General features: G+C 46.9%; 1 protein-coding gene across 3 annotated transcripts; it reads left to right on the plus strand.

Annotated features, from left to right (window-relative positions):
- Positions 1 to 7192: 7192 nt before the first annotated feature.
- On the plus strand, positions 7193 to 60651 carry LOC106837932 (multidrug and toxin extrusion protein 1-like). Of its 3 annotated transcripts, none has more exons than XM_070482290.1 (17): positions 7193 to 7545; positions 30847 to 30948; positions 32600 to 32668; positions 33879 to 34027; positions 34901 to 34943; positions 36166 to 36210; positions 39298 to 39395; positions 39674 to 39771; positions 39878 to 39991; positions 40077 to 40144; positions 43196 to 43304; positions 43415 to 43490; positions 46473 to 46542; positions 46788 to 46920; positions 57049 to 57143; positions 57846 to 57921; positions 60064 to 60651. In XM_070482290.1, exons 2-17 carry the CDS (start codon positions 30862 to 30864, stop codon positions 60288 to 60290), a joined length of 1557 nt encoding a protein of 518 aa, XP_070338391.1. In that variant the 5' UTR covers positions 7193 to 7545; positions 30847 to 30861; the 3' UTR covers positions 60291 to 60651. The 3 variants fall into 3 exon arrangements, with proteins under 3 accessions (XP_070338391.1, XP_044600887.1, XP_070338390.1); XM_044744952.2 differs by lacking the exon at positions 7193 to 7545 and adding an exon at positions 24330 to 24808; XM_070482289.1 differs by lacking the exons at positions 7193 to 7545; positions 34901 to 34943 and adding an exon at positions 25525 to 25780.
- Positions 60652 to 60948: the final 297 nt, after the last annotated feature.

Here is a 60948-nt window from a genome sequence, read left to right on the forward strand (position 1 = left end):
CCAGGCTTCCTCACCAAAAAAGAGGAGGACTGGCAGTAGCTAGCTCAGGGCTAATCTCCATCAAAAAAAAAAAAAAAAAAAAAGACTTTTATGTTCTAAAACTTCAGGACAATGTATCACACCTTTAAAAAGTTTACACAAGGCGTTTAATAAAGGCCCTCTTTCCAAGTGCACAATTCAACTCTAGACCAATTTACCCTGTGTGGGGTAGAGCTTTCATTAGCATCCATAAAACCATGAGGGGAAGCTGAGACCTCAATTTTGATTAAGATTGTAAGACTAGTCATTACTAGAGTTCTCCAAAAATTTTTACAATTTAGAAGTTTTTCCAGTTTAGGATCCATTGTCTGGTCAGTGATGAGTAGGGACATAGTAGTGACTCAAACCAATAAGCCTTTTATGTCTTAACCATGGACACAAGAATTGTCCCCAAAAGAGAGAGCAAAAGAAGCAACCCTCACAAGATCCAGAAAGTTCACTCTCAAAAATAGTCCAAGAAAGCAAAGGCCTTTTTGCACAGGGGATAGTGCAGTAACAAGCAATGAAGGTTGAGACAACAAAGGCCCCGATGGACTCAGACCCCTTCTGACAAACTCCCCTGAGAGCTGATACAGCCGGACAAAGAGAGTACATCTCGGAACCTCAGTCTATTTGGCCACCAAGATGCATGCTAGCACGTGCATCCTCTGGATGGTGGAGACTAAAGAGGTCACAAAGCCACGTTCTCAAGACATAGAACAAGACAAAAGAAGAAACCTTATCTTATATGCACATTGACACCTTTAGCTAAGCCTTGAGTCTCTTGGAGCCAAACTAATACTTAGGGGGGTGGTGCTGCGGGGTTGGGGATTGTGTGTGTTTTACAGAGCACTTTGTTGCATCGAAATTTTCTTGAAGCTGACAGGGGACCTGTGTCATTTTACTGTGTTCTGTGACCAACTTGCCCCATCACAGGAGTCTTCTTCAGGTGGCAAGTGCCCTAACGGCTCTTAACTGCTCTACTCGTGCCCACCAATATTATGCCTTTTTGGCTTCCAAGATGCCCCTTAGCAACAACTTTCACCCCAGTTGTATATTAACCCACAGCAATGTTTACTGTGGGACTGGCACAGACAAGAGGTTTATAGAGATGCCTGCATCTTGCCCTATGGTTTTTCCTTTTTATGACAAATGACACAAAAGAAAGAGACAAGGGAAAATAGTGACCATCTCTGGGGAGAAAGGGATCAATAAACCAATGAGTACTCAAACCAAATTTCAGAGTCACTGAATGATTCATTGTCTGGCCATTTTCTCCAGAGTCTAAATAATATTGTGGCCATGTGGTGTAAAAGAATATCACCTTTTCCCGTTTCATGGGATCACAGCTAAAAGTTGCCCAATTTGGGAGAATGCAGCTTAGGGGTTCAAATTAGCATTTCCGATTGTTTCAGAATTTAGACATGGCAGACCAAAAGTATATTTATGCTGCAGCTAGAACCAGACCTCAAAAATATCGGGCATCCAGGAAACCAAGACCCTCACAATGAAGGCCAAAGCAAGGCTTCCTTCGAATGGCCAATGTAATTCCACCGAGGTTGATGGTGGTTTGGTAGGACCCTTAGCCACAAAAGGGAGTGCAACCCACAGTCCTGTGCAACTATCTCTGACTGCAAAATGGGGTGCAAGGACACATTTGCCCAACCGTATTTTGGTACCTCTAACCTGGAGATTATTAAGCCAAGCCCTCAGGACATTAAACAAGCTCGGTAAGATTCTGCAGTTCTTTGTAAACATTTACAGTTTCTGGAAGCTTTAGGTTTTGAACAATCATGCTAAAGGTGGAGCCCTTGATTCTTTAAAGATTTCTTTGTTTCTCAGTTCAAAAGCTCAAAAGGAGCCCAAAGTGGACCCTGTAATTTTAAATTATCCCAGCTTATCTCACCAGCTGTTTACAGTTATCCCCATATTAAGGGGCTTTTCACAAGGTGGCCACAATAAACAAGGTAATTTCTAAAGAGAGTTTGTTATGGTCGCTGAGAAACCCCAAACAGCCAATTTTAACAAATAAAACAGTCAAACGTAGACAAACATGAACAGACACAGAAATCTAATACTCTGGGAGTCTACTCCAGAACCCAGGACTCTAACCCGACACTCTGAGAGCCCCAGTGGCTGTGACCCTTTAATATTGTCTCCCTTGAACCCACAGTTCTAGCCTTGGGACTTTAACCTGGCAAAAATCTCCCCAGTGGACGCTCTAACCCACAATTCTGACAACACTATTAGACAATTTAGGCACAGGTGCATTTTATTGAGGTCACTCACCCAAAAGACATCTGATCCTGGAGCTGTTTCTTCTCCCAAAAGATAAAAGAGTGCTGAGGGGGCCTGGGGCACCAGGGTGGGAAACGGGAATCTAATCAGTCAAGTCTCCAGACAAAACTGTCTGGGCGGCCACTTAGGCTCAGCAAAAAGACCCTGCACCCCGCTGGGGGTTCCAGAGCCTCGGATGGGCAGTCACAGGACCTGGTCCCTTCATGGTCCCCAAAAGTGTTACCACACAAAAATGAGGTTCTCCTGTCCGATGCGCATAAACAAGCCATTGATTATGGCATCAGCTTTGGGGAAAAGAGATCAGCTTTATTCTATGGGACTGATCTGCAGGGAGACAGGGAGCGTGTGCCCTCACATCTGTCTCCTGACTCAGGATTTAGGATGAAATATAAGAGGTTTGGGAGAACGGGTTGGCAAATGGAAATGCTGGTGGGACAGGTTTTGACTGGTGGGCTTCAAGCATTTATGATGAGGTTCTAAACTTTTATGATGAGGTTCTAAACTTTTATGATGAGGTTCTAAACATTTATGATGAGGTTCTAAACATTCATGATGAGGTTCTAAACTTTTATGATGAGGTTCTAGACATTTATGATGAGGTTCTAAACATTTATGATGAGGTTCTAAATATTCATGATGAGGTTCTAAACTTTTATGGTAAGACGGGGAAGGAAGTTTAACACTGAATTTTCCTGAATGACAGACCCTTCACTTCTGATAAGAGCCCAACTTTTAAGTTCTGGTCATGTCTCAGTCCTTTGGTTCTGAGGTCATTTCCGGTCAAGATTTCTTCTTCTGTACATGCTCTGGCTATGTGACTTTGCAAATTTCCTGAAAGACAATTTCTTGATCACTCTATTGATAAGAGATGAGGTCTGTAGAACTGGTTCCAGAGGGCCTGTGGTTACAAAATGACCAAGTATGTTTTAAATAACTAAAAAAAAATTACTGGAAATGAAAGAGTCAATGTTTGAAATCAGAAACAAAGAGGATATTAAACAGCACAGAGTTAGAAAATTACTGAAATGAAATATTTTCATTTCAAATATGAGTAGGTTCAATAGGTTCAAAATATGTCCACAAATGCTTGACACTCCTTCCTCTTGAGTGTTGGCTATACTTAATGCCTTGCGTCTAACAAATAGAAAAAAACAGAAGTTGTGGTTGTGACTTTGGAGACCAGGTTGTAAAAGGAACTGTGGTTTCTTGTTTCTCTCTCTGTGAATCAGTGTAACCACAAGACCAAGATCAGAATTTGCCTGCCCAAAATATGCCTCTTTAACATAGGGCTATTTTGAGCTGATGATTATTAGAAAACAGCAGACACAGGAAAAGCTCTGAAAACCTGATAGAAGCTACTCTTTTATAGGGGAAATTTACATTTATAAGAGAAATCTCCATTTGTCAGGGTGTCCCTCTCTGTGCCAGGAAGAGGAGGATGACTAAATCTCTAGAGTCTTATAAATGGAGAAAGCAAGGGAGAAGGTAAATCTGCATAACAACTTTACCCTTGTTTACTGTGCTTTTCCCGGTAACCTCCCATAACTGACCCCATTTTAACAACAGAATGTTAAGGCCGTTTTTCAAGAGCAGTGAGCCAGGCAAAAGCATGCACAGAAGAGAAAATTTTGACCTGCCAATCAAGATTCTTCCTGCCAGTGCTTCCACACCCCAGCTGGCCCTCCCTGATCCCTTAAACCTTATCACACATACAGATATGGATTTCATTTTCCTTATCTTTCTTAGGATACGTTGTGCTTCTGGAGTGTGAGGACTCATGTCTTTCATCAGTTCTGAAAAATTATTAGCCATTCTCTCTCCAAATACTGCCTCCCCCCTATTGTCTCTATTATCTCCCTAAGGGAACTCCATTTAGGCTGAGATTAGACCTTTTCATTCTCTCCTCAATATTGCTTCACTTTTTTTTCATATTTTCTATCTCTTTGCCTCTTTATTTGCCTTCTATGTAATTTCTTAAATTCTATCTTTGTACTAGTTATCTATTGCTGCATAATGAATTACTGCAAAACCCTAAGATCTTAACATTCATTACCTGACACAGTTCTGAGGGTCAGAAATTTGGGTGTAGCTTAGCTGGTCGGCTCTGGTTCAGGGTCTCCTATGAGGTTGGAGTCTACATGTCAGCTGGGATGGCAGTCGTGGGAAAGCTTGACTGGGGCGACTCACATGGCTATTGGCTGGAGGCTTCAGTGCCTCATCAAGTGAACCTCCTATTGGACTTCATAAGTGGTCTCACAACATGGCAGCTGGTTTCCCCAGAGCAAGTGACGTTCCCAGGCAAGGGCTCGCCACCTGACATGCACAGAAGCCAACACCGTGGCACCCTGGATTTTGAGGGAAGAAAGGCTTTATTGTGAGATCAACTGGCAAGGAGACAGGAGGCCAGGCCCTCAAATGTGTCTCAGCCGGAGGCGGCTGACTAGAAGTGGGGCGTCCTGTGGGATTGGCCGGGGGTGCATGTTTGGCATTCTCTGGGTGATCCTAAATTGGAAGCAGGGACAAAAATTATGGAAGCTGTCAGTTACTGACCCAGTCCTGCCCATCTGGGGCCAGCCGTCACAGGGTACTTGCTGGGTTCCGTGGACTGTTAGTGGTGACGGGAAAGAACTCTAGAAACTGAGTGTCAGAAAGAAACAGAGTGATGTTTGCCTACTTCAGGCTCCAGGGGATACACAAAACTAACCATGGCTGAGAATGGGGACAAAAGTGACCAAGAAAGGGGCTGGCCCCGTGGCCGAGTGGTTAAGTTTGCGTGCTCCGCTGCAGGCGGCCCAGTGTTTCGTTGGTTCGAATCCTGGGCGCGGACATGGCACTGCTCGTCGGACCACGCTGAGGCAGCATCCCACATGCCACAGCTGGAAGGACCCACAACAGAGAATATACAACTATGTACCGGGGGGCATTGGGGAGAAAAAGGAAAAAAATAAAATCTTTAAAAAAAAAAAAAGTGACCAAGAAAGACCCAGAGATATTTTTAAGTCTCCTGAGCAGATTACAGAATTAGATCTCATTTGTGTAAGACAGAATGAGGGGGCTGTCCGGTGGCACAGTGGTTAAGTTTGCAGGGTCTGCTTCAGTTCGGATCCCAGGTGTGGACCTACACACTGCTTATCAAGCCATGCTGTGGCAGGTGTCTCACGTATAAAATGGAGGGAGATGGACAAGGATGTTAGCTCAGGGCCAATCTTCCTCAAGGAAAAAAAAAAAAGCCAGAATGACAGAGAGACACCCCCCCCCACACACACACACACAGGACTGAAAGGAACATGCCAAAACATTAACAGTGATGATCTCTGGGTGGAGAGAAGGCAGAATTTTTTTAAAAAAATTTTTGCTTGCGTTGTCTCATTTTTCTGCAGTGAATAGTCAAGAATGGTGGTGAGTGCCCCAGCCTGGAGTGGGAGGGTCTGGATCTAAATTCTGACTCCCTCTCTGATCAGGTGTGTGGCCTTGGACAATTTGTCTCACCCCTCAATGCCTGACGTCCTCATCTGTAAAGTGGGAGCCACGTGGCTGCTGCCCCACAGAGCCCACGCGTGAGTTCTAAGAGTGAGTTCACGGCGAGTGCGTCACACAGCGCCTGGCACAGAGTCAACACTGCAGACAGTGGGGTTGTGATGATTACTACCTTTCTAACATTATCACTATTTCCAAGGCTAGGAACTCCTCGTTAGACCAATCAGAGAGGGGCTGGTAAGGTCAGCACTTGGACTAAAGAGTGTCCTGCTGCCTGCCTGACCCGTGATTCCGTGCTTTGTGTGTTGTGAATGGATCATTCAAATCCGGAGCACCTTCTGCCACTGAAGCAACCTCAGGCAGCCTGGCTTTCCTCAGCGCCCCCCAGCTGGGGGCTGAGACCACAGCCGGGAACGCAGAGAACAAGGAGAAAGACAGTTGCCTCCTGAAAAGCAGAAACACAGCTCACCAGCAGAGGACGCACGTGGCAAACCCAGGAGAAAAGGGACCCTTAACTTGGAACTTCCTCTAACAGAGTGAGTGCTGAGCTTTTTCGTTTGAGTCCCCCTAAAAGAAAACAGGGTAACCTTTGGCCATGTTCAAGTGGGCATCTAGCACTTTCACTATAATTTAAAACCATTGCAAGGGCTGGCAGATTGTAAATACTGACAGGTTAAAATGAAATGGTTAGGTCATTCGTTTAAATATATCCCACGAAGTATTAAATATATCCCACGAAGTATAAACACCACCATGATTTGATACTATGATGCATTTTAAAAATACAGAACAAGCTCTTCTTTCACAGTCAGAAATTTTGCACCTTTCCTTTTTCTCTTTGTATTTCCATTGCTTCCCCGGTAAGTTTATGATAACGTGATATACTTTTATGCTGAAAGTCTTTTATTTACCACACTATCACACTTCTCTCCACAAAAATACAAACATAAATTATAAATATAAATGTAACAAAATTCAAATGCCTTATTTCCTGAGACCTTAGAGGTCTCAAGTGTTGACAATTTTTCTCTGGGATCAAATTATCGCTATAATTAGTATTAGTATAGCTTTGATACAAACAACACAAATGTATTATGAGTTTTGATAATAAAGTGTGAAACTGTCAAATTGCCTCTTTATTTGGGGCTTGAGAAGTTTTACACCCCAGGCAATGCACTCTAGCGAGAAGCAGGGTTGGGGGTGGCTTTTTTGATGACAAAGACTCTGCGAAGAGAAAAGAGGAAGGAGGAGAAACAGAAGGAAGACTCAGCCCACAGACACCTTCTCAGGCAGGCAGTTTAACAAGGAAGTTGAGCGGCTGGGAAATCAGTTCCTTACAACCATCCTTGTCACGGATTCCCTTGGTCGGTCTTCCCACGCTCTGGGGTACAGCTTCTCCAGTTTGAGGACGCTGTCAAAACCATAATGTCACGGAGAGAATGGAAAAGCTGAACAAGTCCATTGGCCACTGGGCTGGGGGCCCTTGTGGTGACTCAGCAAAACGAACGGAGCAGTTTATCCTGAACGGAGAGGGCAGAGCACGCGCTCAAGGTCCTGTCGTTAATGTGCGCGGCCCGGGACAGCTGGGCCGGGAAGCCCTGATCAAAGTCAGCCCCAAGCGGGCCTCAAGATGGAGTCACAGATGGCATCTCTGCAAAGATGGAAAGAAATTTTTTAAAAAGATAGGAAAATGCAATTTTCCCCAATGACTTCATTGTTTTACAACTAGGAAAAACAGAGCACAGTGAGCAGGTAATGTTTCTAAGTGTTTTATATTATTTTTATGTGGTTATATTACATATTATAAGTAGTCCGTATGTCTATATTCTATTTAATTGCCTTCCTTTGCTCCCTGAAATAATTTACAGCTTTTTAAACTCCATTTTTTGCAAGCTATGTAAATATAATTTGTGAGAAAATACCACTTAATTGTCTTTTTAATTTTGAAAAATAGGGATAGTTTGTAATTGAATGCAGCTTGAGTCTCCTGCTTTTTGAAGATCATACATGCTGCCTGGTCTCAGACGTTTTGAAATAGGATGAAATGTGTGTATCCTGAAGTTAGATATATTCACATTCAAAGCCTGCTTTGGTCAGTTGCTTTTCTATAAGCCTCAATTTTCTTATTTGTGAATAATGATAATAAGGATAATAATGCCTATATTGCTTTTTTTTGGTAAGAATACAATAGGATAACGGCACTTGGAGATGTTAAAAACAGTGGTTATTCTTTTCGTGATGTTGCACACTGTTGTTTTTGTACCACGATCGGCCTGAGGGTCCATCCAGCTCTTCCCCTGAATTCCCGAGTGACCTTGAACAAGTCCCTTTGCCCTCTCAGGCCTAGTGACCCAATGTGCCAAATGCAAGGATTACACTGGATACTCTTTACGGCCCATCTGGCATTCAAACTCTTGAATCCTAGCTCTCTCCAACCCTGCTGCTCAGAACGTGGTGCTTGGCCCTCAGCAGAGGCAGGGAGCAGAAGTGCAGACCCAGCCCCCACCCCAGCCCTAACTCCCAGCCGACAGTTCAAAAAGATCTCCAGGTGCTCTGCAGGCACATCTGCTCTACTGTTCTAGGTTAAATAAATTGGAGGCACCTTAGAGAAAGAACCAAACAACCAGAATGACTATAAATATAGAAATTTCATAGACTCCAGGGGCTAGGCTGCTCCTGACAATTTAGAGATGATCGTCTTCATTTCTGAACCCTCACATCTGAGAACAGGGAATGTATTCGTTTTTAATGTTTTGTGCCTGGGGCCAGCAGGCACTCCCGATGCATTTGCTGGGTGACTGGTGAGCAAATGGGCAGAACTGGATATTCCTGTCTCTTAAGTATCTGATATTAAATTATGACCTTTATTCCCCCTGCTATCTCTGGAGTCAGGCACAAGTAATTCCCAGCCCCCTCTCTGCCACTTATTAGCCACTTAGCCTTGGGCAATTTATTTAGCCATTTGAACATAAACCCCCCCCCCCAGCTGAAGAAAGAGACTAAGAACTCCCTCTAGGGTTGTTGCGAGGACTATGCCATAATGAATGGGAGCACTTCACACAGCCCTGGAATATGGTAGCAGTTAATGATGTTACAAAAAGGAAATGTTATTATACAAAATCACAGGTAAAGATATGACATTTTTCCAGTTGTTGTGTTAGCTCAGGCTGCCATAACAAAAAGCCATAGACTGGGGGTCTTCAACAACAGAAATTTATCTTCTTACAGTTCTGGAGGCTGGCAGTCGGATCAAGCTGCCAGCCAACTCAATTCCTAGTGAGTGCCCACTTCATGGCTTCTACATGGCCGCCATCTTGCTGTATCTTCACACGCCCTTTCCTCTGATGCATGTGGAGGGAGATCTCTCGCTTCCTCTTCTTATTGGGCCACCAGTCCTATCCGATTAGGACCCCACCCTTATGACCTCATTTAACTTTAATCACCTCCCCAAATCCCTACCTCCAAATATAGTCACATTGAGGTTACAGCTTCAACATATAAATTTAAGGGGATGGGGCGGTTGATACTGTGATTTATAATAAGAAATATAAATTTGGTCTTCACCCATTTCTAGCACAGAGCTCCTAAAACCCTTGGAATTTCCTAAGTGAGGAGGTATCTTTTGTTATATTAATGAGGTGACTTTTGGACCCCACTGAAGGATGGGGAGTGGTTGTCAAGGTAACTAGCTATGTGATTAGGGGGTTGCAACTTTCAGTCCCACCCTCGGGGAGGGGAGAGGGACCAGAGGTTGGATCAATCACCCATGGTCCATGATTTAATCAACCATGCTTATGAAATGGAGCCTCCCTAAAAACCCAAGAGGATGGAGTTCGAAGAGCTTCCAGCCTGGTGATCACGTGGAGATGTGGGGAGAGTGGTGCACCCAGAGAGCGTGGAGCTCTGTGCCCTTCCCGACACCTTGCCCTCTGCATCTTCCATCTGGCCGTTCCTACATCGTATTGTTTTATAACTAACTGGTAATCTATTCAGTAAATGTTTTCCAGAGTTCTGTGAGCCACTCTAGCAAATTAATTGAATCCAAAGAGGAGGTTTTTGGAACCTTCAATCTATAGCCAGTTGGTCAGAAGCACAGGTGACAACTTGTAGGGCTGAGCCCTTAACCTGTGGGATCCGACTGTATCTCTGGGTAGGTAGTGTCAGAATGAGTTTTATTTGTAGGCCATCCAGCTGTGTCGGAGAACTGTTCACTGGTGAAGAAAACCTGCTCCCACCCCTACATTGAAACTGGGATCAGAATCTTAGGGGGGATACAATTCAGTCCGCTAGCAGTTGTCATTGTTATTAATATTCCTGGGGACAGATTCAAATGGAGCTACTGTACTTAAAGTGCTTCCAGGTACTCTCCCTCAGTGATGAAATAATACCCAGGTCCTGAAAAGGTCCATACCCCCGGGTCTCTGAGCACCTCACAGGTGCAGCCAAGCAAACACTCTTCTCCAAAGATGCCTTAGAACTTGGAAGTCTTTGCGATTCTTACAAACACAGTCCCTCAGGTGACTCCAAGCTCCTGTTCTTAGCTGCACAGAACTTTCTGGACTGGAGGGATGAAGGACAGGATGTTCGCCTCTCTTTGACGTTGATGCCATATTTTAATTCTCTTTTAAAGCTCTCCTGAGCCGGTGCAAAAGCCTGCTGCCCTCAGCTCTCTTTATCCAAGCGTTAAAAATCTAAAGGGTGTGAAATTGTATGTTATATGGGAAAGTACCATCTTCCTTCTTTTGTAGAATTTTAGTTCCCTTAAGCTATGAATTCTTGGCGTTTAAAGTCATAAGTTCACTGAAAGAAATTAAGAGAGTAAGAAGCAACTCAGGGAATAGTCGTATACACTTTTTTTAAGATTGGCACCTGAGCTAACAACTGTTGCCAATTTTTTTTTCTGCTTTTTTCTCCCCACATCCCCCAGCACATAGTTGTATATATTTTACACACTCTTAATATGTATATTCCACAAAAGATTCCTATCCAAAATATGTAAGGACCTCCTAAGATCCATAAGAAAAATGAGCAATATTTAGCAGATCTAATAGAAAAATGCGCAAAAGATCTGAATATATACTTCAAAAAGAAGATATTCAAATAGCAAAAATCTATATGAAAAAAAGACTAGCCTCATTAGTCCTCAGGGAAATGCAAATTAAAAGCATATTACAATGCTGCCACACACACCGCAGATTGGCTAAAATGAGAAATTCCACATGCTGGTGAGGGAGCGCAGCAAATGGAGATCACCCACCCTGCCCATGACACGTTCACGCAGTGTGTCACCGAACAGTCACGAGAAGTAACAGCCACTGTTGAGATGTCCACGTGGTGACTCTTGGCTGAGGTGACACTGGGTGTGAGAGGCCAGACACAGAATATGTGTACTGTGAAATTCCACTTCCTTAAGTAGAAAACACAGGAAATCGATCTATGCTGATGTTAGTTTCCTAGTTCTACCAAAACAAACTACCACAAACTTGATGACTTTAAACAAAAGAAATTTAGGGGCCGGCCCCATAGCCGAGTGGTTGGGTTCTTGCACTCTGCTTTGGTGGCCCAGGGTTTTGCCGGTTCGGATCCTGGGTGCGGACATGGCACCGCTCATCAGGCCATGCTGAGGCGGCGTCCCACATGCTACAACTAGAAGGACCTACAGCTAGAGTGTACACCTATGTACTGGGGGGCTTTGGGGAGAAGAAGAAGAAGAAGAAGAAAAAATTGGCAACAGACGTTGGCTCAGGTGCCAATCTTTAAAAAAAAAAAAAGGAAAATTCGTTCTCTCACAGTTTATTCTCTCGTACTCTGGAAGCCAGAAATCCAAAATCAAGGTGCTGGTTGGCTGTGCTCCTTCCTAAGGCTCCAGGGAAGAACCTGTCATTGCCTCTTCTGGCTTCTGGGGGCTCCAGGAGTTCCTTGGCTTGTGGCCACATCACTCCAGTCTCTGCCTCCGTCTTCACATGGTCTCCTCTGTGTCTGTGTCTTCTCTTCTGTCTCCTATAAGAACCCTTGTCATTGGATTTAGGACCCACCTAGGTAACCCAGGAGGATTTCATCTCAAGATCCTTAACTTAATTACATCGGCAAAGATCTTGTTTCCAAATAAGGCCACATTCACAGGTTCTGGAGATTAGCACATGGACATATCTTTGGGGGGATGGGGAACAGGGTGTGATTCGACCCACTACAATGCAGCTAAAAGCCAGGATAGTGGTTTCTTTTTGGGAAATTAGTGACTAGAAGCCCACAAGGAGGCTTTTAGGGGATGGTAATGTTCTGGGTTTTTGTTTGTTTTTTGCTGAGGGAGATTTGCCCTGAGCTAACTCCTGTTGCCAATCCTCCTCTTTTTGTATGTGGTTTGCTGTCACAGCATGGACACTGACAGATGAGTGGTGTAGGTCCACACCCGGGAACTGAACCTGGGCTGCTGAAGCGGAGCATGCTGAACTTAACCACTAGGCCACTGGGGCCGGCCCAGTAACACTCTGTTTTTTAATCTGGGTACTGGTTACACAAGTGTGTTCACTCTGTGAAAATTCATCAAACTGTACACCTATGATCTGTACACTTTTATTTATATATATCAAGGCACAATATTTTTTTTAAATAATTCGTTAACAGGATTGGTAAAAATTGCCCACATTTTGCCATCTTCCCACCCTCCTAGTGAAGGGAGTTTTGGGTTCTTTGAACAGACCGCACCCAGGGAAGCACTGTCGGTTTTGGACACTTCAGCTTTTGCAGGATGTGGGAGCTTCAGTGTAAAGGGGTCCTTGATGGATTGGACACCCCAGAAGAAACTACAGAAATTTCCTTTTGGACAAAAAAGGTATGAGAGAAACGGCACATCTGCCTCACATCCTTCCAGAGCCGTCATGTGGGAAACAGAGAAGACTTATTATGTGTGGCTTCTGAAAGCAGAATTAGCACCAGCAGGTGGGGATTTCACATTAAGTTTCAGCATGATGAAGAGCATCCTGGCCTTCACAGCTGCCTAGAATTGCTGTGAAGCAGTGTGCTAAGCCCCCAAAGATGTCCGTGTCTTAACCCCCGGAAACCGTGAATATGCTATATTACGTGGAAAGGGGAATGAAGGCTGCAGGTGGAATTAAGTTGCTAATCAGTAGACAGGGAAATTATATTAGATCATCCGAGTGGGCCTGATGTAAACACAAGGCTGCTTAAAAGTGGAAAAGGGAGGCAGAAGAGGAAAGAGATGGAGAGATGCGAGATGAGAAGGATTCAACTTGTGTTGCTGGCTTTGAAGATGGAGGAAGGGACCATAAGCCAGGGAGTGTGGGCAGCCTCTAGAAGCTGGAAAAGGTGAGGAAATGGATTCTCCCTCAGAACTCCCAGAAGGAATGCAGCCTTGCTGACACCTTGATTTTAGACCCACTTTGGACCTCTGACCTCCAGAACTGCAAGATAATACATTTGTATTGTTAAATCGCCAAGTTTACAGCAATTTGGCTGCTGTAACAAATTGCTGTACACATAGTGAGGTCCCCGTCACTGAAGATGTTCGAGGGGAGAGAGGACAACTTGGCATGAGAGCCGTAAAGGATGCACAGAGCAACCTAGATCACCTCTAAGATCCCTTATAATTGGAGAGGATGATGATGCTAATGATGACGGCTTCTATTTGCCTGCTTCAATAGAGTTCACAGTGCACTTTCACCCAATTTTATCCTTTAATCCTCCTAATAAGTTTAGGGAAGTAAACCAGGTTGGAATTATTATCATCATTTTGAGGCAAGAATGTTAAAATTCAGGGTGAGGTGCCAAGTCTATGGTTACACAGCCAGGAAATGGCAGAGGCAGGGCTGGAACCCAGGTGTCCTGACTTCGGCGTGAGTGGCTCTTTCCAGCCCGTGACACTGCCTCCTTCAGGGTCCAAGGGTCTCCTTTGGTGGGGAACTGAATTAGCTCAGCTTAGGCTGTCCCTTTAAAGACCTGGAGAACCTCCTTTTAGCCTCCAAATCCAGCTCCGGTCCAGCTCTGCCCTGTACCCCGTGGCAGCCTCGCGACAGTTAGGCTCCTGGCCAGTTCAGGGCTTGAGCCCCTTCCTGAGTGAGAGAGGACAAGCCCTAGGAGTGATCCACACCTGCAGCTCCTGGCTGCTCTACCCGTCCTGAGCTCAGATGGTGGCAGCAATTGGCCCAGGTATTAACCTCTGGCCTTGCCTGGAGGCTGCTGGTCTCAGACATAAGGGATTGTGGCCCCACATTTGTGCAATGCCCAGCTGGGCCTAAAATCTCAGGGTCCTGCATTGGGTCACGGCTAGGCATGGTCTGGGTGGGGCGGGGAGGCATTTCCAGTCTAGGTGTAGGTGGGTGCACCTGAGAGAGCAGTGCCCCAAGCCCCCGGGGACGGGAGAACGGATCTCCGATACCTTGGGCAGGGACATGGACTTCTGCTGAGCACATACATGACACTCACTGCTGGTTGCCTCCCCTGCACCTTTCCTCTCGCATTCTGTGCTAACGGAACCACAGTGCTTTTTATGGATTCATCCCCCACCCCTTCTCCTGCCACAGCCTGTCCTCGTCCTGTTCAAGGGGTGGATCCTGGTTAGCCTAAATCAATCGCCAAACCCCATTCTCCACCTGCCTCTCAGGCCTTTTTGGAAATATTATAGGGAAGGATGTTGGCTTTCCCACTCTAGGTGAGATGGGGTTCAACCATCTTAATTTTAATTTTAAGATGATAGGGTGACCTCAGCAGGTCGGACAATTTGAGAATGTCCAGGTTGCTAGAGTTTCCTGTACACGAGAACTGTAAAATGATATCCTTGTGTTATTATACATTGTGTTATACATAGACTGGAATTATCTTGATTCTGCCACTTTGCAGAGTTCATGCTTCCCTCGGGAGGCAACCACGTGTTCAGTGATGCAGGCTTGGTGAGCTAAGGAGTCGAAAGAAAGATTTCTTGGACTCTCAAGGTCTGGCAGTAGTGCTCTTTTATTCAGAGAATATCATGGAGTAGCATGGGGACAGGACCCATGGGCAGTGAACAGCTGCAGCATGGGGACAGGACCCATGGGCAGTGAAGGGCTGCAGCATGGGGACAGGACCCATGGGCAGTGAAGGGCTGCAGGCATGGGGACAGGACCCATGGGCAGTGAAGAGCTGCAATGGGTTGAGGGTGGGGCTAAACTTACAAGGCACAGGTATGTGAGTTATTTCTTTACAAGACAAAGGAAAGAATATGTAAAAAAGTCATGCAAATGGTATCAGTGCAGGTGGGGTCCGGTTATCAGGTGGTCCTATAACTCTGGATACTAATCAGATGGAATCAGGTCAGGACGTCCTGTGAGGCACCAGAGTTTGTGAGAACTTTGGGCAAGTATTGGTGATTGTGTCTGAGTCAGGAATGATGCGGGGTCGGTGAGCCGAAGAGTCGAAAAAAAGATTTCTTGGACTCTCAAGATCTGGCAGTAGTGCTCTTTTATTTAGAGAATAGTGTGGAATAGCATGGGGACAGGACCCATGGGCAGTCAGAGCTGCTGCTGCTGCGTGCATGGGGACAGGACCCATGGGCAGGCAGAGCTGGTGGGTGGGGACAGGACCCACGGGCAGTCAGAGCTGCTGCTGCTGCCCTGAGTTGAGGGTTAGGGTTAATTTTATAAGGCATGGGTATGTGAGTCATGTCTTTACAAGACAAAGGAAAGAACATGAAAAAAAGTTAAAATGGTATCAGTGCAGGTGGGGTCTGGTCATTGGGTGATCCCATGACTTTTAGACAAGAATCAAATCGGATTAAGTAAAGGTCAGAAGCCACCACCCTTAATCAGTTACATGAGATTGCCAGACAGTAACCAACTTAAGTTCTTGCCTTCCCCATTAAGAGTTTCTAGGGACAAGGTCATCTCTCTTCTTCCTGGTACAGAGAGGGAGGCAGCTTTACAGATAGAGATTTACCTGACAAATGTAAATGTGTCCCAACAAGGGCAAGTTCCATTCCCCAGAGCCTCCCCCACCCCCCGTCCCAGTTTATCAAAAGCAATCAGCCCCAAACAGTCCCAATGCCAAAGAGACATATCCTGGGGTGGCCAGTTTCAGGTCCCTACAAGGTCATCCCCTCTTCCTTCACAAATGCAAATATCTCTCAAAGAGCAAGCAAATTCCAGTCCTCGGAGCCTGCTTCTTATGTGCAGTTTTAAAAGTAACCAGCCTAAAATCCTCATCGAGGAAGACAGTTTTGCTGAGCTGAGGAAGCCTGTGAGCCTCCAGATAAAGGGCCCAGCAGAGGCCGCAGAGATTGAAGGCGGGCCTGCTCTCAGACAAAATCTAGAGGAATACTAAATTCCAAGGACAAAGAGAAGATCATTCATATATCCATGAAGAAGAAGAATATTTTGCATCACGAACAGTTAGGATGCTGTCGATGCAAATAATCCATAACGAACCTATAAATCAAAATTGGGGTGAGTTTATTATGAGCCAAAGTGAAGATTACAACCCGGGAAGGTCTTAGAAGGCGTTTCCAGAGAAGCATGACTTTCAGTACAGTCTTATATCTTTTTAGAAGAAGGAAGATACATTAAACACATCCAGGATACATTTTCAAAGAGGTATTCAGTTGCAAATTAGCAGATCAACATGACCGTGATGCCAGGAAAGGGACTAATCCGGGCGTTACCAATAGGGTGTTGTTACCAATAGGGCGTAGGAGGGGAAGTCCGCATTCTTTATCTCAAGAGATTCCTTACTTTGACAAGCAGATGTACAATGTATATCTGATGGGCCATAAGTCAGGCTTTCTAGTTCAAGCCAAATCTGTTTTGAACTTGAATAGTCACCCCATATACCTCAATATGTGAAAATCTCTTGTCAACGCTTTCCTCAGCAAGCAATAGGGTTCTGTAATTCAAACTGGACCAGAGAGAGTAAGGAAGCCCAGAGGGAGGGGGTGCTCCATGCATGATGCCTCTGGGCTGCGGCTTCACGTTCTTTTGGAGAAGCAAAATAGACACTTTGGAATGCTACCATGCTGAGTGAGTGTGTACATCGCATCCTACGGGTAGGACAAAATTACAAACCAAACACCTTGGACCCTGAGATAACCAAACCAAACCGGGGCCACTCTGTGGAGTTCTGGTACCACAAAGCAATGAACCTTGAGTCTTTTCTGTAAGTTCTTGACTCCCTGACCTAAAGTTCTCCTCCCCAACGTGTAATGCTGACATTTGAAGATGTGTCACGACCTCTATGGGTATGATTTTCATGCGAAAATTTTGTGGGTTTTTTGCATCATGAGCAGACAGACTTGGGAACCTTGATAGTCTTGATTTTTTTTTTTTCCTTCGAATACCTGTGTGTTTCCTTATTTGGCAATTCATCCTCTGAAGTCTGACCTTGGGACTGTTTTGTAAGTAATGTTTTTATTTCGTCTAAGAAGCACTTGCCTCTGGGTCTTCCTTCCACACTGAAGGGTCCACTGGACAGCCCAGAAGCACATACCCGCGACGGCCAGGAAGCACGTACCCGCCAGAGGCAAGAACCTGCACTTCAAGAGTGGTTTGTTCCGGAAGCAATAAATCTCGATTCCACTGGCCCTGTGTTTTCCAACTGTGTGTTTTCCGGCTCTGCTTCTGCTCTGGATTGTATCTGGTTCTGCTTTTCACTTATGTCCCCCTGGGAGTGGTTTATGGTCTGACCATTTGATGAGCGCTATTGGACGGCAGACAACAGGAATTCTGGTCAGTAGCTTAATTCTTCGTTTCTCTTGGGACTTCTGAGATCTTCTGAGGTGCCCAGTTTTGTTTTTGTTGTTTGTATACCAGTATGAGCTCAAAGCACTTACTAGGAGAAGTGGTTTTTCTCTCCCTGGAACGGAGAGCAAACTTTGACAGCTGCAGCTCAACCAACTCATTAGTTGCTTTTTTTTTTTTTGAGGAAGATTAGCCCTGAGATAACTACTGCCAGTCCTCCTCTTTTTTGCTGAGGAAGACTGGCCCTGAGCTAACATCCGTGCCCATCTTCCTCTACTTTATATGTGGGATGCCTGCCACAGCATGGTGTGCCAAGCGGTGCCATGTCTGCACCCGGGATCCGAACCGGCAAACCCCGGGCCGCCGAGAAGCGGAACGTGTGAACTTAACCGCTGCGCCACCGGGCTGGCCCCCTAATCCGTTAGTTTTGAGTTCTGTGTTTTACTTGTTGACCTGTGGGTGAACTGAATAAAACTGAGGCACTTAGTTCTCGCTCTGTGTGTGTCTAAATTTATAAGAAGGATTCTTCACCCATTCTAGTGTGTGTGTTTATGTTTTGGGGGTTCCTAACACTACCAAACCATTCCTGGACACCAGCAGGGTGTCTCACAATTCAACTCAATTCTGACACTATCTACCTGGAGACAGCCTTGCATCCCATAAGTTAAAGGTTTAGTCTTACAAGACTGTTCCCCCTCCCCTCCCCTCAGATGCCTGTCGCAAGTCCAGGTTGTCGCCTGTGCTTCTGACTGATAGGCTATAGATTGGAGACTTCCCGTGACCCTTTCCTTGGGTTCAATTAATTTGCTAGAGTGGCTTACAGAACTCAGAGAAACATTGTGCTTGCTAGATTACCAGTTTATCATAGAAGAATATGACTCAGGAGCAGCCAGATGGAAGAGGTACACAGGGCAAAGGACAGAGACAGTGTGCAGAGCTCCCATGCTCTAAGCGCGCCACTCTCCCCAAATCTCCATGTGTCCGCAACCTTGAAGCTCCCTGAACCCCAACCTTTTGAGTTTTTATGGAGGCTTCATCACAAAGGCACGATTGATTAGATCATAGGCCATTGGTTATCTATTCAACCTCCAGCCCCTCTCCCCTCCCCAGAGGTCAGGGAGTGGGACTGAAAGTTCCAATCCTCCAAACATCCTTAGGTTACTTAGGAGCTTTCCAAAAGTCACCCCGTTAACACAACAAAAGACATCTTCATCACTCACCACTTAGGAAATTCCAGGGGTTTTAGGAGCTCTGTGCCTGAAACAGGACGAAGACCAAATACATATTTCTTTTTATGTCACCATATCTCAGTCTTCAAAAAGCTTTTCCCCTTCTTGTAAACAATAGTCATCTGCCCTTTACAATGGTCTATATGCACTCTCCCTGAGCCTTCCTTTCAAATGTGTGATTCTCTCGGCTTTGCCCTTTTCTGACATTGGCTTCATCCTTAGGCTGGTAGCACGAGAGCTAGACTTCTAGGCCTCACATGCAGGTACAGTGACATCCGAAGGGGAAAATAAAGGTCTTTTGCTTCAACGACTCTTTCTTAGAAACGAGGATATCTTTCCCAGAAACTCCATCAGATTTCCTCTCATGTTTCATGGCTAGAATTGGGGCATGTGTGTCCTCTCCTACACAGAGCCCCGACAAGGAAAATGAGATGATTGTGACTGGCTAAGATGGAGCATGCAGGCTGAAAAGAACATTGGAAAGTTAACCACAATGACCACCACAGTTCCCTACAGGAGAAAGAATCAGAGCAGCCCTGGACTTTTCATGGGTAACTCTTAATGCCAGAAGCAATGGAGTAGTGCTAATATGATGACATGCAAGGATTCATAAAGTATACACTGCATATCCTTTCTGAAAAATGGCTACTTGGGAAAATACTCACTATACAATGAAAAGTTAATCGAAATAAATAATACAGGGAAGCCAGAGACATGTTGAGAAAATGGTGAGTGTGGGATGCAGAATAATGGCCCCCTCAAAGATAGAAAGGTCACAAGAGGTCTTATAAGAGGAGAGCAAGGAGGTCAACGTCAGAAAAAGGAGCTGCCATGACAGAGCAGAGGTGGAACAATGAACTTGGAAGATGGAGGGAGAGGCCAGGAGCCAAGGAATGCAGGCGACCTCCAGAGGCTCGAAAAGGCCTAGGAAACGGATGCTCCTCTACAGCCTCCAGGAGGAGTGCAGCCCTGCTGACACCTTGATTTTAGCCCCGTATAACTCACTTCAGACTCCTGACCTCTGTGAGGTAATTTTGAATGGTGTTAAGTCACTAAGTCTGTGGTCATTTGTTCCAGCTGCCGTCTATAAACATTAATCACAATCGGCCAAAATCAATTCAAGAAGGGGTACAGAATCTGAATAGGCCACCAACCTCAGAAGAAATTGAAACTTTTTTCTCTTCCTATTTTTTTTTTTAAGATTTTATTTTTCTCCTTTTTCTCCCCAAAGCCCCCCGGTACATAGTTGTGTATTCTTCATTGTGGGTTCTTCTAGTTGTGGCATGTGGGACGCTGCCTCAGCGTGGTTTGATGAGCAGTGCCATGTCCGCGCCCAGGATTCAAACCAACGAAACACTGGGCCGCCTGCAGCGGAGCGCGCGAACTTAACCACTCGGCCACGGGGCCAGCCCCTCTTCCTATTTTTAAATAAAGTATATTTTGCAAAAAAGGCATCAGAGGGTCCTCTATGTGAGTGCCTTCAATTATCTGTTCAAAGAACAGATAGTTCTTATGCTATTTGAATACTTATAGAGCACAAAACAGACAGAAAGCTTCACAACTGATTCTGTAAGGTTGTAAATGATCTTGATAACCTAAAATTGGACAGAGACAGCTGTATCTATGCTCACAGGTAAGACTTTTTTATATGTCTCCAGTTAGTACTGAAAAAAATCTGATAAAATTCAACTTCAATACATGACTAAAAAAAATCTCTTAGCAAATTAAGAGCCACATAGGATGGGGCCGGCCTGGTGGTGCAGCAGTTAAGTTCGCGATTAAGTTCACACGTTCCACTTTGGCGGCCCGGGGTTCGCTGGTTTGGATCCCAGGTGTGGACCTACATACCGCTTGTCAAGCCATGCTGTGGTAGGCATCCCACATATAAAGTAGAGGAAGATGGGCACGGATGTGAGCTCAGGGCCAGTCTTCCTCAGCAAAAAGAGGAGGATTGGTGGCATACGTTAGCTCAAGGCTAATCTTCCTCCAAAAAAAAAAAAAAAAGGGCCACATAGGAACATAATAATGACTATTTATCAAGGGCCTGGCCCCGTGGCCGAGTGGTTAAAGTTCTACACACTCTCCTTCAGTGGCCCGGGTTTGCTGATTTGGGTGCCAGGTGCAGATCTACTCCACTCACCAGCCATGCTGTGGAGGTATCCCACATACAAAAAATAGAGGGAGATTGGCACAGATACTAGCTGAGGGCTAATCTTCCCCAAAGCAAAAAAAAAGAAAAAGAAAAAGACTATTTATCAAACATCATCAGCAAAGTCAATCAATTACTCATCTAGGGGAACTGGAAACTGATTGGACTAGGGGTAAGATTGAACTAGAAGACTCAGGATTTTAATGAGGCGCATCCTTTCTGAATAAACCTGCAGGTATAATACAATGTCAATCAAAATCCCAAAACTGTCCAAGTCAAGCAGGTTTTTTCATGACCACGTATAATGTAATCCTTTCCTTCTTCATTAATTCCAATGACCCTTCACATATGTAACATTCTAATGTCAGACAAGGCCTATGGACAAGGTCTCCTGCTCCCTCGATCTAGTGGTCTAGTCTTGTGCTAACTGCGTATTGTTTTAAAAACTATTTATCAGCTGATAGAGCTACGTCTCTCCCCATTACTTTCCTTTTTTTAAAAAAAAATTTTTTCTTTATATTGCCTGTTCATACTCTCAAATACTTCTAGACTCACTATTAAATTTTTTAAAAAGTATGAAATATATTGGAGTGGACTGGAATCTATATATTAATTGAAAAGGACTGGTCCTCTTCAGGAGCATCAGGTGCTTCTAACTAATTCAAAGCTTTTCTAAAATTAATAAATAGATGACACATATACATCATACTAAAATTATCCTTTGGCATTATTTTGAGGCTCTGCCACAGCACTGAAGGTTAGCTTCGATTCTTTTAATCCCAATGGGATAAAAATTGGAGAGCACCAAAACACAGAGACAGGTCAAACAGTTTCATACGCATGTTATTCCTCATTAGATGTAATCCCCAGACGACATCTGAAAGCTACAGGTGTTGCTTTCAGTTCTCTCTGCAAGTGGAAAACTTCAAAGAGTTCCCCAGATCCCCAATTCCATGTTGGTTTCACCTGCTGTCAAGAGCTGAATCTCTGCAGGGAATTTTCTAGCTATTTGCTCCAGAAATTGGAGGAGATGCTGTTGTTCTCTTTAAACAAAACTTTGAGGAGCTCACTTGATATTGACACATTATTACTAACTAAAGTCTATGCTTTCTTTAGAGTTCCTTAGTTCTTACCTAACTTCCTTTTCCTGTTCCAAGGTTTCATCCAGGATACCACCTTACATTTCATTGTCATGGCTCCTTAGGCTCCCCTTGGCTGTGACAGTTTTTCAGAATGTCCTTGTTTCTGTTGACCTTGACAGTTTTGAGGAGTGCTGGTCAGGTATTTTGTAGAATGTCCCTCAATTGGGATTTGTCTGATGTTTTTCTAATGATTAGACAGGCAGGGGGTGGGGGGGGCGGTTTCTGGAGGAGGTAAAGTGTCATTTTCATGACATCATATCAAGGGTACTATATTTGGTTGAATGGTGTCCCCCCAATTCATCTCTACCTGGAACCTCAGAACGTGACTTTATTTGGAAATAAAGTCTTTGTAGATGTGATGAAATTAAGATGAGATCATATAGATTAGGGCTGGCCCTGCTTCCATCAATGGCTGGTGTTCTTATAAGCAGACTAAACAGAGACCCAGAGGCAGCCATACAGGGAGAATGCCACATGACGGCAAAGATTGGAATTTTACCACCAACCAAGGAATGCCAAAGTTTGCAGGCAACTACCAGAAGCTAGGAGAGAAGCACGGAGCAGGTGCTTCCTCTGAGCCCCCAAGAGGGAACCAACCCTGCCAACTCTGGGTCTCCAACTTCTGGCCTCCAGAACTGTGAGAGAATAAACTTGTGTTGTTTTAAATCGTTCGTGGTAATTTGTCATGGCAGCCCTAGGAAGCTAAGACAGATACATACTACCGGCGTCAGTTACCACCGTTTGATATTGACCATGATCATCTGGTGGAGGCAGATTTTGCCAGCTTTCTCCACTGTAAAGTTACTATTTTTTTTCCCCTTTCCATACTGCACTCTTAGGAAGTCACTGTACACAGCCCACCTTTGAGGGGTGGGGAGCTGTGCTCTGCATCAAAGGAGTGTTTATTTGTCGCTATTGTGAAAGAAATTTCTTCTTCCAATATTTTCATATATGTTATTACCAATATAAAGGACTGATATTATCTCTTGAAGAACTTTTGTACTGACTTTATTAAACCCCTTTATTAATTCTATTAGCTTTTTCCCCCCATTTGATTTCTTTGTATTGTCTGGAATTATAGCTGCAAGTAGTGTTTTTGTCTCTTCTTTCCCAATGTTTACATATTACTTTTCTGTTTCAAGTCTTATTACATTGGCTAGGATTCCAGAAGACTATTAAAGAACAGCAGTGACCGACGATCTAGTGTACATCCTAGGATTTTTGTCCGTTGGGACCCTCATTTCTTTTGGGAAACTCCTCCTCCTCCACTCTGTAGTGTAATTCTGGTGGGACTATCGCCAGTCACAGATACTACCCAACTATTTTGGTACAGAGCTGAGCACATGGTCCAGGTCGAGCCAAACATAAGACTCTATTTTCCCGGCCAGGGTGATTGCTCTAATGGTGGGCCAGAAACCGATGCAGGCCAACCACTTTTCTCCCTGTTTTTCGTTTGTTTGTAGCTAGAAGAGGAGGGGAAGGTCTGATTTTCTGGCTTAGAGAGGGGGAAATGGAGGAATGACATTCGCTGGAGGCCACACTCCCTTGCCCAGGAAAAGACAGGTCCTTTGCAGAGAAAGAATGAAGCCAAGGAGAGAATCAAAAACGGTGGGAGAGGAGGGAGGGGAAGAGAGATGGGGAGAGGAATAATAATGATCACATCTTTAAATTCCTCACTCCAAACTCCCTGGGTATGTGAGCCCCAAAATTGACGTTTTCTGTTTTCTTTGCTTAAGCTGGGTCACTTACAACAGAAGGAACTTTGACTACGACAGAAATCATCCTCGTCTTGGTAAAAACATTTGTTAGGCAAATAGTGTGTACTAGGCTGAGAACACATGGCCCATCTATACAATCTCATTTAATCCTCACAATAACCAGCGATTTAGATACTATTTCGAGTTTACAAATGAGGAAACAGGCTCTAGGAGGCAGCAAGTTGCCCACGTCTCCCACGTGGAACTCATCAGGTGCCTCGTGAATCCACATTTGCTAACGCTCACAGCTTCTTGTTCCCCGTCCCAGGCCGATGGATAAATATCCAAGACCAGGGAACATGAGCTGTCTTACTTGGAAAGTGCGGGCTTGTTGTCCTCTCCTGGTAGATTCTAAGTTCTTTAATTGAACTTAGTGGTGGGAGGAAAGCAGGCTGCAAAATCCTAACCCAGTCTCAAAGCACGTGGTGAGTGCAACCTGTGGAGCGGGTACCATAAGGCCGGGAGGGAGGTGTCCGCGCTGCGCCCCTGGCTGGCCGCTAGCCGGGTCACGGGGTGAGAACGCTAGGTTCTTCCACGCCACACGTTTCAGACCGCGGGACTCCCAGGGGAGGCGCACAGCCCGGGCATGCCCTGGCGTTCCAGGCTCGGAGGACCCAGCCCCCGCAATGCTTTCCGTTTGTTTCTAGGGCTTTTCCAAACTTTGCCTTCCAAGTCCGGGAGATCGTGGGCCTTTGCAAGAACCGCGGCCGTCCACAACGGTGCGGAGGCGCGAGGGGCGCGCGAGATCGCAGACCGGCCGGCGGCGCGCTCAGCGGGGCCCCAGGCTGCGGGCGCGCGGCGGGCGGCCCGGGGCGGGGACTGGCGGGGGCCGGCCCTGCGCCCTCCCGGCGGCCGTGCCCGCGCTCCCCGGCCGCACGACGCCAGGCACATGGAGGCCCCCGAGGAGCCGGGGCCTCGCGGCCGGAGGGCCACCCCTGAGCGTCGCGCGCCGCGCCGCCTGCCGCTGTCCGACTTCCGAGAGGACCTGCGGGCGCTCCTGGTCCTGGCGGGTCCCGCGGTGAGTGAGGCGGCCGCGGTCGGAGGCTGGTCCCGGCGGGGGCGGGGCCCGGGGACCGAGTGGCCCGGGAGACCTGGGGAGGGTGAGGCAGAGCGAGCCGGGGGGACGGTGCCCAGAGCCGGCGGGCGCGTCCTCGCGCCTCCGCGTGCGTCCTGGCCGCCGCCGGGGAGCGGGGACCTGCTCTCCAACGGGGCTCGACCCGGGGGCCTTCTCTGGGTGCGGATGGCGGCGGAGCGAGCAAAAGTTACCAGAACCGCAAAACACTCGGGAGCGGGGTTTGTTTGAAAACCAGGAGTAGCGTCTGGAAGCTCAGGCATCTAAACAAGGATCTTGAAGCGGAGGAGGAAGGCGAATTGTCCGTGGTGGATTTAGACGTCCAACACTGTTTCTTCGGAATCATCTAGTCAACCTCTGCACGAGGAAACCAGAGGCGTCCTGTCCCACACGCTCCTCCCCCGGGTGACTGTGTTCAAAAGACGTTTTTAATGTGGTTCTCTTTGGGGCTGAGGTTTTTTCTTATCTTCATGTGTAGGACTCTTTTTGCATGGTCTGTTTAAAAGTAAGGTGGGTTTTTAAAACCACAAGAACCACAAAAAATAAAATCCCATCCTTGTTCTTCTACCAGTTTGGGTGGGTTTTGAGCCAACGGGTAGGAGGACCTTTCATTGGACAAGAAGAACCTGGTGTGTTTTTAAGGCCGAAATAAGCCTTTGGCCATGGGGGTAGACATTCTGCACCTGCAGTGATAAGGCGGGCAGGTGTGAGCTCCTGGCATGGGGACACAGTTGTTTGTGGAATCTTGAGATGCCTGCCCTGGTGTGCACGGTGGCAAGAATAATGCCAGGGACAAAGCCATGAAACGACAAACCACACAGTGGGAAGGGGTTTGTAAAGTTCTCTCGCAGAGCGAAAGCAGTGCATGGTATGGAATCTCAGTACTTGGGGCTCAGTTCTCTGCTTTGATCTCAGAAGGTGAGTTGGGAAACAGCCACGTGAACTTAAACAGTCTTGTTACCTCTTCTAGCCTCTGCTTATTCACCCATGAAATGAAGATAATCCATGCTTTGGCCCGCTCGCAGAGTTGCTGTGAGAAAGGTCTCCGTAAGGCTGTTATTGCTGTAATAGTACCAAAAAATAGATAAGGCAGCTTTCTGAGCCTAGCCCCTCCCAGCAACAGGTCCTCGGTCCCTGTTGGCCTCCACAGGAATCTCGTCCCCTTGATGCAGGGACCTCCCTCCATCTCCAGGGACAAGCACTAAGCCCCTCGCCCTTGCTGTTTGTGTGTACACTGTGGATACACATATATGACCACGTTATTACAAATATAATGTAGGTTCTTTGTAGAAAAAATAGAAAACCAAAACAAAAGGAAAAAAAACCCTCTGAGATCTCATCACCAAGAGATACTCTGGGCATTTCCCTTCCAGCCCTCTGTGTGTGTTTCTGTGTGACTACTTTATGCAGGGAGGCCTAGAGTTCCGACCCCCCTTTAGTTGCTCAGGAACCGCCTGTGGAGCCCCTCCTGGTCTCTCTCCGCCTCTGTTCCTGTCTGCTCTGAGTTTCCCATTTTCTGAGGGGCTTGGGGGAGGAGGAGCTCACCCCTTCTTTTCCCTGCTCAGTGTCCAGTGCTCTGCTCTCCAGGCCACCCGTCAAACAGGTGGGATGCCCGAGCTGGCTCTGCTCTCCGTGGTGTTCTCTCTCCCATTCTGGGCCTCTCCTAGCAACCCTGACCTGTGAGGATCCAAGACAGGGTTCAGGCGAAGGTGCTAGAACTTACCGCTCGCCCACTGAGCTTTACGTGAGTCGTGTAAGAGAGAATAATGCAGAACACAAAAGAAAGTGTGAGATGGACACTGCTCATCTGAAAAGATGCTCTCCAAACTTTTTCCACTTATCCTGCAGAAGCTTTAGGAAAACATGTATTTGTGAGGCAGGGAAGACGGTAGTTGAAATAACTTAGTCTGGGCATTTGAACCATGCTTTCTCTTTGTCATTAGCATCTCATTGCCAGGCTGAATTGTCAGAGTCCTGAAAGGTAATCCCAAAGAGCCCCACAGGCGTGGGCTGTGCCCGCATGTAAGGAGGTGGAATAGCCTGGGCCCAAACTGAGGGAGCTTGTTTCCCTCTCTGTCGAGAGAGGAGTACCTGGGAGAGAGCTAGACGGCCTTCCAGAGCCGCAGGGCAGAGAGACCGGGCCGGCCCCGCAAGGGTGAGGGCATCTGGAGAGACTGGTTGACTGCAGTCAGAGGACTGCAACAGTTGTCTTTGACCCCGTAGGCTGTGGGGAAACAATTAGCAGGGAGTGTTTAGTGACAGGTCAGGTTCGGCAGAAGCAAGTAGGTAGAGGGAGAAGATAATCCAGGCCTCAGGTGTTGCAGGCCTAAGAGGAGAAGACTGTCAATCTGGAAGACGTTCCAAAGGGAGATACGGGTGGGTGCGCAGAGGAAACCTGGGAGTGGCCCAGGACCTTCCCTCTCTCCTCCCCAACCTCACCAAGGCCTGACTGTCTCCCTGCTGGATCTGTGCCTTCAGCTCTCCACTGGCGTGCTCCGAGCCCCGGCCGCTGCAGCCTCCACCTGGTCCCTCCCTCTTTAGCTCCTGCTCCCAAATGCCCCACATGGAGCCACCTACTCCTCTGCTTCAAACTAAATTTACCTAGGAGCTTGTCACCTGCTTTCCTTGGTCTTGTTAGGTCCTCTAGGGTTTGGTCCCCTGCCAAGCTGCCAGCCTTTATCTTGTTTTGCCATCTCCCACTTGCCCTCCACTCAGCTTTTTTCAGTACCCCAGCCATGCCTCAGACCCCACACCCGCCTGGTACTCTCTGTTCCCTCTGCCTGGAATGTTCTCCCAGGACACAGAGGCCACCTTCACCTGCCTATTCACCATTCGGGTTTCAGCTGAATTTCTTTTCCTCCAGAACCTTCCCCTGGCTCCATGCTGTGCTGTCATGGCTCCTGTCTCTCCATAGTGCCCATCATACATGGAATTGGCTGTGTTATTCTGTGTTGAATATCTTTCCCTGCTACACTGTGGGTTCCGTGGGGTAGGAATGGAGCCATGGTGTTCACCTTGCTCGTTTCCACACCCCCAGTGCTTGGCATGTACTTTGTGCTCCAAAGCTATTGACCTGAACTGACCATCTGTGAGTCAGATGACTTGGTTCCATTTGCACCTCTGCTGCTAACTAGCTGTGACTTGGGGGTGGTTGCTCAGCCTGCCTGCCTGTGCTTCCTCATGTGTCAAAGAAGGGGCTGCACCTGACGGTCTCGCAGGCTCCTTCCAGTGCTGCCCTTCTGCCGCCAGGAGGGAACGCCCCTCTCGCAGGCGTCCATGGGAGAGGGGTCAGAAAGGGGCCCTCTGGAAGTGTGCTCATATAGCACACTGGGTGGGTTTACAGCTGTTGCCCCTCTGGCATCTGGCCGTGGAGAACACCCTTCCAAAGCTGCCAGGTGGTAAGAGTTTTGTTTATTGCTGCTTGGCCAAAAAATGAGCAGGGTCTCTGTGTGACAAGGAGACACAGAGGCACAATCAGTCTGGCCTTTTCTGTTGTCTGTTTGATTACATCTGAGCCACTGCTGGTTCAGGCTGTTGTTGAGACAGCTGTCCTTGAGACCTCCGGGGGAGCAAGGCTGTGTCTAGGTTGGCTGACTCTCGGGGCGCAGTAACATGCCCTGTGATGGCACAGTTCTGAAGGATCCTGTCCTTGACCACCACGTCTTGATTGGGTGTATATGTGGCGGGTGATGTATTGAAAGGCAGATTCCCTCAGCCCCACAGTCGTCTGGAATCGGTCTCTTGAGATAGGGCTGTGTATGGGCATTCTGAACAACATCCCTGGGTGTTCCTTGTGTGCATGCACCCCACACTGCGGCCAAGAGCTCACCCAAAGGGCTTGAAACCAGGATCTGAGAACAAGCACGAGGTTCACAAATGTGAACTCTAGAGCCCGGTCCTCTAGGGGCTGAAGCCTAGGAGGGGCTGCTGCATGGGGCAGTTTGAGCGCCTTGTTACTGCTGTGACCCTGGCAAGACCGTGGCGGCCCCAACCAAGAAACAGCTCACATGAACGAGCTTAACTCAGCTAGACTTCCTGGCCTGTCTACGAGACTTCCCTGTTCCCACCCTTGGCCTGGGCACACACCCTGAGAAAGCGCCCTTCCCAATCCAGGTAAAAAAGAGGTTCCGTGCAGTGGCGTTTGTAGTGGCAAAGTCTAGGAAGTGGCCCAAGGCCTGACTGTAGAGGAGATTGAACACATTCTCCCGTGAAGCCATGAGAAACAGCTATGAGTGTAAGCTGCGGGGAGGCAGGGCACTGTGGGGTGGAAATGGAATGTTCCGTGCAAAAGAGGAAAACCGGTTTTGTGATACAGCTGTTTACAATAGTTTATGTGCATAAAGGCTTATAGGACAATGACTTGAAAAGATTTGAAAGTGATGGTGAGTTTATCAAAAAAAGGACCCCATGACATTTAAAGATATAAACCTAAATTCTCAAAGAGACACCAAGCTCCACTGAGTGAAACCACAGAGACTATCTGTGAGAGTGGTGATAAGGCCTAAACTGTGGCCAGTCCCCTGGTACAGGCCTACAGGGGTCCACTGGCTCTAGCTTTAGGTTCTACAGAATTGGGTTTTTCATACCAACCTTTTTTATTTCCACTCCCGCCCCAGCTTTGTGTTGTGCCCTGTCTTCTGTGTCATGTGGTTTACTTTTGCGGTATGTTCTGAAGGCACCCCTGCTGTGGCAGAAGGCCCTGCTGGAGGCTAAAGGCCCCTTCGTTTCTGTGGTAGTGAGAGGGGTACCTGGTCATGGCTGGAATTTGATGCAGGAAAAGTATGGTTAGAAACATGGCCATGGTTAGAAACAGGCCTGTCATGTGTTGAAGATGAGGGCCCGTAAGCGGAGTTGGAAACTGTCTGCTCCCCAGATGGGGATTTGGGGAAGAAAAGAGGGCAGTCATCTGAACTGTCACAGGCGGGGCCTGATCAGGTCCCCATGTGGCTGCAGTGCTGGCAGACAGGCTGTGTGTGGGGGCTGATGGAGGTGGGGACAGAAGGCTGTGTCCTTGGGAGCCTGAAAAGATGAGACTTGTCTGAGCTCAGAAGACAAGAGTCTGTTTCCCTTGAAGGACTGTGAGAGGCAGCTCTGCCGACTGGACCAGCACAAGCACCTCCGTTTCCCGGGGCATCAGCTTTGAAAGGGGCACCTGGGGCAGACACGGGCAGTGGCAGCAGCAGTGAGTTCTTAGGCACCTGTTCTCTCTCCTAGGAAGTGGGAGTCAGATGAATCCCCCCTTTGGACCACATAACCCTCCCAGGAGAGGGGCTTTCCCAGGAGGCACTGGACCGCCTGGGTCTGGCAGATGGGGGACGGGAGGTGGTTTTAAATTAACCTAAGCAAATAAGGTAAGTGTCCAGTCCTGCAGCTGAAGCGTTGTGGCGTGATCACAGTATTCCTAGAATTGAGAGGAAGAATGACTCAAGGTTCCAGAAGCTGAATTTGTTCTCACATCTGAGGCTCCACAGAATGCAGGAATTCAAGGTGCTCGTCAGACTGGTAGCGTTTCACCCCAAGATTCCAGGTACACTGGCCTTTTGGTGGGATGATGGCATTTCTGCCTCAGGTGCTCCTGTCTGTGGAATGTCTTCTTGGCCGTTGAAGGCTGTATTCTCTCGGGTCCTCACTAGGAGTCTGGGATAAGAATCGGTCATCCCAGAAGGCAGCCTCCGACAACTTCAGAGAAAATATACGCGTGATCTAGGCAGGAGCATCTTAAGTGAAAAGTGAATTTAAAAGCTAGGAAGTTCTCAAAAACGTGATTCTGATGGCAGTTGCAAATGAACTTTAAGATTTTGCAGGAAGCCCACCAGAAATCGCACATTTGCCTGTGAAAGCTGGTGGAGCTCACTACAAGCTGTTTCTTTACTCCTGGCTGGAGTTGACGGGGTGGGGGGGAGCGCCCCAGGAAGAGCACCCCTCTCCTTCGACTGTGATGGTTGGCACTCATCTGCAACTCCTTGTTTTCTGTCTCTGCCCAGTTCTTGGCCCAGCTGATGGTGTTTCTGATCAGCTTCATAAGCTCCGTGTTCTGCGGCCACCTGGGGAAGCTGGAGCTGGACGCTGTCACACTCGCCATCGCAGTACGTATGGGACGTTCCACACAGATTGATGACAGCCATCTGGATTAGGTTCCTCTCGCAGCTCTTACAAATTTCCACAAGTCAGTGGCTTCAAACAACACAAATGCATTGTTCGACAGTGCTGGAGGTCAGCAGTCGGCTAGGGGTCTCACTGGGCCAAAATCAAGGTGTTGGCAGGGCTGCAGCCTTATTTCCATCTGCAGCCTTAATTCTCCTTTGCTTTGTAACATCACAGGTCCCCTCCTGTTCCTCACATGTAACCTCACATATTCTGGGGGTTAGGACGGGCCATCTTTGGAGGATCATTATTCTGTCTCCCACATCAGTTAGTTTGTACTCCATAGAGCTCTGGCTCCTGCTCGTGGTCCCACATCTGGGAGAAGGAGTCATAAAAGATTGGTTGAAGTTGGCCTTCATCAGGAGAAACTGTCACCCCCGACTCCTACCCCCATGATTTGTCTGCCCTTCTGAGAGTCCTAATCTGGAAATGGAACTGGAAGATGAAATCCTGGATCCTAGTGTCCAAACCTAAAATTGAGAGGAACGCCAAATCCTCTCTGTATCCTAGATGTGAACCCCCAAAATCAAAGAGAGATATCGTTGACCCCCGCCGGGGGTTAACTGTCTGTGCATGGCCGAAGGGCCCTGCCAACTTGTTTAGTTCGGCCAGCTGGGTGTTTCTAGGAAAATGGACTCGATGGCCTTAGCGGGTGTGTCCCATTCTCCTGCTCAGCCTCCTTGATTCCCCCTTTTCTCTGGCCCTGCCGAGGCGCACGGTCTCCTTACCTGCCTGCCCCTGAGGCATTTGAGTTTGCCACCTCTGAACTCTGCAAGACTACCCTGAACGAGTCCCCAGGCTTACCCAGATAGTTTCCCTTTCAGGGGCAATGTGCACAATCCCGAGTTTAATATCCTTTTTTGTATTTTCATGTTTGGAAATTTGGGGGAAGACAGAAAGGCACTCAGCAAGCCTCCGGCAGGTTCTCTTGATCAAGTAAGCGCAAGAAAGCTGATGCTTCTAGGCTCAGCCCGGTTTGGGCTGTTGTCTCTGGGTGCCTCCCTGCCGGCTCAGGTGGAGGCAGCAGGTTCCAGACACGGAGGCATCAGACATCCCGTAATGCCACTCCTTGGGTTTGAGAGTGCTGCCCTGGGCTCCCCAAAGCTCTGGGGACTCCAGGGTTTTGTTGATGACCCTGGTCAAGACAAGTGTACCTAGAAGGCCCCTAGCACTAGCCTTGACTTCAGAGACTTGCTTCTGTGCTCCCAGAGTCCTTCAGAATATTGCAACAGGCTGTGCTTGGTCTTGAGCAAGTGGACTTATCCAAAACTGCCACTGTACCATGTAGTGTTCCCCTTCAGGAGGATTCACGTTCCTTTGAGACTGGAGAGCAAATGCCCAAGATTTAAAAAGAAACAGGCTAGGTAATAACCACTGGCTTAGGTTTTTCTTCCCTCTCTAAACTTGTGCATGTCCTTTAATTTAGCTGGCCCAATGGATTTGTGCAGGGGCTCCAGGCAAACAACAGAGTTGATTCGGTTGACTTGCTAGGGTCGACGGTGGTGCTCCGCAGGCTCTCATCAGTGTAGACGGAGAACGTGCCTTCCGGTCTCCCTTTACCTCTGCATGGCCTTCTCCTTCCTTTGTTTCCAGGTTATCAATGTCACTGGTGTCTCGGTGGGATTTGGCTTATCTTCTGCTTGCGACACCCTTATCTCCCAGGTAAGTGGAAGCCCCAGGTCACTCTCACAGTGACCCTGGACATCTTCCCGTGAGTGTAGCTAGAGGAACCCCACCAGCAGGAAGGGAGAGTCGTGTGCACAGGGCGAGGAAATCCTCAGCAGCAGACTCGGCAGCAGGTGTCAGACGGCAGCCAGTTCTCCTTACCTGCTTTCTTGGAAATGTGGCTGGATGTCACTCAGACTTTTGAAGTAGTATTCGTCTGCACGACTGCCTCACACTACATTTTGACCAAACGGGACATTTTGTAAAAGTCCCTTTTATCACTTTTCACGTTGTTGAGTTTGGTATAGTCTGTGGTTCTCAAACTTCTGTGTGCGTCAGGGGTGCCTGAGGGCTTGATAAAACACAGGTTGCTGGGCCCACCGAGCTGCGTACTGGCCAATGTTGAAGAAACAGGTCTTGGGTGGGGGAGGGAAATGTCCTGATGGTACTGTTTGCAGCTCTAGTGGTGTAAGTAACCATCACAGAGATGCCACTGATGCGGAGCTGGGAGGGGCATGCATGATCTGGCTTTTGCGAGCCCACAGGAACTGCCCTTGCACATCACTGGCCTCTTCCCAGAGTTTCTGTTTTAGTAGGTCTGGGGTGGCACCCAAAATATTGCATTTCTAAGAAGTTTTCAGGTGATGCGATCCTGACTGTCCGTTAGAATCCACGGGGAGCTTTTAAAAATTATTGCTGTCTGGGTCCCGCCCTGGACCAGTTAAATCCGACTATCTTTAGTGGGACCCTGGCATCAGTGTTTTAAAAATGTTCCCCAGGGGCCGGCCCGGTGGTGCAGCGGTTAAGTGCTCACGTTCTATTTCGGCAGCCTGGGGTTCGCCGGTTCGGATCCCAGGTGCGGACATGGCACCGCTTGACAGGCCGTGCTGTGGTAGGCATCCCAAATACAAAGTAGAGGAAGATGGGCACGGATGTTAGCTCAGCGCCAGTCTTCCTCAGCGAAAAGAGGAGGATTGGCAGCAGATGTTAGTTCAGGGCTGATCTTCCTCAAAAAACAAAAAAAAAAGGAAATGTTCCCCATATGATTCTAAGGGGCAGCCAAGGTTGAGAAACACTAATAGCTGAAGAATGTGGCAAAGTCTTTAGGGCCATCTGTCTCTTTATGAGGCGTGATTGAAGGCCTTTGAGGGGCCAGGGGAGGTGCCATTTCTGTGCTAACGGGTTCACTTTGGCTGTGTGCACCCAGACATATGGGAGCCGGAACTTGAAGCACGTGGGGGTCATCCTGCAGAGGGGCGTGCTGGTGCTCCTCCTCTGCTGCTTCCCCTGCTGGGCGCTCTTCCTCAACACCCAGCAGATCCTGCTGCTCTTCAGGCAGGACCCGGATGTGTCCAGGTAAGAGGGGCCGCACCAGGTAAGAGGGGCCTCGCCATGGCAGGATTGGGGTTGATCCCAGAAGAGAGACCGTCCCATCCCAAGTCAGCCTTTGGAATTATGAAGGCCAGGATCAATGCCACACACCAGCTGACTTCCACCAGGCCTTAGTGCTTTCCACACCTGGCACGTAAGATCTAGGCCCCTCCTCGTCTGGGTGACTTCTAGGGTCAATAGTTTCGAGTGAAATAAGATTTGTAGACATCCTTCACATAGGATGGTAGTTTGTGGCATCTTTTTGTGGTTTTGTGATTCTTGACCCTGGTTGATACCTGGGTGCTTTGAAAACCCAACCATGCCTGGTCCCCTTCCCCTCCCAGCATTCTGTTTTAATTAATCCAGGGTGCAGCCCGGGCATGCATGTCTTTCAAAGCTCTAATGTGCTGCCAAGTTTGACACCCCTGGTTTAGTTGATAAAGACCTTTAAAAGTCCTTGTTCAGCCCAGTGGCTCTCAACCCAGAGGATGTTTGACAATGTCGGGAGGTGTTTCTGGTTGTCACATCTGTTATTGGGTGTTGCTACTGGTAGAAGCCAGGGATGCTTTGAAACATGCTACAATGCACAGGACAGTTCCTTGTAGCCGAGAATTATCCGGCCGTGGTGCCAAGGTGGAAAAACCCTGTCCTAGACCTAAAGGCTTGGAGGAACCAAGACAGGTAATTTGGGTTTGAGATGACAAGTTCTATGTGTAAATTTTCACATTTGCTCCAGCACTTAGGCCCACTCGTTTAGAAAGAGCCAGAATATGTCAGGCGCTTCAGCTGGTTTGTCGTGCCTGCCTTTCCCTTGGCATGGAGACCTCCGTCACCTTTTTTTTCCCTTTCATTATATAGGCTTACCCAGACCTATGTCACGATCTTCATTCCAGCTCTACCTGTAAGTTGTCAAGGGCTCAGAGGTTCCCCGTAAAAGGTGGCTGGGATGGCCCTGCGCTCGAGGAATTGGCTCAGTCTTACCTGATTCTCACATGTGGTGTTGGCACCTTCAAGGAAGTGCGGTTTTACTTATGCCCATGGAGGTAATGAACATTTCTCCCTTGAGATCTCAACACCAGGGCCAAGTGACTCCAGGAGGCCGTTTTCTTGAACTCCTATAGGTGGAAGGACCTCCAAGGTCATCCACAGAGAGGAAGTCAGACCTTTGTGTAGGGCACATTCTTCCCCGTGTCAGAAGCCCTGAGGCCTCTCTTGGAACCCACAGACCTTGTTTTGCTTGCTGAGTGTGCTCACACAGAACCCTGAGTGTGTGTGGACGTTTGTCACGGTGGCATGTGGTTAGTGAACAGTCAGAGCTAATTTTACTGAGTTGGACGGTGTAGCTGTATTAGTCTGCTTGTGCTGCCATGACAAAATACCACAGACTGGGCGTCTTAAACAACAGGGCTTTATTCTCTCACAGTTCTAGAAGCTGGCAAGTCCCAGATCGAGGTGTCACAGGGCTGGTTTCCTCTGAGGCTCTCTCCTTCGCCTGCATGGCTGCCTTCTTGCTGCCTCTTCACGTGGTCGCTCTTCCACCATTCGAGTGCACTGCTGGTGTCTCCTCTTCTTATAAGGACGCCAGTCCTATTGGATTAGGGCCCCACCCAAATGGCCCCATTTCAACTTAACCCCCTCTTTAAAGACCTTATCTCCAGTCACATTGGGGGTTGGGGCTTCGACATGTGAATTTTAGGGGACACAATTAAATCCTTCACAATAGCCATCTGTCCTCATACTTGGCATTGTGATCTTTAATTTATCTTGCAACCTTTTAAATTTAATATTCCTTAATTATTCCACCGAATAGGATTATAGCCTCGTCTACAAGGGAGGTGCCCCCCTAGAGTTTGTCCAGGGGCCTCCTTTACGCCCAGAAGACTCCTTGCTGTGCTCCCAAGGAAACTGCTCTTCCAGACTCTGAGGTCGCTTGGATCTTGTTTGTCTGTAAAGGAGAAGAGGGGAACACCTCGGCCCTTGACACCTGGCTCCCACTCCTTTCCCCTGAGGGTGGCACAGCTCTGTGGCTCATGTAGGAGCACAGGGCAGCCAAGCCGTGGCTCCCAACTCATTTCTGCGTGGCAAGACCAAAACATTAACGCTCATCTCTCATTTTCTTGTAGGCAACCTTCCTTTATGCATTACAAGTGAAATATTTGCTCAACCAGGTAATGCAGACTCTCTTTTTTCTTTGGGGGAGCTAATGGGAGTTTCTACCTTTCTGGAATTGGGAGTCCTGAAAATACTCAGGGAGACCAGGGTGGAGTTGCTCGCCTGCTGGCAGCCGCTGAAATGCATTTCCCCATGTTGTCATGCAGGACTTTGTGTGGAGAGATTTGTTAAGTGATATCAAGGAAAAGACATTTTTCTTGGCTCTGGAAAATTCTTATCTGATTCTTGCTTGGAAATATTGCCATTGGCAGGATAGTGTCAGAGCTGTAGTGTTCTTTGGCTCTGTGCTGTCACTGGGTCCCTGGAAGTCAGGGTGTGTGCCTCTCTGCTCCCAGAGAGGACTGTCAGCTCTGGGAACCAGCCTCTGCTCCGCTCTGTCCGAAAGGCCCCACTTCCCTCAGTGGGGACATGAAAGCCCAGATTGTAACGACACCTCACGTCCCTCAGAACTCTTCATACGTGAGTAACAGCAATGGCCAGAAGCCCAGGATGGCTGCCCTGGCTCAGTGGCTATGGATTTATGATGCAAGCATACGTGGGACCGTTGACTTCCTTCCAGATAAATCCAGGCGAATGAGAGTCAGGCCCTGGGTCATGGCCACACAGGCGGGCTCTCCAGGGCAAGGGAGCGGGGAGAGAAGGGAAGAAGTTTTCTACCTATTTAATGCTCTTAAAATTAAGGTTTTACTGTATTAACAAAACACTATTTCAAATCTTCATTAGGATCAGAATTATATACTGGAGAGGTCTGTAAAGAGGCAGAAATCAGCCTGTCTGGGCTCTAGGCTGTCCGCTCCTAGTCTGACCTCATTTGAAGCCTTGGCACCTGCAGGGCCTCCCCCTGTCATTCTCTAAGGTGCCGGGGCTCCTAAGTGCAGGTTCTACCTTGATCTCTTGAGCCTGGTTGTGAAAACCCCTCTCTCTAATACCCTGAGACAGAGGGAATGACCTAGAAGTAGGGGCCCTGAGCTGACAGGGGTCGGGAAGTGTGACCTGGATCATGGAGGACACGGAGGGTTCCCAAGGCGGAAGGAGGGTTTTTCATTGTCAGGAGAAGAGATGAGAGTTATGGACACGATCCAAACAGAAGATGATGAAAGTCTGTGATGAAGAAAGAATAGCCCTTTGGGAGCACAAGAGACCTGAGGATAGGGTGGGTCCCAGAGAATGAAATGCCCTGTTGGCTCTAGGGACCACAGGAGAGGAAGTGCTTGCATTTAACCCAGTTCCATCCTGGGGGCCTAGCCCATTTGTGAGTGTAGGACGAAAGAGAAGCAGCTGGTTTGGGGAGAAAGTTTGTACAGTTGGAGAGGGTACAGGGTGGAAGAGAACCAGATGAAACCCAGGGGAACGCTTTGAATTTTAGGGGGAGAGTGAGAGGACTTTGGAAAAGCAGGTGACCCCATTGGCCCTTACTCTGAGGGAAGCTGTCTCCTTGTATGTTTTTGGTTTCCATCTGTATGCCCATGTCTCCCACATTTGTATCTTCAACCTCCAAACATTGTTTCCCGTGCCTGGAGGGGCCCCATGCATGTTTCACACTTGACCTCCTTGTCACCCCCACAAGGCTGCTGCTCTGCTTTCCTGCATTTTTGTCATTTAGTGACGTCGAACATTTTCTCTCCCAGTAACCTGTCCTTCATACATGCCACCATCTGTGACTCCGTCTTTCCCTTTGCTCCCACATCTGATTGGTCACTGAGTCCTGTGCATGCCCCCGCTCCTCTCTGTCCTCCGTGCCTCACCCTCCCTCTTCTGTACCACTTTAGGGGGTCCCTCCCAGTCTCCCTGCCACCAGGGTTTCCTTGGGTCAGTCCCCCACCACACTGCTGCTTTTACCATCTCCCTGAAATGACCACCTAACTCCCTGCTGCAAACTAACCAGGGTCCTGTAAGTAAGTGAGCCAGTAGAGTGGCTGGCTGAGATTCTCGCCCTGGCCCCTGAGGCCAAGACCCCCACCACCACTGGAGCTGCCCTGCAGGCGGTGGAGTTGATCCATTGACCTGTAGCATCGCGAGACCAGGGGAGCTGTGGGTTCCTGCAGACAAAGGGGCGGAGTTACCCTGAGATACGGAAGGATGGAGTTCAGGGGAAATCCAGCTGGAGCCGTGTCCGGTAGGCTCAGAGCAAAGCAGGCTGTGAGCAGAGCAAAGGGGTCCACGCCGGGTCTGCACTGCCAAGTGGACCCAAGGCCTCTCCCCTTGGGAACAGCAAAGCTGAGAGAGAGGTGGAAGGCGGGTGGATGTAGATGGCCGTGTCCAGATGTTCGTGGGAAGCTCTGCTCCTGGTTAGAAATTGAGGCTGCTTTTTTGTGTGAAAGTAACTTTAATCCTCCAGGCAGGAGTGAGATGCTTTATTTTCGTGGGTATGATTTCAAACTGCAGAATTTCAACCAGTCTGTGATTTTAGAGAACCAGGTTTCTCAGAGAGTAAGAAAGCAGTAGTCATTCAAAGAAGGGGTGAGACGACACTTTACAGCTGGGAGAAGTGGTGTTTCCTCTTAGCTTCACAGCTGGCTTCGTCCACGTCTGTTTTTCTTTCCCAGTGCCTGGCAGGGCAGATTTTTACTTTCTTAGTCCCATGCCATTTTACTCTCATGCCTTAGGTCTTAGTTGAGATGCCAAGTAGACTGGACTTTTCTGCCCCAGGGCCAGATATGATGGAGTCCATTTCACACTCTGGTTTCATAAGCTCTCCTTAGGTCAATTTTCTGAATCTCAATTTTGGCCGAGAAAGTGTTGTACTTTCACCCACTGTCCAATGTGAAAGGTGACTTGTTTCTACTTTTTAATCCTTGCTGGTCCTTGCAGTCTCATAGATGAGCCGTTTCTCTTCTTCCCTCTCTGCGGTCTTCCCACCTCCTGCCTCTGACTGTCTCTGGCCAGAACTATGCTCTTCATGCCTCAGAGGCGCGAGAGGAGGCTTGCGGGGGTGGGGAGGGAGGCAGGAGTAGGAAGGACGGGACATCCACAGTCAGATCCTTCTGGGACGCCTGTCACAGCCTGCCACGCAGGCTGCTTCGAGCCTGCTGCATGTGGGTTCCGTGATCTCCAGCACAGCGTGCCGTCTCTCCTCGTTTCAGGGAATTGTACTGCCCCAGATTGTAACTGGAGTTGCAGCCAACCTTGTCAATGCCCTCACCAACTATCTGTTTCTTCATCAGTTGCATCTCGGGGTGATGTGAGTCCGAATGATTCTTGGGGCGGGGGAAGGAATGACCTGCATGTGCCTTTTGCGGGCATGGGGGAGAGTGGGACCTTTAGCTGGTCATTGTGTCCATGTGTGGTCTCCTCCTTGGGCCACTCGGGAAAGCACTGTCGGGGATGGAGAGTAATGCTGCTCTGGGAAGAAGACGACCTCGGGGCTGCTGCAAGTGGTGGGTGCTCATCTTGGCGCCAAGTGTGCCGGGGAGAGGATGCAGGACAGGCGCCATCCCTCATCGGGACTGTTCTTCCCAGGGGTTCAGCACTGGCAAATACGATTTCCCAGTTCACCCTGGCTCTGCTCCTCTTCCTCTACATCGTTGGGAGGAAACTGCATCAAGCTACCTGGGGAGGTAAGGACTGCCTTTTGTCTTCCAACTTGGATGTGGGTTTTGTCTTGGGGTGAGCTCCAGCCCGATGGCTGGACGTGTTAGACATGTGTCTGTGTCCCGCCTGCAGGATGGTCCCTGGAGTGTCTGCAGGACTGGGCCTCCTTTTTCCGCCTGGCCATCCCCAGCATGCTCATGCTGTGCATTGAGTGGTGGGCCTACGAGATCGGAAGCTTCCTGAGCGGTCAGTGTGGGGACAGATGGTGATGGCTGGCGGAAATGCAGGGGCCCTGTTGGGCAGCACGGTGTCAGCTGTCTCTCTCCACCAGGTATCCTGGGCATGGTGGAGCTGGGAGCCCAGTCTGTTGTGTATGAACTGGCCATCATCGTGTACATGGTGAGTGGCGGAGAGCTGCTGTGGAGGTGCTAGACGTTTCCCTTGAAAGAGTCCTAAGAATGAGCATAGGTGTTCAAACCATTAAGTCATAATTTGTGAAGTGATTCACAAAGGTAAAATTTCATCCTAGAGCCAGAGAGGGTCCTTTTGGTGTGGTGGGATCTTCCCGTGTGCTGAAGGGGATGGGGAGAAACTCCAAATGTTCACTGCTGCGTCCCCGTCTCCTAACTCAGTTCAAAGCTGAAAGACATGATTTGATTGCCACACTTGCCAAACATGAAGACTCTCTTTCAGTTGTCGTAACACAAGTGCCTTGGGGGCAGGTGGGGGTAAAAAGGGTAAGGGTGTTGGCTGTATGGCAATAGGGGCTACGCTCCTGCGTCTCACCGAGCTCCACTCTGGTCTGATGCTCTTAAGACTCGGTGTGACCCCTCCTGTGTTAGACCCAGAAGAATCTAAAGCAGGGTCTTGAGCAGATAGTTGTGTAGCAATGCTCACAGCAGTGTTATTCACAACAGCCACAACGTGGAAGCAACCCAAGTCTCCACTCGTGGATGAATCGAGAAATAAAATGTGGTCTGTCCATACACTGGAATATTATTCAGCCTTGAAAAGGAAGGAAATTTTGATATGCTATAGAAGAACCCCAGTTATTAGAGGCTTTCCTTTGACTTGTTTTACTGAAAACATCACCTGGAAATTTTGAAGAGCTTTCTTCTCCAGCAAGTGTCACTTTAGACATAGAATGAAAGATGGGGACAGAAAGGAAGTGTGTAATGTTGAGAGGGACTACAGCCAGCCCACAGGCTTTGGCCTTGTTTGTACTACTAATGCCTAGATTTCCCCCAAGACTGGTTATATTTAAAAAGTACATTGACAATGTTTCCTGTTTTCTTTACGAATCATTCTTTTGAGGACCTATGTTTTTTGTTTTTGCTTTTTTCTATCCTCAGCAGAATTTTTTAACTGGAATTTGTCACTTCAACACTTTTAAAATTTTGTGTGTATTTTATATTTCAGTAAGTTCAGTAACTACATCTAAATCAAGTGCTTAATGGTATATAGTCTCCCACTGTATGTCGTATAATTTTTAAACCCATCTCCTGCTGTGGAGTATTTAGTTTATTTCCAGTGTTTCAATATTATTAACAACACTTCAGTGAACATCTTAGGACAAATATCTTTGTATACTTGATTATTTCTATAAGCTAAATTTCTAAAAGTAAAACTTATTTACAATTTTGTCTTTTGCATATATTGCCATATGCTTTGCAGCAGGCTTATAAGAATTACATTTAGGGGCTGGCCCCGTGGCCAAGAGGTTAAGTTCACGCGCTCCGCTGCAGGCGGCCCGGTGTTTCGTTGGTTCGAATCCTGGGCGCGGACATGGCACTGCTCATCAAACCATGCTGAGGCAGCATCCCACATGCCACAACTAGAAGGACCCACAACGAAGAATATACAACTATGTACTGGGGAGCTTTGGGGAGAAAAAGGAAAAAAATAAAAATCTTTAAAAAAAAAATTACATTTATATTTCTCCCTAATCAAAAGAAGGATTTATATTCTTTACTCATATTCACCAATTGTTTACATTTTGCCCCATTTGCTCGCTCACTCACTCACTGTATCATCTCCACAGCCCATGTTCAAATACCACCCGTTGTTCTGATAATGTCCTTCATAACTATTTTTCTCTAGAATTAGGGAGCCATGCCTTTTTACTATCCTTTAAGCTAGAACAGAGCCTCAGCCTTTCTTTGTCTTTCTCGACCTTGACATTTTTGAAGAATAGAGGCCACTATATACAGACTTGCCCTCAATTTGTTGTAGATGGTGCTTCCTCATGAACAGATTCTGACTCTACATTTTTGGCAGGAATACTACAGAAATGCCGCTGTGTCCTTCTCCTGCGTGGTATCAGGAGGCACGTGATGTGGATTTGTCCCATTATTGGTGATTTTAACTGATTGCTTGGCTAAGATGCTGTCTGCCAGTTTCTCCACCATCAAGTTACTCTCTTTCCCTTTATAATCTTAAACAGTTTGTGGGGAGGTCTGTAAGTTTTCTCCCACTGGTGAGTTTCTAGGCAGGGATGGGCTTCCAATTCTTTTACGTTCCTCAATCTGTGTGTCAGACCTTCTTTGGTCCTGTTCTTAGTCATCCTGATCATAAAGCAAAACTCATGTTTAATGAGTGATTAATCTTTTTTCTTTATTAATGCTAATTTCTCAAGTATAAATTTTTAGATAATAGTAATGGCTGGTCTTTATTGAACGGTTACTACATATGAGGCGCTATTCTAAGCAGTTAGCATGTATGGACTCATTCAATCCCCACAGTAACCCTACAAGGTAGGTTCTATTACAAGATCCCTTTTACAGATAAGACAGCCGAGGTCTAGAGAGGGTAAGTGATGTGCTCAGGTCACACAGCTGTTGGGTGCCTGAGCCAGGATTTGGAGCCAGACTGTCTGGCTTCAGAATTCCCATTGCTAACCACATGCTATGCTGCTTCTCTATCTCCTTTGGCACCACCCTTCCCCTCACAAAAAGAATGGCACTGCTATCAGCATTGTATGTGTCTTTCTGTTTTCTTAAGTTCATTTTATCCAGTATTTTTTTTTGGGAAAAAAAAAAGGCCACTGTTTCAGGACACTGTCTTCTAACCTTGATCCCTGGATGGTCTTTCAGTACAGACCTAGCTTGGCTCCTGGTGGTCCTCCTCCCGCAGCCAGTGGGGGAATGTGACTGTGCATCCCTCCCATTGCACAGGTTGGAAGCTCTGCAGAAAAGCCCAGTGTGTGATGTGAGTCACAGCTGGGGTTCCAGGTTCCACATTAGCCTGGGGGCTGCCAGCTAGACGAAGGGGATGTTGCAAATTAGTCTTCTCAGAACTCTGAGGACCACATGTTACCAATGAGGTGTGAAGTGGGGTCTACCGGCCCCTCTTCCCTGGGGAAGGCACACGGTTAGGCTCAGAACTGAGCGGAGAGGCAGGGCTCCTCTCCCGCTCCCAGCGTCGTTGTTGTGAGTTTCCTTTTCATTTCAGATACCTACAGGCTTCAGTGTAGCTGCCAGCGTCCGGGTAGGGAACGCGCTGGGTGCCGGAAACATTGAGCAGGCCAAGAGGTCCTCAGCTGTCGCCCTGCTGATCACAGGTGCGCAGACCCTTCGTCAGTGGTGTGCCCACGCAGTCTGCCCTCGAGACCCTGGGTCCCTGCAGACCTCCTTTTTCACTGTGCCATTTCTTCTGCCATCTTACCTCCAGGACTCTTTGCTGTCATCTTTTGTGTCCTGCTGTTGAGCTGTAAGGATCTTGTGGGGTACATTTTCACTACTGACGGGTGAGTGCTGAGATTTTCTTGAAATGTGAAATCTGTGGTAAAGAAATGCTTGGGTAAATGCTTTCACACTGTGGTGGTTGTGTCTTGGAGGGTGCGTGAGTCTTCTGCAAGATCAGAAACTTGCTGATGTTACCCGGGAAGAACTGACTAGCAACAGGAACTAGTTTATAATCTAGAATGCCAGGTTAATGGGCATTGGTGGTGATCCTTGCTTCTGGTACTCACGATAGTCATGTATTTTAAAGAAGGAAACTCCTGTATGGTACCATGGGTTACATTTTCAGTTAATTATTTCACTCCCCTTGACAAGAATCGTCTTGGTATCTCAGAATCTGCCCAAGTGCCTGGTTTGTAGTGGTTGCCTAATATATTTGTTAATCCGAATTGAAGTTAAAATCTCACTAATGAGCTGTTTGAAAAAATCACATGATGAGATGGATTGTTGAAGAAGAATTCTTGTACAGGTTGGTTTGGTTGCTTTTGTCAATGAGGCTTGCTGGTGCATCTGACCGTGTAGATATATTGTGTGGCTGCCTCTTATTTGGGATTCTTTATCAGCAATTACAAAATGCAAATTGACTTTTTCTTCATGGATTCAAGAAGCAGGTGGAGTGGACAGAACATTCACAATCTTGTCTTCGGGTGTTTGTGTCTTGACTTCTGATGTTGTCATCTTTCAGCCTCAGCCATTTTGCTGGGGGGAAATAAGCTGTTCACATGTCCTCACTTCAGACTTCATGGGAGGGCAGCCAGAAATCCTTCTCATTTTCTTCAAAGAGAATCAGAATTCACTTTATCAGAGGTGCATCCTGCACTGATGGCTTCAGCAGGAATGCAGTGGATGTGTGATTCTGAATCTCTCCACTTCTGGAAACCATACAGAACAGAAAAAAGAATGAAAAACAAAAGGCCCACGACCTATATCTTTGATGAAATTAGGAGACATAGAAAACTCACAAAATCAAATTATTTGTAAGCCTGCCAGGATCAACTGAAACTGGCAGAATCAATGACATAGATTCTAACAGTGACATAGATTCTTAACCTAATCAGAGAGGGAAAAAGGAGAGAGCACCTCCATATGAAGTAAGACAGGGGAAAATTTCTAAAAGCAATAATTTTTTTAAAGCGTAAGAGACTAGTTTGCACAACTTTTGTAAGTAGATTAAAAAATCTGGAAGGAGGGGCTGGCCCCGTGGCCGAGTGGTTAAGTTCGCGCGCTCCGCTGCAGGCGGCCCAGTGTTTCGTTGGTTCGAATCCTGGGCGCGGACATGGCACTGCTCATCAAACCACGCTGAGGCAGCGTCCCATATGCCACAACTAGAAGGACCCACAACGAAGAATATACAACTATGTACTGGGGGGCTTTGGGGAGAAAAAGGAAAAAATAAAATCTTAAAAAAAAAAAAAAATCTGGAAGGAATAAATAATTTTCTAGGACAATAATTTATCAAAACTTACCCTAGAAAACATGGAAGATCTACACAGACTGGTTTCCTTAGAAGAAATAAGAAAAAATTACTTTAAAATTTTAAAAAAGCACCAATCCCAGAGGGTTCCAAAGGAGAATTTTCTAAAACCTTTAAAATGGAGGTAATTCCAATGCTGTTTTAACTGTTCCAGAATGTAGAAAAAGGAAAACTCCCTCATTCTGTTTATGAAGCAAATGTAATGTTGGTACCAAGATCTGACAAAGTTTGCTCATGTAAAAGAAAGCAAGCTACAGACCAATCTCACTTATTAATATTGGTTTTAAAATCCAAAATAAAATATTGTAGACAGAATTCAGCAGCACATTAAAAATAATACATTTTTGGGGGCGGCCTGGTGGTGTAGTGGTTAAGATTACACACTTCGCTTTGGCGGCCCGGGCTTCATGGGTTCAGATCCTGGGCACAGACTGATGCACGGCTCATCAAGCTGTGCTGTGGTGGTGTCCTTCATACAAAATAGAGGAAGACTGGCACAGACATTAGCTCAGCGACAGTCTTCCTCACCAAAAAAAATATATATATGGAATATAAAAGTGACTATAACATATTAAGTGGGAAAATCAAGATGTATAACGTCGTATAGAGAATATTATGTGTGAACTAATAGAGTCTAGAAGGGGAAAATAAGAATATATATTTGTATTTCCTTATGTTTTCGTAAGCAGTGGACAAACACAGACAGTCCTAAGAACTGTTCCCTGATCGGGAGGGTGGTAATGGGAGGACTGGGAAAGGAGTGGAAGGAAGATTTTTCTCCAGATCCTTATCATGTTGTTTGATTTCTTTTAACTGTTTGCATGTGTTACCTATTTGAACAATAAAATTAAATTTGAATAAAAGCACTATGCTTCTTTTCTCTGTTTGGAGTGGGGAGGGAGTGACCATCCTGTTCCATGCTGGATTTCTTATTTATATGTTCATTCAACAAATATTTATTGCCAGAAAATGTTCTAGGTTTGTTGTTAATCACTCAAGGGTGTTATGCATTTCTTCCTTTCCTATGTCAGTGGCAGCATTCAAGCATAGTCATTAAAATCCGACTTTCTAACTTTAGAGGTTAGGGCCCATTTCTAGGAGCCAAGAATAATTCCGTAAACTGTATCTGTGACTTTTATAGCTTGCCAACCTTGGCTCCATCGAGGGAACCTTAGCTCTTGGTGGTTGTGCTTCATTCAGCCACACGGAGAGAGACACGTGGAATCATGTTAAAAGAAGGATCGCACTATCATCTAAATTTTATTTTGGGGGCAGAGGGGAGTACAGAATCATTTGATGTACCTGTCTGCATTGATCAAATGGACTCTATTTTTTCTGAAAGTCGTGAGTGACGGCGTACAGTTGGTTTCTTCTACATCCTGAGCAGCGTGTTGGCTGCAAATCCTGAGCCTCTCCAGTTGTGCGCAGAAGCTGAGCCGTCATCGGAGCTGCAGTGTTCTACTCTTTCCACACGTCCGTTTCCTAATCCTCATGCGCTTTATTTTCCTAACAGAGAAATCGTTGCTCTGGTGGCCCAGGTGGTTCCAATTTATGCTGTTTCCCATCTCTTCGAAGGCCTTGCTGTAAGTATTATGCAGTGTTCCCTTCAGCACTTTTATGATCTGTGTGTTTCCTCTGATGATGGTAAATTTAAAGGGAGAAGAGAGGCTTGGGGAGGTGGAATATTTTTATCATATTCCCTTGACAAGAATGCGGTCGCATGATCGTGGGTTGTGAGTGAGAGCTGACAGCATGGGCACTGCTCGGGGATGGCGGTCTCTCAGAAGCATCGGCAGCATTCACACTGACGGATGTTATCTGCCCACAGTGTACCAGTGGTGGCATCCTGCGGGGAAGTGGCAATCAGAAGATTGGCGCCATCGTGAATGCCATTGGGTATTATGTGGTTGGTCTCCCCATCGGGATTGCGCTGATGTTTGCGGCCAGACTCGGAGTGGTTGGTAAGCCTCACCTGTGGGCAGGCAGAGCTGAGTCATCACAGGCCCAGGAAATGACTGTCAGAGCAGGTAGACTTTTTTGAGACTCGCCTCTGGAACTGGGGGCTGTCCCACATTCCTTCTGTGCACTGTCAGAGAGACAGTGCGGGGGCAGGAGGTAGCCAGGGGCCCAAGGCTGCAGATCGTGCTCCTCTTGCCCAGGCGGGCCGTCTTCCACCGTTGAGCAGAGCATGATGCCCTTTCTACTCACCTCCCTGTCCTGTGTCAGCAAGTTCTCACCTCTTCAAAGTTGGGGACAGCAGGGACTGCTGAAGAAGCATTCGGAAGTGTACCTTTTGTGCCCCAGGTTCTGTTCTTTAGTGATAGCCCTTGTATGGTGAGACCCTGAGAGTGAGTCCGCAGGACTGACTGAGGCCATCATAACTGGCTATACTGAAGTGTTTGGGTTGAGGCAGGGGAAGCCACCGTTCGCCTTATTGTGACTCTTACAGAACTGGTGGTAGCATCTGTGGGGACTGTGTACATCCGAGAGCGACGCCCCCTGTGTCTTAGCCCACTCAGCTGAGAGGATTCACAGAAGGCAAGGCATAGGGAGTGACCCCAGAGCTGTGCTCTTGGTGTTGCCTTCATCGCCGTTCTACAGCCCCCGCCTCCTGCGTGGTACAACCTTTTCAGCCATGTGTCTTGTGTGTCTCCCCACAAGGGCATGGATGTGATATGTGTGAGCAGCACAGAAGGAAGGCAGGGGTGGAGGGGACCTCCTGATCACCTTACTACATTTGGATCCACAGGATCTGAAATTATCAGAGCTAATCTTTAAAAAAGTAGGGAAACAAATGACTGCCCAGCTTTGATTTCTAAAAGAATAATTTGGAATACATTGGCACTTAAGAAATGATTATATTGAAACTTGAACACATTATCTTTGGGTTTCTTAAGCCTGGTTCGTTTTTATCCATCAGTACTTGGCAGGCTCAGAGGCAATGAGAAGTCATCTGATACCTAGAGTGGACTTCCAGTTCAAGGTGTTCCCTTATGTTGCACATTTTTTTCAAGTTCAATAATATTTTAATGAAAAATACAGGAGATGTTCAAAGAATGGAGTTGCCAATGCAAAGTTCACTAGGCTTGCATCATGGTTCAGAAAATTATTTAGCTGAGTTTCTGGCATTATTCATATTTTGGATTTGCTAATGGCATAGCTAAGGGAAATATTAGAGGAATCCACTTAAAAATACAGATCCATCTATGTCCCAAGTGCCGTATGAAGCCCACTCATTCAATTAAGAAAAGCATACCTACTATGTGCAAAGTAGAGGGAGTTAAGAATCACTTAAAAGAAATGTTGGAGTACAAACTTCCAGTTATAAAATAACTAAGTCCTGGGGGTATAACATACAGTATAATGAATAGTTAATAATACTATATTGTGTATTTGAAAGTTACTAAGAGGGTAGATCTTAAAAGTTCTCATCATAAGAAAACAAATTTGTAACTATACGTGGTGATGGATGTTAACTCGACTTAGCATGGTGAACATTTCACAGTATATACAAATATCGAGTCATTATGTTATACACCTGAAACTAATATAATGTTATATGTCAACTATATCTCAATAAAAAAAATGTTGGGGACTCTGGGGAGGTGAGGGCTCTGTGGGAAGACTGCAGTCCGTCCCTGCCCCCTGCTTCTTAGAAAAAAGTATAGTCCCACTGGTTTTGAATGTTGTGTCACCTCTGGCAGGGTATGCAGTCCACCTGCACAAGGTGCCTAGAGGAGCGTCAGCATGCTACAGGCTCTCGTGGGCAGCTCCAGCAAATCCTAGTGGCCAGCATCATTCCCTGGGAGGCCCTTCAAATACACAAGTTCCTGGACCCTGCCCAGGGGATTCTGATAACCCTCCTGTTTTAGGGTTCCTGGGTTGAGTCAAATAGAAATCTTTTAAATGGTGCATAGTGAAATTCCTGGAAATCTGACTCATAACTTTCAAATTACAGCTGAAGATAGCTGGTTATATTCTGTTTAAGATGGTTAGGCTGAGCTTGTAGTTTCTGTGGATTGGGGAACACTGGATTGAAAGAGGAAGCCTATGTAAATAAATATATTTGCTGTTACTAGTCCATTACTATAGGAATGGCAGGTAGTTCCAAATCTACTATTCTAAATATCAGGCTGATCACGTCTGAAAAATGTGATGTGAGGATGATTGGTACCAAGGAGCAGAGTTGTAAACTGTACACCGGCTCTGGGCACCTCCACCTGAGCCCATGAGCCCAGTCTGGCCACCTTACCCCTACCCAGATCTAGACAGCTGTGGAAATAAATGAAGACCTGCCAAATGGGAAATGCAAAGGCTCTGTATTCTGAACTTGCTCTAGCAGGGGAGTCAGCCACCATTACTTACATTTTGGCAGAGACTTAAAGGCAGGCAGAGGGAAGGGTTTACAGAGCAACACAGGGAAGGCTCAGCGCGCCCTGACGAGGCTGTTGGCCTGGAGAAGGTGGAGGCGGCTGACCGGAAGTGGGGCATCCTGTGTGACTGGTCCGGGACACATGTTTGGCTTTCTCTGGCTGGTCCTAAGTCGGAAGCAGGGGCAAAAATTAGGGAAGCTGTCAGTTATTGATGAAGTCCTGGCCATTTGGGGCTGATGGTTGCAGAAGTTACTGTCTAGCTTCCTGGATTGTCTGCAGAGCTAGCAGTCTGGCTTCCTGAAAGGCTGACGTACAGCAGGCTGGCTTTGTGGGTTGTTCATTATGAATAAGGGGTTGGTTTCCTGGGAAGGTTGTGGATCAGAGTTCTTTTTTTATATGTGGTCTGGCCATTGTCCACTTGTATATTTAGTCTCTTGTTCTCCCTTTCTGGTCATTTGCTTGCTTGTGAGAGGTTGAGATGACCAATTCAGGGGAAATGAGACTTCACCATTTGGAGATTGGCCACTCGTCTTCATAGTCAACTGTATCGCAAGGTCTTCTTGAGCTTCTTATAGTTGTATCATCATGGCAATCATCTGATGAGAGAGTGGTTGCACAGAAGCGTTTAGGAGTCTGGATAAAATGCAATGAGCCAGCACTGTAACCACTGATAGGGTCCCTTCCAGCAAAGTTCAAGAGCAGTTCTTCTCTGATGTCTCTTCCAATAGACGAAATCCCTTGGTCGAAGATCCTGAATAGGCTGTTTAGGAAGATGTTGTGGAAAGGTGGCCTTAACCTGTTGATGGTAGGACCCTTGCAGTATTTTGCCGTGTCTGCACGCAGCAGTGCAGAGTCTAGAATTGGAGGTGCGATCCCTAGATACATGGGCCTTCCAGTTACTAATTCATAGGGGGATGACCGATATGTCCCTGAGGGAGTGGACCATAAGACTAGGGAGCTCAAAGGTTTCTGACAGTTTTGCTAATTTTAATGTAAGGAGGACATTGGTCCTTTCAGCTTTTCCAGAAGATTGTAGGTGGCAAGGGCAGTGTAGTTTTTGAATAAGGGATAACACTTTACAGAGTTCTTTCATGTGGTTCCCTTAAAGTGTGTGCCTCAGGCACTTGATATAAAAGTTGGAGTGTCCCAGGTTGGAAACACAAAAGCAAGCAACTTTATAGTGATTGTAAGGGCTGTAGCTTTTCGGTGAGCAAATGCTTCAATCCATCCTGAAAATAGACATATGATTACTAAACTGTATTTAAATCCTGTGGAAGGTGAAAGCTGGACAAAATCCATCTGAAGGTGTTCAAAGGGCTCTGGAAGCTTGGTTCCTGGCCATGTCCAACCTTCACAGTTTTCCCAGTATTGTGTTGTTGACAGGTGACATATGACCCAAAAACTAACCTCAGCTGTCTTTTTAAAGTTTCCCCACCAATGTTGATTTAAGAAACTAAGCAACCTGTCTATTCATGATGAGTAGTTTAATGGAGAAATTCACCTCATATTAATTTGAAATCACCTTGTGCTACCAAGTGCCCATCTTGATAATGCCAGAGGTTACCTGAGTGAGGGGTACAACCAGATTTTTTTCCATTCTTGCTTTTCAAAACCAGGGGCTAAATGTTGATATTTTATAATGGCCTCTTTGAATCCCTCCAGAGATTTATCCTTTGAGGGTTTAGATGGGATCATAAGCTGATTAAAAAGGTTTATTTGGCATAACAATCTGCTAGAGCATTTCCGTTAGCTTCCATATTATCTTTTTTAACATGGGCCTCCCCCTTTCTAATAGCCCCCTCTCTAGGAAGTAGGAGTGCATCTAAGAGTTCCTTAACTTGCTGTCCATTTTTGATGGGGGTTCCAGCAGAAGTGAGAAACCCGCTTTGTTTCCGAAGCATCCCAAAGCCGTGTGCTGCTCCAGGAGGCTGTCTGCTCTCTGTATGGGTGCGTGCTTTCCGGTCTTTGGCTGGTTCACGTGCTCTAGGAAGCACAGCCAGTTGTGCCAGCGGGGCTGGTTTTTCCTCAGGTGAAGGACCGTATTCTAAAGGGGCCCTTACACTAGTGAGAGCATCTCCTGCTTGATAACGTCCAGTTTCAGTGTTGAGATACGACCCAGCAACAGATAATATTAGGTCAGCATTCTCAAGCGGAGTCTCTAATTTACCTCAGTGAGTTCTGTAACCGAGAGAAGACAATCACCAGGCTCCCCTTCTTTTGGGAGGAGCAGGATTCAGGGTGTTGCAGCGGTGAATGGTAATGGAAGAGGGAGATACCGACAGAATCTCCTAAGAGGGTACTTAGCGTTGCTGGCTGAAGAGTGCTGTGTGTTCTCACTAGTAACGTCAGTGCTTCATGAGGAACCGTGAGGTCCAGCAGGGAGCACGCAGCAGAAGCAGCAACACATTTTGCAGCATAGCAGCTGTTGCCTGAAGACAAGAGGGATAAGCCTTTGCAGTGTGGTCAAGGGTAAGGCTGTGGTAAACAATGGGTTTTGATGGTTCCCATGAAGTTGAGTTAAAATCCCAAGGGCTTGTCCAGGTTGCTTACGCACAAACAGACAAAATGGCTTTTTGGAGTTAGGGATGCCTAGAGAGGGAGGCTGCTGAAGAGCCTTCTTCAGGTTCCAGAAGGCCTGTTTGTGTCTGGGCGCCCCGAGCAGTCAGTCTCTCACTGAGGACTTAGTCAGTTCATAAAGAGGTGCTACAATCTCAGAAAACTTTGGCTCATTGTCTTCAGTATCCAATGAAACCTAGACATCCTCCCCATTGTTCTGTGAGCGGTCGAGGGGCGTTTTGGATAGCTGTTAGCTCATCAGGAGAGAGTGTTCTTCCCTCGTTAGATAGGTCATGCACTGAATGAACTGTGTTCTGGCAAAATTGTAATTTATCTTTTGAAACTATGTCCCTTTTCTGCTAAGGCTGAGAGCAAGAAAACGGACTTCTTTTTACAGGCTTCTTCATTCCCTGAACAAACTGGAAGCTCATCTACGTGGTGTATCAGGCATGAATCAGAGGGAAATTTACATCTTTTAAGTCTTGATGAAGGAAGTGAGAAAGATACGAGGGAGCCTCGGTGACCCCTGGGGGATGACTGTGCGGGTATCCTGCTGTCCTCCCCTGGTGGACAATGAAAAGGCAGAGCAGAGGTCAACTACAGTGAAGCAGCAAGTGGCTTCAGGAGGAGTTGATGGCAGGATGGTGTTTGGGTTAGGTACGACCAGGGAGCGAGGGATGACAGCTTTGTTGATGGCCCTGAGGTCTTGAACAAATTGATATCCTCATCCATTTGGTTAGTTTACTGGTGAGACAGGAGTGTAACAACAGCTGGTTCAGGGTCTGAGAAGACCTCTGGATTTGTCTTTCAACTATAGGTTTCATCCCTTCCTTTGCTTCTGCCTTCGAGGGATGCTGGGGAAGTTTAGGTAACGTTAGGTAGGAGCTATCTGAACTTTATGGGTCCTGCTCCAATTATGTGGTGATGTCAGTAGAATATTTAGCCCGTGGAGTGTCAGGTACAGTGTCAAGATCTTTGGGGTCTACATCAAATATAACAGAGGAGGCAAGATGTATCCAGAGCCTGACTATGAATAGCGGAGCCCTCTGGGACCTCAAGAAATGGTCTGTGTGTATTTAATATCACAATTCCATTTGCAAAGTAAGTCTCTGCCTATTAAATTTGCAGGGGTGGTATCACGGAGCAGGAAGGGATGTTTTTTAGTCAAGGGTCCACAGGTTACAATTAAGAACAAGGAGATTGGGAAAACCTGTGGGCTGTTTGGAATACCTACCACCTGTGTGGTGTGTTTACTCCGACGAAGAGGCTGAGCAAAGGTGGTGGCGTTTAACAAAGAAAGAGTGGCACTGTATCCACCAGGAATTGATGAAGATGACCATCAACATTTATAGTTCACCCTGAGTGTCTAAGGGTGTGGCAGGATATTGGGCGCTTTTTCCTTCCTCAGAGCACCCTCATGGATCTGAATTGAGCGATTTTTCCTTGTCTTGTTTTTTTTCAGTGTCCCTTCTGTTGACAATATCTGCAAGTGTCCTTGTCAGTTGGTGGTTGGTTGGGGAGTGGGCCACCCAGCTGTTTCATTTGCAGGCCCCACCTTTACTTTGGGTCTTGTCTCATTTTTAAAGTCCTTTCAAAATGTTCTGCCAGGTTTTGGAGTTCAACCAAAAGGGCTATTTCCCCTTCTGATTTCTGCTTTCAAATTAGTTCTCCAATTTCTTTTTCTTGTTGACAAAATGAGATGCCAGGGCTGCTGTTACATCAGCACCTCCTTTAGCTCCGGAATGTTGTGGGAAGATATTTTCTAATCTATCTTGAAAATCTCCTAGTGTTTCACCTTTTTGTTTGTTTGTTTGCATGATTTTTGTTTGAATTATGGTCCAGTCAATTTTTATTGGAAACGTTTCAGGTATGGATTTTAAGAGACTTTGACTGACTTTTCTGGCCTTTTTTCGGACCCTCAGGTTTGTTGTGAAGAGAGGGATCCATTGGGTCCCTTTCTAGTCAGTCCCGTCAGTTTCTGCCATCCAGGTCTGGGGTTCTAGCCAACAAGTTCTAACAAGTTGATAGAGGTCGGGTAACGCTGGGTTACACGCACCCAGAAGAGTTCTAAATTCTTCCACGAATGTTTGTTGATCTTATTTGGGTTTAGGGACCTCGTTATAGCTCTTAATTCAGCTCAGGTCTAAGGTTTAAATTCTGTAGTTGCCTGCATATCTGGCTTATGGGAGGGATAAATCCTTAGAGGCAACTGGCATTTGGGGGTTTTTAGGAACGATGTGGGGTACGGGTGGAGGATCTGGACAAGGGGGAGAGAAGGGAGATGCGGAAGGAGTGAGATCAGAAAGTCAAGAGGGAAGCACGAGAGCTGGATATATGGAGGCAACTGGAGGTCAAGTAGGGAGAGAATTTCTAGGGAAATGAGTCTAATTTGTTCTTGCTTAATTTGTCAAATTGCTCATTAGCTTTGGCCAAAGAATCTTATTTTTTTGTTCAGAATTTCATTTGGAGTCCTCTGCATGCCAATCAAAAACTGCTGCCCATTGGGCTTGTGAAATCTTATTCCCTTTCTTTTTTTTTTAAACGTTTTATTTTTCCTTTTTCTCCCCAAAGCCCCCTGGTACATAGTTGTGTATTTTTAGTTGTGGGTCCTTCTAGTTATGGCATGTGGGACGCCGCCTCAGCATGGCCTGAGGAGCGGTGCCATGTCTGTGCCCAGTATTCGAACCGGTGGAACTCTGGGCTGCTGAAGTGGAGCGTGTGATCTTAACCACTCGGCCACGGGGCCAGACCCCTTGTTCCCTTTCTTAAGGCACCTCTCAATGAACAATTTTGTTTAAATCAAATGTTTCGCAGAGTGGCCGCTGAAGGCCCGAATCATCCTTGGTGAAGTTAAGCCATTTAGAAAGACAGGCACAAGAATTCGGATTATAAGGAGAGTACACATAAGCGGGAATTTTTGCAGGCAGAGGAGAGGATTTAGACTTAGGTGACCATGAGAGGTGGTGACAGTCAGTAGGAATGTAATGCTTATGCATCTCATGTCTTGGGCCCCCCGCCTGACAGTTGGCCACCTCCAAACACAGACCCGACAGTCCGCACACCCTGGCAGGCAGAAAGCCAGAGGGAATGCTCTCTGGATCAAAGCCAAGCTCTCTGGACACGAAATTGAGACAGAAGGAGAACCTCATCTGGGTTTAGTGGTAACCACGGCAGTTTGTCCAAGTGGATGTCAGCCGAGTGAGAACCACAAACTCGTGGGTCTGTGAGAGCGGCTCCCACAACAGGCTTCTAGGGCCTGTGCCTGTGTTCTGCCCTCTAACTTTCCCTCTTATGACAAACAACACTTTTACACAGCACAGCACAAAACAAGACAAAAGACAGCAAAAGGGATGGAAAAGAATGGCCTGATTCCACCAAGGATGCCAAAAAAAAAGGAACCAATGATGAAACCCAGGTACCAAACCGAAGAAGAAACAGCTGAGGAACTCAGTGCAAAGAGATCGGGGTTCAGACCTGATCCTGACTTACCACGTCGTCATGGACTGGACAAACAGAAAGGCACGAGGGGCCTCTGTGGGTACCACACCTGGTCAAAGGCTGGGGTACACGGTGACAGGCAGTGCGGACCAGGTCTTGTGGAGCCTCCATGATTAACAGTAGAAATCAGTGAAGACCAACCAAATGAGAAAAGGAAAGGCCGTTTACTCTGAGCTCGCTCTAGCAAAGGAGCCAGGCACCATCACTTGAGTTCTGGCAGCGACTCAGAGGCAGGCAGAGGAGTGAGAAGGGTTTACAGAGGAACACAGGGAAGCCTCAGTGCACCCTGACGGGGCTGTTGGCCTGGGGAAGCTGGAGGCGGCCGACTAGAAGTGGGGCGTCCTGTGGGATCGGTCGGGGGCACATGTTTGGTGTTCTCTGGGTGATCCTAAGTTGGAAGCAGGGACAAAAATTACGGAAGCTGTCAGTTATTGATGAAGTCCTGGCCGTTTTGGGTCAATTATTACAGAAGTTATTGTTTAGCCTCCCAGGTTGTCCCTAGAGATAGTAGTCTGGCTTCCACTTGACTGACGTATGGCAGGCTGGCTTCCTGCGTTTTTGTTGGTAGATAAGCTGTTAGTTTTCTGGGCAGGTTGCTTTAGATTATGGGTCAAAGTTCTAAATGTGGTCTGGCCACTGTCTATTGGTATGTTCAGTCTTTCATGGCTCTCGTTAGAATTTCTGGTTCTGCCATTAGTTTACTCTTTTTTTTTTTTTTAAACGTACATTTTTTATTTTAATTAATTAATTAATTAATTTCTTTTGCGGAAGATTAGCCCTGAGCTAACTGCTGCCAATCCTCCTCTTTTTGCTCAGGAAGACTGGCCCTGAGCTAACATTCGTGCCCATCTTCTTCTACTTTATATGTGGGACGCCTACCTCAGCATGGCTTGCCAAGCGGTGCCATGTCCGCACCCGGGATCCGAACCGGTGAACTCCAGGTTGCCGAAGCGGAACGTGCGCACTTAACCGCTGCACCACCGGGCCGGCCCCTAGTTTACTCTTGACCAAAAAAAAAAAAAATCCCTCATCACTTGGGGTCTCCCTGTGTGCCCTGTGTGGGTTTAGTAGGCAGAGTTTGCATGGTACTTTGAGATCTAGAAGCCTTTTCCCTTCCCCCGTTCCCACTCAGCCTGTCCTTTTGTGTAATCATCTCTCTGCGGGTAACCCTTCCCTGGGAGCTCCTGAAGTCTGTGCCCAGAGCAAGTAAGGTCCCGCAAGAAGCTGAGAGGGAGGGAGCGTTAGTACTTTAGATGGCTGGGGATTTCTGTATTTTTAAAATGTTAGTCCCCTTTTTCGAAGAAAATAGGGCATAGTAGTTTGGAAGTACTTTTAGAAATAAGAAGTAGTTTGTCCTGGAAATTTTATTTCCTTATAACTGGCACGTTTCTTAATAGCCAAGCATTATGATCACAAAGGCCCAAAATAGCCTCTGCAAGGTTGTTCTGAGCTCCAGAACCCCTGGGAGGTGGCCTCAGGGAGCTCTGGGCCTCCCAGAACGTTCTGGAAACCAAAGGAGAGAGCAGGATAGAAGTCTCTGGGCCACCGTGGGCCCCACCTCAGCCATGAGAGCAGATCCGCAGAAGTGAGATCTGAGAGACACTCCCCAGGGGCAGCTGCTTTTCCCCTGAATTAACCTCTGTTAAATATTTCCACTTCCAGGTCTGTGGTTAGGGATCATCATCTGTGCAGTCTCTCAAGCTGTGTGTTTTCTAGGATTTGTTGCTCGGCTAAATTGGAAAAAAGCCTGTCAACAGGTAACTAACTATGTTCATTGCTATCCCATTAAAGTTTCCTCTCCTAGAAGACAAACAGAATCAGCTTTGGCTCTCTCTCTCCTCTTGGAAGTTCTTTTCTCTTTTATCGTGAAAGCTACTTTTCTGTTGTTTTAACTGGATTTAATTCAGATGTGAAGGGCCAGGTGACTGGATTTATCCATTCTCCATTGTTAATTCATTAATTAGAAAAATATGGAATTCCTTTCTTCCTCGTATCCTGTGCTAGGCTGTGGCCCTTGTGCCTGAAAAGCCAGTTTCAGGACAAGATTTGCAACTGGAGAGAAAGGTGGGATGCCGTAAAATTCATCTTGATATGTTTTTTATGATCTCAAAATATTTCATCAAGATACCTGTGTGCATCTTTCTCTCCAACTTTATAGGGTCAATGTAGGGTCTGAAAATAGGTGAGAGATAAATCTGGAGGCAAAAGAAGGGAGAATTCTCACTGAATTTGGTCCCTGTCTTCTCCCTCATCATGTGCTTTTTCTGTCCAACCTTCCCCCATCCACTGACCCCATGTCAATCTTTATGATGGATGATTCCAGGCTTGTGAACTAGAGAAGCGCCAATGTTGCATGTCTGTTAAAGAAAATGGATTCGCTTTTCCTAAACTGGGTAGTCAAGTGTTTCATTAACACTATGGTAAAGCCCTGTGGATTTACTTTGAGTTTCGTTTTCTAGGCTCAGGTACATGCCAATTTGAAACGAAAGGCACCGGATGGGACTTCTGCTTTCTCTCAGGACCTGCTTGACCCAGGTATCATATGATAGAACAGCTCTACTCTTGGAACAGGCCTGTCTAGCTGGTCCTAGAAGGGCCATTTGTGGGACAGAACTAAATTTGCTGCTGGGTGCTCCCATTTAAATAAGGAGGTGTTTCAGAAACAAATGATAAAGTCAGTTAACACCCAATTTGAGGTAAACAGACTCGACAAGACTGTTACAGATGATGAAAGGCTACAGGTAGCCACTTCCTTGCTAGTACTTATGTAGGCATTCTACAGACATTTCCTTTTTTTTTTCCCCCCCAAAGATTGGCATTGAGCTAACATCTGCCAATCTTTTTTTTTTTTCTTCTTCTCCCCAAAGTCCCCCAGTACATAGTTGTATATTCTAGTTATAGGTCCTTCTAATTCTGCTATGTGGGCCACCACCTCAGCATGGCCTGATGAGCAGTGCTAGGTCCGCACCCCGGATCCGAACCAGTGAAACCCTGGGTGGCTGAAGCAGAGCACGCGGACTTAAGCGCTTGGCCACGGGCCGGCCCCTCTACAGACAATTCTAATGCTTGGTCATCTGTGCTTTGACCACGTCTGACATTGGTATGTTTGTTTCAGTGGGGTCCCTGCTGTCTGTCAGGCAAACGTAGGTGGGCTTTAAACAGGTTATGATTTTGACTATACTTTTGATGAACATGATGCAAATGTGTGTATCTTTTTCCTTCTGTCAATTTAGTAACCCTGCCACATTCCCAGTTCCTTAGGGAGTTAGTCATCCACTCACACTGGTTACTAGCTCCTTTGTAACTGAAACCCTTTTGAGCTCAAATATTGGCTAGACTGCAGTCAGTGGTCAATTCTGTTGTTTCTGCCAGTTCTCATTCATGTTGTCTAGTCTCCTGTGTGTCTGGTTGACTTTGTGTTCCAGACTGTATTTGAAAACTGTTTGTAGAAGTAACTTGAGCCCTAAGATGTCGTCTGTCTTCAGAGAGGACTTTCCTTTGCTTCTGTCAAACACTTAGGGTTCCCAGCAGTCTAGGGCAATTTCAGAAATCAAGGTCTTTGGACCACTCATCTGACCCAAAGGCGAGCAGTGTGAGGGCTGGCTTACTTCTGGTTCATCCTGAATTCTTGATGCAGCCCCTCGGAGTTCTAACCCGAAGTGCAGAAGGGTTCACTTTGGTAGCTACTGAACTCCCAGAAGCACTGCTCAGCTTCTTAGCTGCATTGTCCAGATGGAGAACTCTCAGGGCAAAAGCTACCCCAAAGGCTGGCGCACTCTTCTGGGTTTCCACCATCTTGCCCTGGTGACTTTTCATTACGTTGTTAGCTTTCTGACCACTGCAAGATATTTTCATTTGTTTCATCCAGCTTTTATAATTATCTTCAGAGGAAGGGTTGGTCTGAGTTTCCTACCGTCTACCATTTGTCAAGTCGGGTTAGTAATAGCACTTAACTCACGCTGCTGTTGCCAGGGTAAGCGAGCTCATCCGAGGGCAGTGCTGAGAACAGCGCCTGACGTGGAGTGTCAGTGCGAGCTGGTGTTATCCTGTTCAAAATTGTTTTCTCTCAGAACTCCGAGGGCTTGTATCATTCCTGATATTCACTTATGCTTATTAAGAAGTCGAATGCCAATCTTCCGCTTGTTCCCTTGGGGAATCTGCCCCTAGTTTTCTCTGGGGAGCTTTCAGGGTATCTTCCTTCTTCTTACTGTTCTGAAGTGACATGAGACTAAACCTGGGTCTCAGTCACTGTCCTGCTTGGTACTTGGCAGGCTCTTTGATGTGAAGATTCTCTTCAGTTCTCTGAATGGCCTTGAATTATTTCTTAAGTTATTTTTCTCCTCCATTGGCCCTGTTCTCTTTCTGAAATACTAATTAGATGGGTGATGGCCCCTTAAAAGTTTCCCATATGATCTGAACTTGGAGAGCTACTGTCCTTCTCTGCTTCTTGCCGTGGGGCAGAGCTCCCTGGAGGACCCAAGCCGACAGTAGGATCCGGTCAGTGTTTGTGAATGAGTGAATGGAGAGGCACTCAAGATAGGGTATCTCTTTTTATCCACTGTAGCAACTGCTTCCTGAATTACCTTCCTGCCAGCTAGTAACACATATACACATCACCGTTTACACAGATGAAAAAAATCCTTTTAAGCTGCTAACCAAGTTCCTTTTTCCTCCCAGTGGACCCTGAAAACCATGGAGGAATTTTAATGGGAGATATCGAAAAAAAAGATGAGACTCAGCTGGATCAGCAGATGCACCAAGAAGAATGTCTTCAGGTCCATCCAAGGGACACAACGAAGTTGTCCGGGAGACAGTTGGTGCTGCGGCGAGGGCTTCTGCTTCTGGGGGTTGTCTCAGTCTTGCTGTTGGGGATCTTAGTGCGAGTATATGTCAGAATTCAGTGATGTGGCAAGAGAGAGCTAGGCAGGTCAAGAGATGCTTTCCAGCTTACAAATAAATAATTCAGAAGCCCAACAGTGGCAGTTCGTTTCAGTTAACGTAATTCAGGAGTGCCCATGGATTTCAAGACTTGAGTGTTCAAAGATGTATTTTCTAATGAAGAAAAGGAACTAAGGTAAAACCTATGTTCTAGTCCAAGACTATGTCTCAAAGGCTACACTGTCTCAACGAAGGACCGCTGTGTACTGACTGCATCCTGCTATAGCTTTGACATTTCTTCTGCTGTTTAGACACGAGCCCATGTACTGAGTGCTTAAGGATTCTTACTATCTGAATTATTTAAAATATATTTTACAATATATCTTTCCTTGTGCCTTAGATTATTATTCAATGGGAAATGGGATTTGTTAATATTCATTTGGGGTCCAGATCTCAGGCACCGTGGGCACTGGAGATGCTTAGGAAGCTAAAAGGGGAGAAGACAGACATTAAGAAGAAAGGAGTCAGATGGCCTCGATTAGCATCAGGGCCAGTCTTAGTTATCTGTTTGGCTGACATGGATTGGCCGAGGCAAGGAGAGATGAAGCTGTAGGCTAAGGCCCCACTGGGAACCAGCACTTCATTTTTCTCGAGTGGTGGGCATCCCAAAGAGAGAAATAAAGG

The sequence above is a fragment of the Equus asinus genome, chromosome 13 (assembly GCF_041296235.1).
Source record: "Equus asinus isolate D_3611 breed Donkey chromosome 13, EquAss-T2T_v2, whole genome shotgun sequence".
Taxonomy (NCBI): Eukaryota; Metazoa; Chordata; class Mammalia; order Perissodactyla; family Equidae; genus Equus; species Equus asinus.

Bases quoted from the DNA above. Each gene is read 5' to 3' on its own strand.
- LOC106837932 (XM_044744952.2), top strand. From the start codon at position 24,377: ATGCCCTGGCGTTCCAGGCTCGGAGGACCCAGCCCCCGCAATGCTTTC. The intron at 40,145-43,195 runs GTGAGTGGCGGA...TTTTCATTTCAG, and splicing joins TGGCCATCATCGTGTACATG to ATACCTACAGGCTTCAGTGT. The intron at 57,922-60,063 runs GTATCATATGAT...TTTTCCTCCCAG, and splicing joins TCAGGACCTGCTTGACCCAG to TGGACCCTGAAAACCATGGA.